Source organism: Malaya genurostris, chromosome 3, assembly GCF_030247185.1.
Source record: "Malaya genurostris strain Urasoe2022 chromosome 3, Malgen_1.1, whole genome shotgun sequence".
Taxonomy (NCBI): Eukaryota; Metazoa; Arthropoda; class Insecta; order Diptera; family Culicidae; genus Malaya; species Malaya genurostris.
The window spans coordinates 181,662,610-181,733,572 of record NC_080572.1 but is presented as its reverse complement, the minus strand read 5'-3'; the positions used below and the strand labels follow the sequence as shown (position 1 = coordinate 181,733,572).

The 70,963-nt window shown below is 38.4% G+C and overlaps 3 protein-coding genes across 10 annotated transcripts in view; 2 read left to right on the top strand and 1 right to left on the bottom strand.

The window, feature by feature from the left end:
- Positions 1–10,315: 10,315 nt before the first annotated feature.
- Positions 10,316–12,277, bottom strand: LOC131436626 (cytochrome c1, heme protein, mitochondrial). Its single transcript, XM_058605451.1, has 5 exons — positions 12,120–12,277; positions 11,638–11,682; positions 11,301–11,582; positions 10,952–11,245; positions 10,316–10,889 (listed from the first exon to the last, which is right to left on the bottom strand). The coding sequence occupies exons 1-5, from the start codon at positions 12,189–12,191 to the stop codon at positions 10,662–10,664; spliced, it is 921 nt and encodes a 306-aa protein (XP_058461434.1). The 5' UTR covers positions 12,192–12,277; the 3' UTR covers positions 10,316–10,661.
- Positions 12,278–16,238: 3,961 nt separating this feature from the next.
- On the top strand, positions 16,239–52,093 carry LOC131439411 (protein LSM14 homolog B-B). 8 transcript variants are annotated; one of them, XM_058610379.1, is made up of 9 exons: positions 16,239–16,396; positions 17,289–17,757; positions 25,433–25,768; positions 32,094–32,428; positions 32,487–32,609; positions 37,508–37,759; positions 38,277–38,509; positions 46,604–46,857; positions 46,935–52,093. In XM_058610379.1, the coding sequence occupies exons 2-9, from the start codon at positions 17,637–17,639 to the stop codon at positions 46,940–46,942; spliced, it is 1,662 nt and encodes a 553-aa protein (XP_058466362.1). In that variant the 5' UTR covers positions 16,239–16,396; positions 17,289–17,636; the 3' UTR covers positions 46,943–52,093. The 8 variants fall into 8 exon arrangements, with proteins under 8 accessions (XP_058466362.1, XP_058466363.1, XP_058466361.1 ...); XM_058610380.1 differs by having other exon boundaries at positions 32,082–32,428; positions 37,628–37,759; XM_058610378.1 differs by having other exon boundaries at positions 32,082–32,428.
- A 15,645-nt stretch (positions 52,094–67,738) lies between these two features.
- LOC131438504 (uncharacterized) overlaps positions 67,739–70,963 on the top strand; it is an 8,941-nt gene continuing 5,716 nt past the window's right edge. Inside the window, exons 1-2 of the mRNA XM_058608584.1 lie at positions 67,739–68,112; positions 68,192–68,389. Of these exons, the coding sequence (XP_058464567.1) occupies positions 68,037–68,112; positions 68,192–68,389 (274 nt within the window). The 5' untranslated portion in view covers positions 67,739–68,036. The remainder of the gene's footprint in view (positions 68,113–68,191; positions 68,390–70,963) is intronic.

Sequence of the window (70,963 nt, the reverse complement as noted above, 5' to 3'; positions counted from 1 at the left end):
GAAGAATATAAATATATTCCATTGTTGGGATTATTGTTGCAGTTTGGTCGCTAAAATTTGGCGGCGGAAACCTTGAAGGATACATTTGAGATGGCTCAAATGAATATGGCGGCCATGATTGAGCCTTATAAAAAAGGAGCTTCCTTTTCGGACTGGATAGAACGTCTCGGTTATTTTTTTGCAATGAGCAATGTTGCGGAAGAGGCAAAGAAATCTCATTTTATAACCCTTAGTGGCCCATCAGTTTTCGCCGAATTGAAGTTATTGTTTCCTAACAGCAATTTGGCGGATGTTGCTTATGAAACAATGGTTGAAAAACTTAAAGCGTTTTGATAAGGTTGAATCTGACATAATACAGCGTTTCAAATTTAACAATCGTAAGCAACATCCGGACGAAACGGCTGAGGATTTTGTACTTGCAATCAAGTTGCAAGCGGAATTTTGCAATTTTAAAAATTTTAAGGATGAGGCGATTCGTGAGCGCATCGTTGCCGGTTTGCGGGATGAGGTTCTTCAACAACGATTGCTCAATGAGCAAAACTTGACGCTAGATTCAGCGGAAAAGTTGATAGCCACATGGGAGATGGCAGGGGCTAATGCCAGATCGTTGGGAATTGGTTCAAAGGCAGAACAAATTTCTTATATGAAAAATGACATTCAAAAACCGCGAAATACAACCTTGGAGAAACTGGCAGCAACGTTCTCTCGGGCCAGAGCGGAAGATGTAGAATCACGGCCAGCCAGGAATAGAGATTCAGTAAAAAATCGTTTAGGTTTTAGACCATATAGCTATTCTAGGGGAAAGGAGGGTGGATTTCATTATTCTACAGGATATCGTCCCGCTGAATGGAGGAGTGGACAAGATGCACAACGAAATGAGAACCGTGTCTGCGATTTTTGTGGCGTAAAGGGACATTTGAAGAGAAAGTGTTTCAAGTTAAAAAACCTTCGCAAGAATACGGTTCAATTTGTAGACTCTGGAGTAGGACCGAGCCGGATTAGCGATTTGTTCAGTCGTTTGGATACCAATCTTTCGGACAGCGATGAAGACAAGAACGATTCAGATTCTTGTTGGAAACGTCGTGGTGCTGGCGCATCGCACCCAAATACGAATAGACAGGAGTAATAAGGCAATGAGACCGAATGTGGTTATTTCCAATTCGGATTTGAAACCAACGATGGAAGAAAGACAGGATGATAGCGAAGAGGAATTTAAGGGATTCGTGGAGGAGGATATAGGAAGAGGCATAAAAAGAAGACTAGAAGAGGTGAACTCACCTATTCGCCAAACTCGGCGATCGAAACGAATAAAGACGAAAAGGATGAACGAAGATTTTGTATATTGATTTCGCTGGATATAAGGTCAATATTAATATTTGTTAATATCTATTGCCTTAAGCAAACATTTAAGTTTAAGACTAAAAGGAAACTGTCGATTTATGTCGATCTCGAATTTACAGTTTTGTAGTTCAGGCAAATTATTGAATTTTATTTTAAGGGAAAAGAGCTGTTATATCAGCTTTCAGATGATTATTTCTTTCAGTGCATATTCGATTCAGAACTTATTTCCTGAACATAAATTAATGTAACTAGTATGAATTTACAGTGTGCTTTGACACACTCACACTATGTTAATTTATAAGCATAAAACTATTTGGAAATATGTAGATGAGCTGGCTCAGTTTTAGTTTGACTTCCAACTTACTTACAATTTCTGTATTTCATTCAGACGAAAGCCTTACCACAGCTATTCCATTCCTGTGAAGACGTTATATTTCCGAATCAGAAAACGAGAACCAGCATAGCCGGAACCGGGTTGTTTGGTTGTCTATTGACAATGACTGCCGATTGAAATAGTTTCTGGGAAAGTTAATAAATTTTGTTACGTGTTTTGTTTCGCCGCTTCAAGTGACGGTATCCAGTTTTTAACACACTTCACCATATAATTCCGGAACCGGAAGTCGGTGTTGGGTGTTTTATTTGGGACTATGATACCTTTCATTTGAATTTGAGTTTGATGAAATCGGTCACGCCATCTCGGAGAAGGTGAAAAAGTAATTTGGAATAAGAATTTTTTCACTAATCACCCTGGAACTCCGGAACCGGAAGTCGGATCAAAATAAAATTCAGGAACTTTGTATAGGACAACTGTACCTTTTATTTAAATTTAAGTTTGTGAGAATCGGGTAAGCTGTCACTGAGAAAAGTAAGTGCACTTGTTTTCATTTTTTTGCACATATCACCCTGTAATACCGGAACCGGCAGTCGGGTTCAAATGAAATTCAGGAACTTTGTGTGGGGTTACAAGACCTTTCATTTAAATCTAAGTTCATGCTAATCGGCTCAGCCATCACACGCACATTCACACACACATACACACATACAGACATTTTGCGTACTCGACGAACTGAGTCGAATGGTATATGAAACTAGGCCCTCCGGGTTTCGGTTCAAAAGGCGATTTTCACAGTGATTGCATAACCTTCCTGTATCTCGGTTGATTTTTCAGAAGGGCGTAAGAGCAAGTTTCTCTTCGTTTACTTTTTCTTCTATAATTACCAAGCGGTTTACACGTTTATCACTTTACTCTTTGCATAGAATGATGCCCGAACTTTCGACTTTCAAACTGAACTATGAAATCCAAGAAAATCTTTTTAATCACATCACAATAATCGAAAGAGAGAGTGAACAAAGAGAAACTGTCACTTGCTTTTACGGCCTTCTGAAAAATCACCCGAGTTATGAGAAAGGCAAAAAACCTCATTACTTTAAAAATTCTTCTAAAAAGCCCCAAAAACATGGGAATATGAAAAATATGAGAAGAACATCATCACACTACAAGGTGGATTAGAATAGTTTTTTAAAGCACGGAAGCGCATCGTCCTCACCAGTGGCGTACCGAGAAAATTTGGCGCCCGGGGTAAAATAAGTTTTGCCACACCCATCGTTTTAGTGAGCAAGAAAATGTTAACTCCATATCCGGAAAGATGACTTGGGCGCGCAAAAAAAAGGTCCCAAGGATTGGTTTTCCGCCCTCTTAAAAACGTTGTGCCCGGAGCGAATGCGCCCCCTTCCATGTACCATTCGACTCAGCTCGACGATATCGGAAAATGTATGTATGTGTATGTGGGTGCACCTTTTAAAGATGTTTCAATTGCTCAATTTTCTCAAAGATGCCTGAATAGATTTTACCAAGCTTAGGCTTGTTGTGTAGCAGTCACGTTTGTCATGATTCAAATAAGTCAGCCGCCGCTTGAAATAATTCCCTTCCGTGTAAAAAGTTAAGCATCTCTAATCAGATGAAGAATGAACACCGGCGGCTAATCTACATTTAAGATTCGAGAGGGAATGAGCTAACGAATCTTAAAACTATTGTCCAAGAAGTTCGGTTTTCGAAAATACGAATCTTACTTCGGTAAAATTACGTACTTCCGGTTAGCTAAGACTGAAATTCGGCATTCTGAGGGTTTTAGGGAAAAGATCTAATCCATTTCCATCTAGACCGTGGAAGAGGCTAGAGTGCGTGTTTTTACTTTTGTTCCGCGGTGCGTGTTAGAAGGTATTAAATTCAAACATGAGATGTCTTTAAAATTTGGTAATAGTTCTGTTCTTAGGTGTTGCGTTAATATTAGCAGTAGAAAGTGCGGGAAAAGATCGTGTGCGTTGGAAGGAAATTATAACAAAGGTAATTTACAATGGTGCTATTCAATCACGATACAATAAGCTCACGGCGTCGTGTAGCCGTGCGACGGCTTTTTATTCCCTACTTTAGACGCTCTTCGGCTCGCCGCACCGTTCTTCATCCAGCGACGCGTTCTAGACCCCACGCTCTGGCTTGGAAATTCTGGCAATCTCCGTCAAAATCGCCAGAAGGGCGAAGTTCGTCATTTTCCGCCCATCAGAGCCACACGTCACAACCAACCGGTGTGCACGTTTTTTGTTGCTGACAGCAGTCCGGCGTACCGACACTGTCAACAGTTACCCACGAAGGACGTCCAGCCGTAAACCCGCTCCGGCGTCGGCATACCGAAACGCCGTCAGCGCAGAATCATCCGTATCGACGCCAGCATCGTCATCATTCGGCGGAGCGTCGCAATACAGGCAGGTAGCAGCGAAGAAAGCTGTAAGTACGCTATAAATTAAATCCATGCGCATGGTTAAAAAGGGGGTAGCCTAGACACCCACCTAAAAGTGAGCTTTAAATCTAGTATTATGGCACCTTAACGAAGCAAGCTAGATATCCACCCGCACACAGTTAGGTATCAATTAGTATAGGAAACACCGAGATGGAAACCTAGGTTAGGATTACGAATTGCTAAAGTTACTTAATAAATATAAATATGTTTCTGTTCTTTCGATAAATGATGTGTATATTATTCAGGTAGATAGCTGCTATAGTTAAACAGATGTTACTGGTTTGAGGAGGTATCTCATGTTTCGCGTCGTAATAATTGTGTAGTTTTTGTGGTTTACTCCGAGTTGGACTACTTGGGAATCTTAGTCCCACCACTCGCGTTTCGGATACGGTTTAGGATTCTGGGTGGACGATTTCCTCCAGTGATGATACGCGCGAGTTGGTGTTCTTAGGTTATCTGGATAGACAAACGAATTTCTTGGGTTTTGTTGCGGTATAGTTGATTGTTGAACTGAGTACCTTTCGGATCGGTTGTGTTTGCCAGATCGTTCCCCTAAACTCTTTTATAACGACCCGCCCTGAGGCTGGGTTTCTGGTCGGGCAACCCTAGGCACGACAAGTGGTCCTCGAAAGAGGTGGCGCTTAAACCATTTGTTCGGATAGGTGGAGCGATTAGACAGACTGATATTGGTAGCATCGTCGTGCACGCTACAGTTGCTACTATTGGCCTATTGATCAAGTTCGATGATCAAATGGCTGTCACTTGCGGTTCCGGAGATGTAATGGATTAAGTAACGTAATCGACAAACTGCACTTTACACATCGGCTCAAGATTCTCGACGATAATCCACGAATTTCGAAACTTAGGCTTAACACAAAGGCCCGTGTCTAACACATAAGGGGTGTATCGAACATAATAGTACGTTCACATTAGCGGTGATATCAAGTGATATACAGATATACTTGATATCCGATGATATCATGTGCGATATCACTTGATATCCCATACAATTTGATGTCAACGCGTATCACCATTTTGGCATGATATACGGGATATCATGCACGATATCATCTCGAGTTGTCAAAAATCGCAACTAGCAACACGGATAATGGCATTGAACGCACTTATTTATGATCGTCACTTTGAGAGTGACAATAAACAATCATTATAATTTCGAATTTTTCAACGAATACTTGCGTTCGGAGACCATTAAATGCAAGACTTAAATTATTGATGGAATCGTAGGAGAGAAAAGCAATATTATTGATCTTACTCCTAATGGGAACATTCAATATGACAACTTGATTGTCAAACGATATCATTTCGATCATATGTGAACACTTCCACGTGATATGCGTATCATCTCGGTATATCAAGTGATATAAGCGCTAATGTGAACATGGTATAAGCTATCCACAAATTTTTCTTTCAAATTATGATAAAAAACGATATTGTATTCAACTAAAAATCGATCCTTTATTGTACGAGATTAAACTTGAGCATAATGAAAACCGGATGAAATTTAAGTTGTTCCTTCACGAATTTTCGAACTTTTGATCGAACGCTCTTCATCAAGTTCAGGACAAGTGTTGCATCGCATTTTTTGGACGATTGAGACCAAATTTTTTTGAACTCCTGCATGTTCCCAGCTGCCTTACCAGTCTTCTTAAAGACACGATTGCCCAGTAGCGTTAGATGGGTCGAAACTGAGGGTAATTTGGTGGATTGATATTTTTCTCAACGAAATGTATACCTTTTCCGCAAGCCAATTGAGAGTGGCTTTGCATAGTGAACCGACGCTAAATTCAGCCAAAACAGTGAAGGTGTACTATGCTTCTTATATAAAAGCAGCAATCTCTTCTGGAGACACTCAGATTGATAGATTTCTGCATTTATAATTCCGGTAGTATAAAAAATGGGTGACTTCAAACCACAGGAACATATTGCTTGCCATATCAGTACCTTTCGACCAAATTTCTCCTCTTGAATCGACCTGTACGCATCGCTCACATCCTCCCCAACAACGACAGTAAAGTATTGTGGATCTGGAAGTCCTCTTTTACATAAGTCTCATCGTCCATCAAAACGCATGCATCCGGACCCTGCAAAAGACGCGAATACAATTTCCGGGCTCTTGTTGCTGCTCGCTTCTTCTGTTCTACACTTTGTTTCGAGATTTTCTGCTTCTTGTAGGTCTTCAGGTGATTTCGCCTCTTGATATGCTGGATCATTCCGACACTCGTTCCTGCTTTTTTCGCCAAAACACGTATTGGCATTGATTTGTTCTTCATGATTAGAGATACCACTTTCTGGTCCAGTTTTGGGTTGGAAGATCCGGATTTTCTGCCTCTTCCTAGTAGCTCATCCTAAGAATAGTGTTCCCCGAACTTATTAATGATGGTTTTAACACTGGCATGATGAATTCCAAACCGCTTCGCAAATTTTCGCATAGTAATACCCTTCTCACTTATCCATGTGTCCAGAACCTTAATTTTCACTTCCTTCTCAATACGCGACATTTTGAAAACGCAGAATTTCAACCGCACAAACAAGTAAACAAACGAAAGCTGACAGCCAAACGCACAGCATGCTGTGATCTGAGCATAAAAACCATCACAAATACATGCGTACAACACAAATGTATGTGGATAGCTTATTTTCGATACACTCCTTAGATGGCACTAGTTTTATTGCAGTGACTTTTTTTCAGTTAATACTAAATTTTAAATGACAGCTGTAAAAATTTCATGATATTCTATTCATTAGTTTGTGAGTTATTGTGCTAAGAGTGACGATACTTTTGTTATTTTCAGAACAATGGATCAAAAACAATTTTGTGTTTTAATTTTACACTGCTTCTTGATGGGAAAAAATACCGTTCAAGCGAAGCAATGGCTTGAAAAGTATTATGGAGACTTCGCTCCATCAGAAACAACAATAATACGTTGGTTTGCTGACTTCAAACATGGTCGTAGAGACATCGATGATGCAGAACGCAGTGGACGTTCAAATGAGGTGGTAACACCAGAAAACATAAGAAAGTCCACAAAATTGTTTTGAATGATCGAAAAGTGAAGTTGCGCGAGTTAGCTGACATCGTAAAGATATCAAAAGAACGCGTTGGCTTTTTATTTCATGAGCATTTGACTATGAGAAAGCTCTGTTTAAAGTGGGTACCGCGTTTGCTTACTGTTGTCCAAAACCAAGTCAATCAAAACAATGGCAAAACTACATGAATTGAACTTCGAATTGCTCCCATATCCACCGTATTCGTCAGATTTGGCTCCCAGTAACTACTGGCCAGTGTTGGTGATTGCCGAAAATTTGACAGGAGCTGCTATATTGCTATCTATATTGTATACAACATTTTCAATCCGGTAGAAGATGCTACAAGAATTCGAGTCTCTCAATGCATGAACCGTGAAAGAATTTTGCTACATTTCTTCGCTCCACTTCATACTCTGAGTATTTCACGCCCTTAAAAAAAATTACAGTCTGATAATGAAACAACAATAATACGTTGGTTTGCTGACTTCAAACATGGTCGTAGAGACATCGATGATGCAGAACGCAGTGGACGTTCAAATGAGGTGGTAACACCAGAAAACATAAGAAAGTCCACAAAATTGTTTTGAATGATCGAAAAGTGAAGTTGCGCGAGTTAGCTGACATCGTAAAGATATCAAAAGAACGCGTTGGCTTTTTATTTCATGAGCATTTGACTATGAGAAAGCTCTGTTCAAAGTGGGTACCGCGTTTGCTTACTGTTGTCCAAAACCAAGTCAATCAAAACAATGGCAAAACTACATGAATTGAACTTCGAATTGCTCCCATATCCACCGTATTCGTCAGATTTGGCTCCCAGTAACTACTGGCCAGTGTTGGTGATTGCCGAAAATTTGACAGGAGCTGCTATATTGCTATCTATATTGTATACAACATTTTCAATCCGGTAGAAGATGCTACAAGAATTCGAGTCTCTCAATGCATGAACCGTGAAAGAATTTTGCTACATTTCTTCGCTCCACTTCATACTCTGAGTATTTCACGCCCTTAAAAAAAATTACAGTCTGATAATGATCGTTGCTGTGTGAAATTTCCCAAGAGAGAATCGCAAGTTGACAATTATCGCAGAAAATCGAATCGATGATTCAACTTGATGATTCTCATACTAGGTTGCAATATTTAAAAACCCTTGTGTGGAGCATACACAGACATTTTCATAGACACAACTTATACAAAGGTTATATGCACATAGTTAGAATAAGCGGCAATAGTAAAATGATTCTATCGCAATTATCAACTGACTGTATAGAATCGGATCGCGAAACGAGAATAAGCGACCGTTTGTTGCTTCAGAGAGGATCCCCACAGCAGCGTGCTCAACTTTGATTCTCAGAAATGTCATCGAGAGAAATTCGCTCTCGCATTGGTGTCGATTCTATGTTAAATGAGCCATGTCGGGTTTTTGTTGTTGCGATGATATCCGTCTCGGGTGTACGTTATTTGGCCGAATTTTGTTTGGCATAACTTTGTTTGGCATAACTTTTGTTTGGCATAAATCTATTTGGCATAATGTCGTTTGGCATAAAATAAAAAATATATACTGTTTCATTTGGCATAATTGTTGTTTGGCATAATTTTCATTTGGCATGATTTCAATTGTGCATATTTTCTTTTGATTCGTTTTATTCTAGGAGTAATTTAAAAGGTTTAAATACATAACGGCTTGAAACACTTGGATTATAGGTTTTCCGATTAGTGATTGGACGACTCGGACTGCGTTACCTCGGCGGCTTGGCGCCGCCGCGGTTGCCTTGTCCTCGTTGTGGTCTAAAACTAGAAAATCAATTCTGCTGTTTTTTATTGCGAGGCCAAGGGATAGCTCCTAGCTTTGCATAGACCGGGCAAACGAGTGGATTACAGGTTTGTGTGCGGGGGCCTCCGCTTTCGACGGCGGGTCGGCGGCCGTTACAGCCGGTGTCGCCTCGGTGGCTGAGTGCCACCGAGCCTCCCAGAATAAATAGAATATCTAAAGAAAATATGCAGAATTGAAATTATGCCAGATGAAAATTATGCCAAACAACAGTTATGCCAAATGAAACAGTATGTCTTTTTATTTTATGTCAAAAGACATTATGCCAAACAAATTTATGCCAATCAAAAGTTATGCCAGTCAAATTTATGCCAAACAAAATTCGGCCAAATAACGTACACCCATCCATCTCTCTTTGATGGCACTGATTCAATCGTGTGAAGAGTTGCCAGTGAGCGTTCTTTGATACGATAAAAGCCATCCTTGCTACTGGCTGTTCGCAGACCTGAAAATAATGGTCGCCGGTAAGAAATTTTGCACGAATAAAGAGTTTATCGCTGTAACTGAAGCCTATTTGGAGGCAAAAGATAAACAGTTCTACAAAATTGGTATTGAAATGTTAGAGCTTCGTCGATGATTGCGCTGCTCTTAATGGAGATTACGTTGAATAAAGTTAATTTTGAACCAAAAACAATCGTGTTCTCTTTGTTAGGCCCCGTGTGTTTTTTAAAGGCTGCAATGTGGTCTTTAGTTTGGAAAATTATGGCAAACATTTCCCAAACATTCGGGAGACGTAATCTTATACATGACCTAATCGAAAAAACGTAGTGTTTTTCAGTGCGCCATAATTTCTCGGTGATGTCTGAATTGAACTCAAAAGTCTTAGGCACGCTTGAAAGCTACAATTAGGTTATTTGATAAGCTCACAATATGGTCGTTCTACTCATAATTGTTAAATATTTTATGGGATTTCCTTTTTATATATGTAACAATTATGGAACGGCAGAATACTATTGACTGAGGAAGCTATTAAATGTAATTATCAGACTTTTTAAATAGCAAGAGAAAGGCATTAATACACCACTAGGTAGATTTAAAAGGGGTTTTTTTTAAATATAAAATTGGGAGCTAAATGACGTAATCAAATAAATGTTTGCAAACAAAAGCAAGACTCCACAAATTCAAGTAATTTCTTCATACAATGCACTGAATCGTCATCATTTGTTGTGCTACGATGTAGAAAACATTAAATTAATTTTCAGTAAAATCATAATTTAATTACTAATCCGTTGAGCGTCGATGGCGATTTACAAATGAATAGCTTGGTTACTAACTCGTAAAAACTAAAATTAAAACATGTAACTAAATTCGTATTAACATTTTGCTTTATTTTAGTTTCTCCCAACTATTCGTAATAACACAAGGCTGATCGACACCTTTCACAATTTTTACCTTCTAACATAGATTTACAGCAGCATTGGTATTGGTAATGCTTTATTCTGTCCCGTCATTTATTGACAATTATCAAATTAGCAGCAGTGTTTGTTCTTTGATGGTAAATGTTACTGAAAGATCTAAAATTTGATGTTTTGCGGTAGTTTATTAATTGTAGTTAACACGAATGCATTCCTTCCTCATTTCATCTGACTACGGTCGAAAAGCACCTCTAATGGCGATAGGTCTTTCACCATTGTATTCCGTTACTTCATTTATTTATGCTTTGGATAGAAAGAAATCTTTCTGCTCTTGATGGCGGCCCACTTGTGTCGCTTGATGTAGTATGCGAGTGTACCTAAGACTAACATAACGCCGAGTGATTTGATACCCATACGCTTGCGATCGTCGTGGAAAGGATCGGAAGCCCATACCAAAAATACGGACACATCCTTGGCAAGCTGGCTAGCTGAAGCTGGCGTTCCGTCGCCGTATTCTGCAGCCTGCAAAAGACAAAAGATGTTAGAAATGAACAGCATACGTCTTAGCTCACATTTTGCATTACCTCGCTATACAAAGCTTGGGCCATCGAAATGGCACCTCCTGGGAAATAAGGATTGTAATATTGTCCTTCACGTAGTACGACACCGGCTGGGGCATCAACGTATCCCGTCAGGAGAGCAAACAGGTAGTCTTCTCCACCGTGACGAGCCAAGGCGATATAACTTAGATCCGGTGGATAAGCTCCATTGTTAGCAGCACGAGCAGCTTCTTCGTTGGGATACGGGCTTGGGAAATAATCAGATAATTTACCAGGCCGCATGAAGTAATTGCCGGCCTCATCAGGACCGTCTCGAACCTGCGTAACAGTTACTGAATTGTTGCAATGATTTTTGTAATATTTTTGAAAATACCTGAATCTCAGCAGCTTCAGCTTTAGCCTCCGCTTCGGTATGGGATACACCAACTAAATTACGATAGGCGATATATTTCATCGAGTGACATGCAGCACACACCTGCTTGTACACTTCGTAGCCACGTCTTACCGAAGCATAGTCTAGCGAGTTAAACAATCCTTTATGATCCCATGGCTGTGCTGGCGGGTGAACTTCGGTTCCCGAAGCGGCTACCGATTGCTCTAGAGCATACAGTAATGCGCCGGCACCACCGACAACGATCCCGGCAGCGGTTGCTAGCTGGAGGCAAAAAATTGAGTTTCTAGTTTACGTTCGAAATTGACTACTCACTCACCTTCTGATTTTTGGTCCAAGCGCGGCTAGTTGAGAATTGTTGAACCTACAAAATTGTCAGTTAGTTCAATGTCGCCATGAGATTTTTTTTGTTAAAGTACGATGTCTTGCTAAGTGGAGAGCTAAATTTTGATATATTGTAGTGATATTTTTCTGAAGTATCGCATTAAATTACATGATTACATAACCCTGCAACAAATAGCACAATTTTCATTCAGCCTTTTGATGTTCAAACATTTTGGAAAATGATAATTGATACAATTAGAATCGATAGTTGGTTATATTTGACTTATAAGAACATGATTTTCCCCTCCGATCTACTTTTTGTTCTTTTTACGGTGACCACTGTTTCGACTGCTGATTACACAACTTGAGCATTGGTTATTATATTTGGGATGAAAAATCATGTTGCAACATGGTAAACACGCTCTCCACTCGTTAGCCAGACTAATACGGTATCTGCCACAAATCACCAATAGCCACCTTCTGCAAGGTAATTCCATTTTTCGTGCACAACAAGCCGGACCCACAAATTCTTCCTACGAAAGCCGCCATGATGGACTGCGATGGGAAAAAGTGATGGATCGTTCGCTGATGGTAGTCGACTTGATGTCGTTTTCCTTTTTTCTTTTGCACAGCTGTGCTGTCAAGTTTTCGCTCTCTATTTTTTTTTGAAATTCCAAACTGACATTTCAGTGGGCGAAATACAGGTGAATTCAAAGGGGAAAATCAGAACACAGAAAATAAAAACTACCAATTTTGTAAATTTCTTTTGACTTAATTTAGCGTGAATATTTTATTTTATTCGCTGTCTTCATTGTGGTCAAAAAATAATGAGCAAACCCATCCAATAGAGAAAGTTTAGTTCAATTAGGTAAAATTAGGTTAACTCCATTCAACCTGAAATTGAGTTATTAGAATTCATCCGCTGAGTAAAAATAACTCACTAGTGAGTAGACATCAATATAATATAAACATGTGGTGCAAACCACATGGCTTGCATTTAGTAGGCTCAGTAATAATGTAATTTTATTAAGCCTTTGTTAATAAGCGTCGAAAAGCTCCGGCACAATTCCATGGAAACAATACAAGTTAGAAAGGAAGCAAATAAGAGAGTGAAAGTTTGGTGCGGATTTTGGTCTGGCGGCATCATTGGGCCATTTTTTTTTCAAAAATGAGGCAGGAGCCGCCGCCACGGTCAATGGCTAGCGCTACCGCGCCATGATTAGCGATTGGTTCTTCCCGTTACTTGAAGAGGAAGACTTGGACACCATTTGGTTCCAACAAGACGGCGCTCCGTGCCAAACAGCCAACGTTACGATCGATCTTCTGCCCACAGTCTTCGAAGATCGAATTATCAGTTGAAATTCGGATGTCGTTTGGCCGCCTCGGAGCTGTGATTTGACGCCGTTAGACTATTATCTTTGGGGGCTGTCAAAGATAAGTATAATGTGGACAAGCCAGAGACAATTCAAGCCTCGAAGGACAATATTCGTGCAGCCATAGCTGACATAAAGCTGCATACAATCGAAAATGTACTAAAAAACTGGACCGACCGTATGGCGTACTGCAAGGCCAGCCGAGGCAGCCATTTGAATGAAATTATATTCCACAATTAACCGGAAGAATTGTACTTAAATATGAAAAAATAAATTTTGAAATCGGATGAAACGTTTGTGTTTTAATGCATGTTTAAAAAAAAGTTACATGGCGGACTATATGTTTGAATTCAGCACATAATGATTTCTTGCTTCAATTGGCCTTATTACTTCGTGGGATGAGTCATTAACAAACTGTAAATTGTGAGCAATGGTTCTAAGTAGTAGTAGTAGTTGTTCTGCTTTAAACTTTTATTTATTTTAAACTCATGAACTAAAACACCCTTTGAAATTATAAAGGGAACCTCTAAAGCAAATACAAATTTTAAAATAACCTCAACCGAACCGAAACAAATTCCGGATCTCGATATTTGTCTACAGATGGTCTTGTAGAATCAAAAATGATTACACGAAATAAAAGAAAATTATTTATTTGCATTTTCAAATGAACAGTTCTTGGAACAGATACTAAAATTCTACAATATAATTTCAATTATATGAGTTCCCCATAAGAGCTCGAGTAAAATTCAATCGTCGTCCTAAGAAAGGTTCAAATAATGAAATTTCCCACGTAACTACGACGCATTAAAACTTTACATTTATTCAGCTTTATGAATGTGTATAAAATTTTATTAAATGCAGCGGAGTTACTCATGTTTTTACAATGCTATTATAAAACTGAAAAGGACGATTATTAGTCTCTCATAAGATTATTTTTCTTATAATTATTATTGAAGTTTCGTTGCTCCAAAATATAGCATTGAATGTCGATATATAGCACGGTGAAAGGTTGTTGTAAAATAATGCTCACCCAAGTAACCACGACGCATTATAACTTTACATTATTTCAGCTTTGAAAATTCGCGTGAAGAAATTGATTAAATGCAGCGGAGTTACACATGTTTTTACAATGCTGTTATAAAGCTGAAAAGGGCGATTATTAGACTCTTATAGGATCTGACAGTTGAAGCAGGAACTGCGCATTGTTAAAGTAGCTATAATGCAAATATCTACTTTATCGATGGTAACAATTTCAACTGTAGATTATAAATGTCACAAAGCAATGAGAGTGCTTTAATAATAAGTAACGAATGAAATAAAAATATTGAAAAATATATTTATTAAACATAAATAAATGAAAATCACTATTAATGTTGTTTATGATGTATTATATTTATTTGTATTTGAACCCATAAACTGTGGTTCTCTGGTTTCGTAGTTAGCATCTTTCTCCTGGAACCTTGACATGTTTTGCTTTCAGATAAGAATCTTACCACAGACTAACAGACATGACAGTATGAGTAAAATCTTATAAAATTATTTTTTCGTAATGCACTAGTTCCACCTATATTGTACTGCGCGAACTATTTACTATCTGTACACCCCTTGTGTTACGTAAAAGTTTTTTTACTAGTTAGTTTCCCCTCGTTTGTCAACACCGATCAGCTGCTTGCAGGGATGCCTGATTTCATCAAAATATTTCAAAATGAATCGTCACAATAAATTATTGGATTACATATTTAACTTCTTCGCGATGTTGGAAGGTAACTATTTATTTGACCCAACGTTGTTCATCTAGACTATTTTTTATTGTGTTGGTAGTTCTCACCCGAAATTAAGTGGCGGCAGACCAGAAGCAAATAAATATTGTAACAAAACGGGTTCGATTTTGTATTGCGTTGGAGGATGAGATGTAGGCAGAACGAGGCACAATTATGTATATAGTTTTGGCAATATGTATTAAATCTGTATCCTGCATGAAATTCGCATGGACGTACACAAATCAATACATTACAGGTAATTCTGTATGAATGGCAACTCTGTTGGTAAATGAAAAAAATGAACACAGTCTAGATGACAGCCAGGATGTTTTTGGTAGGGTAACGTGGCGCCATCATGACACATGTGAGTACTGTCCCAAGTAAAGGAATATTCGAAATGACCGTTAAAATGATTGAAGAATCTAATTTGAGTGTCCTGTCTGTTAGTCTGTGATCTTACTTTATCACTAATAGCATTATAGTTTAACAATTTAACAATTTTACATAACATTTATATATTTTATCAATGTATAACGCTGCACAATGTTAACAGTGTTGTTTTCGAATGTTTCGATGTAAGTAAAGGGCAAATTTTCCTCGGAATCCATTTTACTTCTGTACCACCGACACATATTAGTGAATAAAGGTAAACTTGGACTAGCTTTAAATCATAGAATTACTCCACTATTTATTAATACCATGACATTAATTTAATGCAGCTATTAAATTTCCTTGCACTGCTATTATTAAAGTTTCGTTGCTTCAAAATATAGCATTGAATGTCGATATATAGCACGGCGGAAGGTTGTTGTAAGATGATGCTCAGTTTCATTTTGAATGCAAATTTAAAGCACATTGCTTGAAAGTATGTAGGATTAGTGTAATTATACATTAACAATGTAAAAATAGAGTAGTAAATGTGCAGTGATGGTTACTTGGGCAGTTATGTTTTGAATGCAAATTTAATGCACATTACTTCAAAGTATGTAGGATTAGTGTAATTATACATTAAGACTGTTAAAATAGAGTTGTAAATGTGCAGTGATATAATACATATGGTTACTTGGGATATAATTAAAATGTTCAATTCAATCCGAATTTTTGTTCAACATATATCGAAATATTGTAATGACTATCAAGCCATCACTCTATTTGCAACTGTTCTCCTGTAGTACCTCTTCGAAAAAAATGTTGGCTTTGAAGAGTAACTCCAGGCGAACCGTGCGATTTTTTTGTTGTTTTCGATTCGTTTATCGAATGCTTGAGAATTCCTCTTCAAAGTAATCATTATTTGGTCATTATAAGAAAATGTGACATTTACTTTATAAAACATCTTTGATGATTTTAACTCACATTTGAATATATTTTTTGTGTGTGCATAGTATGGACAATCGATCAAACCGTGCGCCATTTGTGATTCGTCATCATCATTGAAAGTCGATCAAATGTCACTATGTGTCAGTCCGGTCGGGTAAAACGGCAGCAAACTTCGGTCGGCATTCGTATACGGATTTGTAATTTCGTTGTCACTTGGAAAGATTGTGGTTGTTAAATCTGTGTTACGAAAAAAGACAACCTGCTGGATTTATAGTTAGTAATCGCTGGCTGATCGCTTATGAAGGTATGAAGAGTGGCGCGATTTGTGTATTTTGATATTCCGTTATGTTGTTTCCTGTTCTGCGATTTTGGCCTTATGTTTTTTTTCCTCTCGGCTGATTACTAACACAGATACACTTTGATTCGGTTGCCAGTATAACGGTAAAGACTGCACTATATAATCAGGTTAACCCACCCATCTGACACCGGTATGTGAGCACCAGCCATTTGAAAGTATACCGATTACGTTGAACCCCTCGCGTTTCGAGCCCCAAACACTGCGATGTTTTGATACTCATCGCGACTTGTTTTGTGAAAATTATTTCCACTTGATATCCCAAAACACTGTCTGCTGTATTTCAGGTAAACCGACAAGTTATTGTGAGAGAGTCGACCCAAAATTCACTAATTTTCGTGCACTAAACAAGGTAAATGCGTAAAACAAATGTATTACTGTTTGTTTGTTTACGTTGCAATCAGCTGATTTTGAAGTTCCGATTTTGATCTCATCAAGATGGCGTCGTGACAGGGGGCCGGGTTAACCTGATCATTGTCCTAAAAACACCCTTCTATTGAATCAAAAGAATGTTTAAATTATGTTGTTTTTTTTTATGCAATTGTATTAACATGACATGAAATGCGAACGTTATAAATGCTCATGCTTATCCAGTTAAAAAAATAAAGATCATGGTTTTGTTTCTGTTCGATTTTTGATTTTTTGAAATTATTTCGGAAAGTGTCATCGACATTTTCGAATGTATCAAATAATATTTTATTAGATAGTTAGATCGTTTTCCATTTGTGTACCTTCTGTAAATTGCATTTCACATTAAAATGATATATAAATTCATCTCACATGTAACGTATAAATTTTATTTTTTAAGCATATAAACAAGCAACACTGCTTTTATTTCCAGCCGTTTCCTATTCACAATCATCAGCATCATCGTCATCGATCAACAGCAAAAATCGTCCATCTTTGAATAGTCGCCTGCTGCTTTTTTCGATCACCAGTTTGCGTTCGCGTTCACATTCGCATTCGTACGCCATAAAGTGCTGAAGAAGGATACTCTCGTCTCGGAGTGAAAGCGTATAATTGAGTGTGTGCGAAGGAAGAGTGGTTTAGGGAAAATTTTAGTTTCCCCCGTTGTGCAGTTACATTTTGTGCGAAATCATCCTGCTCGTTGCCAGACGATAATTCACCAGCGAAAATAGGAAGAAAGTGTTCAACGTGGTAGGAGCAGCTCAGAGAATCGCCAGCGAAAATGAGCTGCCCAATGCCCGAAATTGGTTCCTGCATATCGCTGATCTCGAAAGCAGACATCCGTTATGAAGGATTGCTATTTACCGTGGACCCGGATCGTTGTACTATCGCTCTAGCAAGAGGTAAGTAGTCATCGAGGAAAGAAACGAATTGAGGTCGAATTTCGGGCTCAGTCAAATCCGAGCAGCCATTGTTTGACAGCTTCCTTTCACAGTACAGCTTTCATTTTTTTTTCACGATGTGGAAAGATAAGCGAAGCAAATCTAACCTCGCTCTCGCCTTTTCCTTGTTCCATAAACAGGAAGTGTATGTTCGGTATAAATGACAAAACAACGAATTTGGCTACCACGGTTTACTTTGCTAAATAAGCTAGTTTTTTTTTTGTTTCATGAGTAGCGGTTACGTTTTCTACTTTTTTTTTGTTAATCGTGAAGATATGGGGGAGTCAGCTTTGCTATCTCTTCACACACACACTGAGTAAGTCCATGTGTTCGTGCATATGGAATGAAATGGTACGCGATGCACGGAGAACTATGACGTTGTGGACTTGCATATTTTGTAAATCAAATTGATTTTCGTTTTTCAGGAAAGAAATTTTCAATTTATTTGCTGAAAATGCCTATGTAAGTGCAACTGCATGTGAGCCAACGAGAATCAATAATCCTTCAGTGCTCATCAAAGCAGGCATTCACTGAAACAGTATTCCTTTGATAATGACAAACCCTCGTTCTGACAAAATGTTTATCTACTAAGCAATCATACAATTAATAAACAAATTACCAAACGCAGACAAACATAGGGACACAATTCTACATTTGATTTTTCTGTCTAGATATTTGGACGCTGATTGTTTCATTAATTTACATGAATAATCTGTAAGAACAGAGCACTATTTCTGACACACAACAAAAAAAAATATTGTTCTAGTTGATTGATAGACTAGCAGCGTGTGGATTATCAGTTTTGAATTATTTTTCAAATTCAAGTGAATTTTCTCATATAGACCAAACTCAAACCGGCTTCAAGGAGAAAAATGTTTGCGCTTGTCCGTGTCACAGTTATGTACGATTCAGACGGTCCGCTTTCTTCCTTCACTGTCACCGGAACGTCAGCTTCTGCCAAAATTAGTTTAATACTTTCTTTACCGGAACGTTCACACGTTCCGCGAGCGCGGTGCGGTCCTTCGCAAGCAAACCGTTAGTTCGGTATACCCGTTGAAAATTTGGCCTTCTGAGTTTCGGCCTTTTGTAGTACTCCCCACAAGGCATCAATACTTTGTAAGTTATCGTTAACTAGATTGACGCTCGTTACCAGTAGCGCATCTCTTGTTCTAACCGAATCAGATTCAAATTGTTTGTACGATAGATGCAACTGTTGCAATTCGTCTTTTATCTACACTCCACAACTTCATCTCGCATACACTCAGATTCAATCGAGTGTCATCTGAGTTCGACTTCAATCTTTCACGGCATAAAACAAGGACCAAATTCTTACATAGTATTAGAATTAATCATTAGGACCACATCGTGTCTGTTGATTTTACAATAAATGAATAAATAAATAAATAAATGATTTCGTCGCTGTTACTGCTGTAATGTAATTTCTGAAAGACCAAATATTGATCATAGCTCCGGAAATATTTAGTATTATATACTATTCCGTCCGTCATGCGCATCCCGTGCACTGCACAACCGATCAAATTCAGTCAAATTATTTAAGATTCTCAAATTATTCGATGAAAGCATAGTCGGATAGTACCGAATATAAAATAATGAGCCATTTTGTCCATAGCAATTCCACAAAATTTCTAGTATCGCTTGTCACTGTTTTAGTGTTTTTTTCTATGCACACGAGTTACTGCACAGATTCAAGAAAAGAACGAATTACTCAGCTCAGTTTTTAGATTTGTGTTGTTCTCTCTGTCACGTTTAGCTCTGTGAGAACTTGTATGCATACCTTCAGGAGGGGCTTCAGTAGCTAATGCTTATGGCAGTTGAAAACAAATTGCTGTCTTAGTTGCTACGTCAAAACGGTTTTATTGATGAAGTTATTGACAGATTTGTTCGATAAGCAGAGCGCCAAATGTTTCAATTGTGTCGATGATATGACATAAGTTTAATAAAAAAAATCCCATCCAAAAGTATATCAATATTTCATTGTATTGAAAACATTCATTTCTCAATCGTTATTTTTCATTTACAACGAACTGTTACAACTGATTTCATATGCACAACCCATAAATGTCGACACGAGACGCCACTGTTTAACTCCACTATAAAGTCTTTATTAGTGTCACAAGATAGTAACAGACACAGATACCAGTATTTCGGTGTGCTATTTGCATCCTTCATCAGTATATTAGTTCTAAGTTGTGTATGTTCTTTTGTGCCCTTTTCAATAATTTATCAATTTTTTCGGAGATGTTTGATCCATCTTCAACAAGCTTCGGCTCGTTTGATAGCTGATAGCCGAGTCATTGATCAATTTCGAAAATCAAATGGATGTCACTTTCGGTTTCGAAGATCGACAGGGCGCACTTTTTTCTCAGCTCACTTTACTCGGAATTTCCATAATCTTATGCTAGAAGCTACCATTGGATCATTAATACAGTTCAAAGATTAAAGGGCGTTCACCTCTGATTCCAGAGATAAAAAAACGGCAAACGGTTAAGACACAATTTTTCTGTTGGCTGAATTTTCTCGGACATTACTCAACGAATACATATTGACTGGGAGGAAATTCTCGACAATGATGATGTCAACGCTGCTGTACAAACGTTCTCTAACGTCATGAGCTACGCGATTGACTTCTTTGTACCAAAACGATCCAAACGGCTGTCCCTGCATCCACCATGGCAGACCACCGTAGTGAGACAACTGAAAACGACAAAGAGCCGTCCTAAAACGGTATTCAAAACATGGCGGATACACACTGCGTAATCAATATGTCCAGATCAATCAATTATATGAGAAAACTGTCAAGCGTTGTCATGTCAGCTACTTGAAAAATGTACAACGGAAATTGAAATCCAATCCGAAGTCTTTTTGGAAACACGTGAACGAGCAAAGGAAGGAGTCTGAGTTACCTTCTATAATGAAGTTTGGAGAGTTTACTGGTTCGTGTAAGCGGGAAATCTGCCAGCTTTTTTCGGAAAATTTTTCTCGTGTCTTTACAAACGAAACTTTAAGCCCGCAACAAATTACACTCGCCGCGCTCAACGTTCCAGAATCTAATAATTCTTTAAATCTCATTCATATTGACGAGGATTCGATTCGGACGGCAATCGCTTGCATGAAGTCGTCTACCTCCTCTGGCCCTGACGGTTTACCGGCAGTTATATTGAAAAATTGCTCGACTGGTGTAATTGCTCCCCTTTGTCGACTATTTCGGATGTCACTCTCTAAAGAAGTTTTTCCCAAGTTATGGAAATCTTCTTTTATGTTTCCAGTGTATAAGAAAGGTGACAAAAAAGACGTGAACAATTACCGTGGCATCACATCGCTTAGTGCAGTTCCTAAACTGTTTGAAAAGGTTATTCTGGCACCGATTTTCAACCACTGCAAGCAATATATTGTTGACACTCAACATGGTTTTATGCCCAAGCGCTCCACAACCACCAACCTATTGTCATGAATGACTACGTGACTGATGGTATGTCAAAAGGCTTACAAACAGACGCTATTTACACCGATCTCTCTGCTGCCTTTGATATAATAAATCACAATATAACAATTGCTAAATTGGAAAGACTTGGATTCGGCTCTAGCATCCTTCGGTGGCTGCAGTCATATCTTGTAGATCGTCGTTTAGCAGTGAAAATCGGCGATCACTTTTCCAATGAGTTTATCGCTTCGTCCGGAATTCCGCAGGGTAGTCATCTCGGGCCTTTAATATTTTTACTGTATTTCAACGACGTCAACTTTACTCTAGAGGGCCCTCGTCTATCGTTTGCCGATGACGTTAAGATATACTATTACATTCGAAGCCCAGAAGATGCAGGTTTTCTTCAACGACAGTTGTTGAGCTTCGCCGAGTGGTGTAAAGTAAACCGTATGAAATTGAATCCTGACAAATGCTCGACCATCACATTCTCGAAGAAGAAAGAGCTATTTCATTTTGATTACTTTCTGGAAGGATCCCCGATAGTCAGAACGACGTGTGTTAAAGACCTTGGTGTCTTTCTCGATGAGCAACTGACATTCAAGCAACACATCAGCTATATCGTTTCTAAAGCTTCTCGCAACCTAGGATTTGTTATGAGGATGGCTAAACATTTTACAGACGTGCACTGTTTAAAATCTCTGTTTTGCTCGCTTGTTCGTTCATCCTTGGAGTACTGTTCTGTCGTTTGGAACCCTCACTACATAAACGGAGCTCATAGAATCGAATCGATACAACGCAGATTCATTCGCCCTACGGCGCTTACCGTGGAACAATCCTCACCAACTACCAAGCTACGAAAGTCGCGGGTTATTAATCGGTCTCGATACACTACAAGTTCGTCGAGATGTGGCACGTGCTTCACTGATAGCGGATGTTTTGACCGATAGGATTGACTGCCCTGCTTTGCTCCGCGAAATTAATATCAACGTCCTACCCCGGGCTCTTCGCAACAGTGCATTTCTTCGACTTCCTTTACGACGAACTAACTACGGTGCTAACAATGCTATTATTGGCTTGCAGAGATCATTCAACCGCGTTTCATCAGGATTTGACTTCAATCTATCACGCAGTAGGATACTTGGAAATTTTTTATATATTACTAGAAATTATCATTAGGACCATATTGTGTCTGTTGATTATACCTAAATAAACGAATTTTGATAAACTTAGGTTTATTTGAAGGCTATCATTTCTGCGAAGAACTCTAGGTCGAACGTTAATGTTGATTTCTCCAAGCAGTGAAGGGCTGTCCATTCTATTGTTCAAGATATCAGAAATGAAGAATGAGCGGAAGAATGTATGCCGGACGTGCAGTGTATCCATTACAATAGTGAAGGTTCCATACAATAGAGCAATACTCAAAGTTAGATCAAACTAGTTAACAGTATAAGGATTTCAAACAATGGATGTCTGTAGAGTGCTTGGCTATTCTCGTTATAAGCCCCAAGGAGCGAGATGCTTTTGCAATAATGTAGTTTAAATGCTGTTCAAACGTCAGTTTTTCATCAAGAAACACTGCTAGATTTTTTACGCATGTTGTTCAACATGTTCCCGAACCTTCGAATAATTGAATTTGAGAAGTAGCTTCTTCCTCAAAAACTTAATGATTGATTGAACACTTTTCCGTGTTTCGTGTCATTCGATTAATTCCACACCATTCTGAGAAGTTCTCTAGTTGTCGTTAAAAAAACAGTATCTTTGCTGTTGCGGATTTCATGATACATCGTCAAACAATTCACGCAGACTTTCTAGACAAAACTTGACGTCATCGTAGCAATGCAGGAAGATCAAAGGTCTCAGGTGACTACCTTGTGGAATTCCAGAAGAGGCATGAAACTCTTCAGAGACTCAATCGTCTAACTTAACGACAATGAGACGGTTGCAGAGATACGATTTAAAGCAAGGAATATTTTTGGAGCCGAAGCCCAATAGTCTGCCCAATTAAGTATTGCAATGTATTGGTTAATCCTATTAAATGCAGATGATAAAAGATCGGTATATATAACATCAGTCTAAGTGCCGCTTGATAAGGAATTGAACATTTTAGATGTAAACGCCAGAAGGTTAGTAGTCATAGAGCGTTTCGGCATAAAACCATGTTGAGTCTTGACGATATGTCTTATTTTCCAATACTCTATTGCACTTTGCTCTTATCACTTTGAAATTTGGCCTTTCTGTTTCAAAAGACTTCGTAGTCGATTCATAGCGCACAGAATCATTGCATGGCTAGTACTACGATCCTTTTGACACTAAGAAACCTTCCAGGTTGGTGCTCGAACACACGACAACTGGCTTGTAAGACCAACATCCTATGCATTGAACCGCCAACGATTGTGTTGTGTGCGACCTAGAAATTATTTGACGGTAAGCACTCTTCCGTATGTTCCTTAGTTGAAATTCCATTCTCCCCAATCTTAGAAATTGTCCAGAGTAGTGCTTTAGCCAGTGTTTGAGAAGCTTACTTACCTTACCTAACAGCTATAGGCCTGGGGTGTCCTTTGCTGTATCAAGAATACGTCTCCACATAACTCGGTCCATGGCTGCTCGTCGCCAGCCACTCAAGGCACGGATGCTTCTGAGATCACCCTCTACTTGATCGATCCACCTTGCTCGCTGCGCTCTTCTTCTTGTTCTTGTACCAGTCGGATTAGATTCAAGAACCATTTTCACTGGGCTGTCGTCCGACATCCTTATGACATGCCCAGCCCATCGTAGACGTCCGATTTTAGCTGTCCGTACGATAGGTGGTTCTCCTAGCAGCTGTTGCAATTCGTGATTCATACGCCGTCTCCACGTTCCGTCTTCCATCTACTTTTCGTCATAGATGGTCCTCAGTACCTTTCTTTCGAAAACACTAAGGGCGCGTTGGTCCTCTGGCAACATAGTGCAGGTCTCGTGGCCAGAGAACAACCGGTCTAATGAGCGTTTTGTAGATGGTCAATTTCGTGCGGTTGCGTACTTTGCTCGATCGGAGGGTTTTTCTGAGTCCAAAGTACGCACGATTCCCTGTCAAAATACGTCTATGAATTTCTCTGCTGGTGTCATTATCGGCGGTCACCAGTGAGCCCAAATAAACGAACTCGTCAACCACCTCGATATCGTCACCGTCTATCAATATTCGTGGTGGGAGGCATAGTGTTTCTTCTCTAGAGCCTCTTCCTCTAATGTATTTTGTTTTCGACGCATTTATGGCCAGTCCGATACGCCTAGCTTCAGTTTTCAGTCCGATGAAGGTTTCCATCATCTTCCAGTGTTTGAGAAGCACACCTGGCAATTTGTTGTTTCTCATTTTACCGATCTTCTCAGCTATTTCCGAATGTTTTGGTACTGGAATTCTGTCGTCGACTGAGAGTGATGTATCTTGTCTTTCGCTATTCAGATACTCGTCGCGGCTCCTCCATTGGTAGTACTAACTAAAGTGTGTTTTGTATCATCACATAAACCTTATAAGTTACAACATAAAATATAATTTTTCAACAGTTTTCAACTGATTTTGCCTCTTCTCTCATTTTTCGACTCTCTGCCTTTATTATTACCTTAAATTTATCGATCGATCAGCTTTGGACGGCAGTTTGAATGATTATTGCCAACTATTATTTTCCTTGCACCATTCCTTCGTCTCTGTTGAGTAATGGCAAGATGCCGAATGAGGCTAAAATAAGGTGTTTTGAAAATGCTACTTCTGACGTGATAATATGCATTTTTGAAGGTCATTCTTTGATATAGACTTCATTGTTAATATTTCCGGTTGAGATAAATGGCTTTCTGATTTTACCGACTGTACATATGGCTTACGAGATACTTTTAGCCAAATTCGACTTCTTGTTTGGCTTTGGTTTGTAGAAAACCGATTACAAGCACATGGTCGAAATAATATTTAGCGGCTCCTGTATTTGATACATCATTTTAATAACTACAATTAGTAAATTATATGCACGCTAATACAAAGATAAAAGGATCGACTGACAGGCATACAAGTTAAGAAATACTACCGTTGGGCGTTGACTCAGACAATTGCAAAAAATATTTCCGGACAAGTTTTTTAACAGCAAAAAATCCGAAATTCAAGAAAATCCTCATAGAATGTATATTGACTCAAGTGCACTATCGTTTCTTTGTGTTCTTTAATTTCAGTAAAATCCTATGGCACGGAAGATCGCGAAACGCAGTTTCCCATCGCCCCGCAGAACCAATGCTACGACTACATCCTGTTCCGCGGGTCCGACATCAAGGACATTCGCGTCATCAACAACAACCCGGTTCCGAACGATCCGGCCATAATGCAGATGCATTTGCCACCGCAGCAGCCGCTTCCACCGATGCAGAACAAACTTGGCCAGCCTGGTTTCCAGTCTCAGCCTGGATTTATGCTACCCCAGATGGGGCCCGGTCCGATGGCTGGACCCCCTCCAGGACATCAGCCAATGGGTCAGCCGTACAGTTCCTTCGGTGGAATCAACAATCTCGGAGGTATGCTATCGAACGATTTGGTTAATAAAAGTCCTTTCCCACCCGGGGGACCGGTCAATCAAATGCAGCAACAGCAGCAGCAGGCACAACAGCAACTACAGGGTCCAAATCCGGTTGGTAGTTCAGTTGTGTCCGGGGGAGGATCTGCAAAAGCTCCCGGTGCCGAACTGGCAAACCTGCTAAACGTAGAATCTTCACTGCAGCAGCAGCCACAGCCACCGCTACCGGGCACCATTGGGTCGGCACCCGTGGGATCCTCGTCATCGTCGGCGACCGTCGGTAACGAGCACAAAGATCAAGGTGGGAAAGTGTACGGTGAAATCTGGACTTTTTTATGTTCAAAACATCATAGCATCAAATATGAGAGACTCGCTTTGTTTACTTTCGACTTTCGATTATCATATTTTTCTGTAAAATTTATAAAATAGATCGTCCATGCATTCTGAAAAAAATGTAGGGTCGACAAGTTCACGAAAAAGAAAGAGCAAAAGAAGGGCGCTCTCATATTTGGATATGAAGTTTTGAATGAAAGATCTAGAAATGTGCCATGCATCTTTTTTCCGGCTATAGTTTCTTGGGTGTTTTTCTCCATTATTCCTGTTATTCATGTCTAGTTTGAATTTTCCATATTACTGTAACTGTTCTAGCTTGAGAATCGCAAATGTAGTCTAGTGTGTGAAATTAATTTTATCCTGTATAAATTTCATATCCATCCTTCAAAGATGATTTAGCTTATTAGAATACGTTTATAGGTATGACGGGACTAGAGACAGTTTGGGTCTCAAATCCCCAACAACAAGACTTTTGTGAATAAATATATATTTTGCATTGTTTTGTTGCGGAAGGTTAAAGGTTGACATTTGCTTTATTGATGCTGACCTAATACAATTTTCATGTTAATTAGGGTTTAGTTCGCATGGCTCAATGATCGGATTAATATCATTTTGCGGCTTTCGTGGGTTATGTTGCCAAACATACAATTTTCACTCTACTGTTGTCTTACTATTACCGTTTTCGTTAATTGATCAGAGCAGCCCGAGAGCTGACCCAGAGTCGCCCAAACAACTTTTGAGATGTTTGTTTTAGTAAACTGGGGTCACTCTAGATCGGACTCCAATCGCGTAGTTTCACTCTGAAAACTTTCTCGGTTCGCACCACGTTGTACATGCGAGTTTGTTTAATTTTTTTCCTATGAGTTGTTTAGGGCGCGTACCACGTGTTCGTTTTACTCGGTGTCAGAGTCGCCCGCGTGTAGGTTCAAATACGAAAACGGTATATGATTTGTTTGTGAGCTGGATCGGCCGTCAATTCGTTGAGTTATGGAAGACGATGGTGACGAATTGTACATTGAAGTCATCATACTTTTGGTTGTTTAACTAATCATAATTGCTTAAAAAATGGCATTGGAAATCGATACTCAGGTTAAGCATCTCAACAGCGAAGAATAAGGAAGAGCAAAATTTTTGATGCTTCACATACTTTACGGAAGGACAACGACTTATCAGACTCTTTCATAGGTATCGCGGAGTAGGAGATTTGGGTGGATATTAGGGTTAGTAGTCGCTCTAAGGTAGCGATGCTATCATGGAATAAGATTGGCATTTAAGCTTTTAATGTACGTTTTTTCTAAAGGCTTCAAATACTCATAGATTTATTCATAACGAAAATCTTATAATACTATTTCCAAATTCCATTCTTGTAACGGATGAAATGCCTAAATCTATGAAATTTTAATCATTTTCGAATATAATTCCTATAATGGTCATTATTTTTATGCCAAACGACGCTGATTTTTTTTAAATAATTGGAAGATTCTAAAACCTACTAAGAAAAATGCATTTTTTTGGCAAAATAACTTTATTCATCAACATTGTTAAAAGCAACACAATCAGTTCAGCGCTTTTCAAACATTTCAATACTAATAATATGGAAATTTTATTGGCTACACCATCTTTTTATCAGTCCCAGGACTTGATCCGAGTGTTATAAAGCTGTTTCTAGTTTGTTAAGTTTCGGGTGTAATCAACGGCAAATGGGTGTAAAGTCAGAATGCGTTTTTGTATGAGAAATTGTTGGTCAGTCGACCGCTTGGTATAGTTGTCATTCGTTTTTATTCAGTCTAATTTTTCGAATGGAACCGAATGTCATTAAATTTGAACAGATGAGTAGAGATGTCATTTATACAGATTTATCTGTATTATACAGATTTTTACATACGCATACAGAATACAGATTTGGTACAAATTTTCTAAATTTAATACGGATTTCATAAGAAGCATAAAAAGCTTTTTCGTATGAGCAAACTATTAGTATTTGAATGCAGTGACAAGAAGCAAAGTCTTGGACGATTACATTCCTTTTGTGGAATTTGACCTTTCTGTTCCAACAGACTGATGGAAATAATTATTGCTCATTGGATCAACAATTCTACAGTCATAATGTGTTGGACTAACATCTTTGAACATAATTTTATTGTTGATGTTTAATTTTATTAGAGAATAGATTTTTTTATACAGAGTAATACAGATTTCCTATGAAAAAATTTGGCATCTCTGCAGATGAGCGACACCATCTATCTGCCAAACTCTGTCACATTTAAAATTTTAGCAATATGCAAATAAGAAAATCTGTTCTGTCCTTCTCTATACTGCCCATGCTTTCTTATTAATCGACGTTTAAAAAATAGATAATTTAGATTATTTCCCGATTTATTTTTGATTTTTTTATGCTCCTAAACGTTAAATAATGGAAATACAATAAAATTTGTTGAATTTGCTCTAAATAAACTTGATATGCAAATACCTTTCCATATGGGACAGAAAAAAGTTTATATTTATTCACATTTTACTGAATAAACTCAATTTTTATTGCAATATCTGTATATGAGGGACGGATTCATTCCATTACTCAAATATGGTGACAATTGGATATGAAAATGATGTGGTAAGGTGGTAAGTGATCGGGAAAATCTGGGAAAAATCGAGAATTTGATTTCTCTGGGCAAAATTGGGAAAAATAATTGTAACCCAAAAACAAGTAACAAATTTCAGCATCATGATTTTTTTTATTCAACAAAAATGAAAAGTAGGAAGTATAGCCCAATTTTGCGTTTGAGCGAGAAATTCAGGAAAAGAGCTACGTGCTCTTTGTTGAACAATCCATTGGAAATTCGGCCAACACCCCATGTCTCGTCCAACGATTATTTAAGGGTTTAACAGCAGTTAAAAACAATCAGGAAGCACAAGAGCTTTCTTAGTTATTATCAATAATAGCACAAAGTTGTCGACCTAGATTTTATCCACCGCTTGCAGGGATTACCTTTTTTCTTGCGGGCTTTAAAAAAACCTTAGAATAGTTTAGGATATGGTTTCATTTGCTCAGTGAATCTATGTTTAAGGTCCTTAACTATGGATTGTTGATATTGATACCGACGAAGAAGCAGTTAAAGTTTGTCGATGGTAGGAAAATGAAATAAAATTAGAGCTTTTGGAACTGATAGACTCCTAACTTCAATAAAATATTTCTCCCAAAACAATTTCGGGGTTTACATTGCCTTCGGTATGAGATGGTGGTTAGCATACAGAACTAATTGATTTAATCATTGCTCTATTTGAAATCCTGAATGTTATTGGTAGATTATCTGCATCAAAGTCTATAATTAGCACACTGAAAACGTTAAATTGAACTGCTAGAATCAGATCCATTGTAGAAGGATTTCTCATTGAAAATAAACTAGCTGGGCTATTCGGAAATAAAACTGGCTAGAAACCAGCGGACAGCTCATTATGTAGAACTCGTATTTTCTTTTTAACTTATACTCGAGATGCTTGGCATTTGGAATCCTATTAAGAAAAAGTCGGGTGTGCGATGTAAGAGACATCACCGGATGACGTGAATACGAATATTCCGAACCTAAACTCGGGAATTAAATTCTGAAACTGAGTTCTACGTTTGAATTCTAGATCTGGATTATTGAACTAATTACTGAACCCGTATTCTGGAACTTAATTGGAGACCAGGATTTTTTGAATTTTTTTAATCCTAGCACGGACCTCTGGACCTGAATTCTGATCTTCTGCTGAATTACAGAGTTCCAGTTCAGGATTCAATTTTCAATTTCGGATCCAGAATTCAGCTCCGAAATTCAGTTCTAGAATCCAGATCCGGAATTTATTTAAAAAAAATTTAGAATCTAGTTCCTGATTTCAGCTTTTGGATCCAAACTCTAGACCTACGTTCTGGAACTAAATTCTGAACCTATTCTGGAATGCATTTTAGAACTGAATTCTACAAAAAGCTGATTTTCCAGAATTCGTTGCCAAAATTTAGTTCCAAAATCCAGGTCTATAATCTAGATTTGTTTCAAATTTCATTTTGTTTTTCATTTAGGAAAATTTTAAGAGTTGTTCCTTATTAATTTATGTTCAACGTTATGCATACCAAAAATAATAAATACAGCCAAGTGCTCTCGGTAAAAACTGGTTACGTGTAAACAAATTATCCTCCAGATGACGAAAAAAAGCTTTTAATCTAAGACCTCTAGTGTATACCATTTGACTGAGTTCGGTGAGATCGGAAAAGGTCTGTGTGTATGCGTGGGTGTTCCTTTCTATGTTTCTTCTTTCCGCACATTTTTTTTGGGGGAAGGTTTGAAAATTGCTGTTGAATCATTGATTAAGTTCAAAGATCAAATGACCGACATTTCCGGTTTCGGAGATATAGTTGTTGAAGTGATGTAACCGACAAGTCGATTTTTTTATGTTATCAATTTTCCCGGAGACGCCTGAGCAGATTTCGACAAATCTAGGCTCGTTTGAAATGGGCTATTGGGTCATTGATCAAGTTCGAATGGCATACGACGGACACTTCAAGTTTCGGAGATATAATAGTATAAATGTCCGTTAAATTGTCCTTTATTTTAATCGCATAGTTTTATCTGCGATAACTAGACCGATTTTGATAAACATAAGCTCGTTTGAAAATCGAATAAGTGACGTAACCGACAACCGTTAGCGCATTTTCCCTTTATCCGCCATATCTTCTCGATGATGGTCAGATCGAGTTGGGTAAATTTGAACTTATTTGAAAGCTGCAATGAAGCTACTGATAATTTTAGAATGCAAAGAGGTGTACGGCTCCGGTTTCGGGGATATAATCGAAATAGATAAGCAGCGCATTTTTCTATCCGCACACGTTACTCGATGATAGCTGCAGCGATTTGAACATCGTTTGACAACTGCAAACTGTTTGAAAGTTTTCAATGATCTGATGAAAAATGAATAAGCTCATGAGTGGCAAGAGAAAGGCATCATCACACCACTAGGTTGATTGAGAAGTGGGGTTTTATCTAGATTTCGAGAAATCGCGTTTAGGTGCTTCAAAGGCATGGCTGAGTGCAAGTAAATTCTACTTTGACCTTAATTTATAATTGTATTCCCAATTAAAATGTCTATCAATAAAAGCAATAATATAATTTTTCAACGCCATTTCAAGAAGAACCCCACTGATCGTGCTCAAATTCTGAGTAAAACAATAGTATAGATACAAAGGGAACACACGTATTATGTAATTGATGCAGATATCCGTTTAGATATTACGGCTCGGAAAAAAAATAAACCAAGTCAAACTCAGAGCATGACTTTCCTAAGTGGATATAGAGCGCCAGGTGTACAAAAGTTACAGTCCAATCAACAAAACAAGTCAAATAAACAAAGTATCAATATTTGGATTGAATTTACGTACTCTAGCAGTTGAACACGTACAGAGGCTTCTTTTCTACATGGCAGAATTAATAATTCAGAAAAGTTGTTTGGAATCAAAATATTTTGCATGCTAGGTCCGATTAGTTAGAAATACCATAGCGGGAGTTAGTTAGAAACTGAAAGTAACAAATCATCAAGAGTAAGTAGACTTCCTTATGCATGTGTAAACTGAATACTGATAGGTTGCGTAGGTACACATTTTAAAACTACTGTTATCTTTCTCATTTGTCATTTGGTCCAGCTAATATTGTAACTTGGTTCCAGTGCATCATGAGTTTCATCATCGTATCATAAGTTTCATATCGTATCCATGCTTCCAACCAGAAAACTGATCATCGACTGTGTAACAAAAGCGACTACTCGTTTGTGACTCTTCCTTTCGCTAATTTACTCTATAGTTACCGATTGTTTATATTCATTCTAATTATTTGCTTTGCTGCCTGCTTGCTACTCACAACGTACTGTATTTGAGTTCGATCATAAGCGTACAAACGAAAAAAAAAACATCGCATCTCATTGTTATCATGGTTGATTGAAATGTTTGATGTTAGCATCTGTTTTAGATTTGATTGGTGGAGGCGGAGGAGGTGGAGCGACCGGCTCACGTTCCACTACACCGAGTAATCTGTTGTCGCGCAAGAGTCCAACGGTGGACATGGGTGTTCAGACGAATCAACAACAACAACAGCAGCAACAACAACAGCAGGGCGGTGGCCCACAACAAAACAACAATCGTGATGGAAATCGTAGCGGTGGTGACGGTGGCAATATGGACCGTGGCAATAATCAACGCAATCGGAACAATAGCCAACGAAACAATAACAACAACAACCAACGAGAAAGACGTGATTCGGGCAAAAACGATGTCGGTCAGATGAAGGATAACAATTACAACAAGGTAGGATATTTCTTTTTTATTCGATCAAATAAAATTTTAACACTATTTCTGAAAGCAGAATATGCAGCGGCAAGGTGGTCAAAATCATCAAAACCGTGGATGGAACAACAATCGTAGCAATAACCAGAATAACAGCAATAATATGCGTGGTCGTCCTCGCGGACGTGGAGGTATACCACAGGTAACGTATTCCTTTGAGTCATCCTCCTAGATATTATTAGATTTTAATTTATGAATAGAATTAGGAAAAGTTTAAATTCTAGACATTTTAATTGATAGATTTTTGAAGGCAATCCGATAATGCGAATTATCGATAGTATGTAAGTCAGACTATGTAAGTTTGTAGTATTCTTCATTTCAGATGCTTTTCATTGGATGCGGAAAGTTTTCTGATGGATATTTTAATTTAAAAATTATTCATAGTGGTTGCTGCATTCGCTGAGCGATTCAAAAAGGGCTTATGGTTTGAAGTTATGTCGCGGAACTTGTTCTGAGTGTTTGTGGTACGTGTTTGACTACGTAATGCCTTGAAAGTCCTATTCACAGTCTTCTCTTCTCTCCTCTGACGACATCGCATGTCATGAAGCATTGCAATATCTGTAAGTTCATCGTCAATCTGGAAGTCCTTCATTACTTACCTTACCTAACAGCTATAGGCCTGGGGTGTCCTTTGCTGTATCAAGCATACGTCTCCACATACCTCGGTCCATGGCTGCTCGTCGCCAGCCACTCAAGGCACGGATGCTTCTGAGATCACCCTCCACTTGATCGATCCACCTTGTTCGCTGCGCTCCTTTTCTTCTTGTACCAGTCGGATTAGATTCAAGAACCATTTTCACTGGGCTGTCGTCCGACATCCTTATGACATGCCCAGCCCATCGTAGACGTCCGATTTTGTCCGTACAATAGGTGGTTCTCCTAGCAGCTGTTGCAATTCGTGATTTATACGCCGTCTCCACGTTCCGTCTTCCATCTACACTTCGCCATAGATGGCCCTCAGTACCTTTGTTTCGAAAACACTGAGGGCGCGTTGGTCCTCTGCCAACATAGTCAAGGTCTCGTGGCCATAGAGAACAACCGGTCTAATGCGCGTTTTGTAGAGGGTCAATTTCGTGCGTTGGCGTACTTTTGCTCGATCGAAGGGTTTTTCTGAGTCCAAAGTACGCACGATTCCCTGCCAAAATACGTCTATGAATTCCTCTGCTGGTGTCATTATCGGCGGTCACCAGTGAGCCCAAATACACGAACTCGTCAACCACCTCGATATCGTCACCGTCTATCAATATTCGTGGTGGCAGGCGTAGTGTTTCTTCTCTAGAGCCTCTTCCTCTCATGTATTTTGTTTTTGACGCGTTTATGACCAGTCCGATACGCTTAGCTTCAGTTTTCAGTCCGATGTAGGTCATCTTCTCAAGGTTACGTGTCACAATATCAATATCGTCAGCGAAGCCAACAAGTTGTACGGACTTTCGGAAGATCGTGCCACTCGTGTCGATCCTGGCTCTTCGAATCACACCTTCCAGGGCAATATTGAATAAGATACAAGAAAGTCCATCACCTTGACGTAGCCCTCTTCGAGATTCGAAGGGACTCGAGAGCGTCCCAGATACTCGGACGTAGCACATCACTCTATCCATCGTTGCTTTGACCAATCGCGTCAGTTTATCCGGGAAACCGTATTCGTGCATTATCTGCTATAGCTGTTCTCGATCGATTGTGTCGTATGCCGCTTTGAAGTCAATGAATAGGTGATGCGTGGGTGCGTTGTATTCACGACACTTCTGGAGTACTTGTCTTATCGCGATTATGTGATCCGTAGTGGCGCGGGCTCCAGTAAATCCCGCTTGGTACGGCCCTACGAATTCCTTAGCTATTGGTGATAGACGACGGCAAAGGATTTGGGAGAGTTCCTTGCAGGCGGCGTTCAGCAATGTGATTGCGCGGTAATTGAAACAGTCTAGCTTATCGCCCTTTTTGTAGACGGGACATACATCACGTTCGTTCGTGAGAAGGTTACCACTGGTATCTCTGCACATTTCGACCTGTGGCGTGTAGCCTCTATGTGAGCGGTTCACCTTCTCATAGAACTTCCGTGTGTCATTTGCGCGGTACAGCTGTTCCATTGCTTCGCGCCCTTGGTCTTCTTCCGGAAAACCGTGTTCTGTCTGTTTCGCGTCTGTCTGTATCGTTCCTCGTTCGCTCTAGTGCGGTGTTGCAGCATCCTCGCCCTTGCTGCATTCTTCTCTTCGACTAACTGCTGACATTCGCCGTCAAACTAGTCATTTCCTCAATTCGATAACCTCGTACCTAGAACGGTTGCAGCAGTGCTACTCACGGCGGACCTTATGTTCCTCCAGCCGTCTTCAAGAGTCGCCGCGCCAAGCTGCGAGCTAGTGCTTCCGTTGGTAGCACTAGCTCCAGTTGTTGCGCGTATTTCTCTGCAGTACGAATGCTACGCAGCTGCTCGAGATTGACTCACGGTGTTCCTGTGCGACGAGTATTGTGCACCGTCGATAGTTTTGAGCGCATACAACTCGCGACAAGGTAGTGGTCAGAATCAATGTTGGCACTGCGGTAAGTGCGGACATTGATGACGTCGGAGAAGAATCGCCCGTCGATGAGAATGTGGTCAATTTGATTTTCCGTATGTTGATCAGGTGATCTCCAGGTGGCTTTGTGGATATCTTTGCGGGGGAAGAAGTTGCTTCGAACTAACATTCCTTGGGAGGCTGCAAGTTTACGCATCGTTGACCGTTGTCGTTTGTTACCGCGTGCAGGCTCTCCAGCCCGATCACGGATCTGTACATTGCCTCCCGGTCTACCTGAGCATTCATGTCGCCGATGACGAGTTTTAAATCCCGCCGTGGACAGCTGTCGTAGGTTCGTTTCAGCTGCGCGTAGAATTCTTTCTTCTCGTCATCGGGTCTCGTCTCATGTGGACAGTGCACGTTGATGATGCTGTAATTGAAGAAACGGCCCTTGATCTTCAATACGCACATTCTATCACTGATTGGCTGCCCCCCAATCATGCGCTGGCGCATCTTGCCCAACACTACAAATCCCGTTCCTAGAACGTTGGTTGTGCCACAGCTGTGGTAGAAGGTTTCCACACCTTCTGTCCTGTCCAACAAAGTTTCTGCAGTGCTACGACATCGAAGCCGCTGATTTGAAGCTCATCATGCAGCATTCGGTCGTATCCTGGGAAGCCAAGCGATTTGCAGTTCCATGTGCCAAGCTTCCAATCGTAGTTCTTTGTTCGTTGCCTAGGTCTCTACCGATTATTCCGAGGCGTATTTTTTTCTTGATCGTACGTAACATGTGTTTTCCGGGCGGCTTGTTAGGCCTGCACCAACCTCCTGTCTCGCCGGAGGGCCATCGTGTCAGCACTGTTTAGATAAATAGGCAGCGAACTTCACCTGGCCACGGCGAAGTGCTATCTTTGTGCTACGCTTTTTGACGAAACGGCGAACACTTTACTTTTAGTCAATCGTTATTCTAAGATTCCGGACTCTATGCGATCAGATATCATGGATGTAATTTCCGTTATCTGTACAACTACCATCTTGTGTAGTCCTGTTACAGCATCAAATCAATTTCTGTTTAACAATACTTTGTCCAAGAATTGATCCATTCTGTATCTACAGCTAGTTACTATTTTAGTATTCCGGTACCTATCCTCGATATGGGGCTGTCAGCAGACAAAACACTTCATTGCTTTATTCAGTCACCTGATCCGAGCCAGACACTTTTTCCAGTTGTCCCTATTTTGTTAATCCGATGGCTTTGAAAGCCTATCTGGTTTTGGGTTAATCCTCTTTTTAACCAAGGTCACGTCTACCTCAGCTAGTGCAGTAGGGAGAAGGGGTAGATTATCAGTATGTTAAGTAGCGTTAGGATGTCACTATATACAGCCTAACCGCCAATCCCATTGTTGAACAATCAAGCTGGTATAAAAGAAACAGGAATGTTAGCTTAAGTTTCTATTAAGTGCAAAACACATTTAGTTAGGAAAAAGTTTAAATTTAAAATGTTTAAATTTAAATTATGCTACACTGTTTTTTTTTTACGTGGGAAAACACTAGCTTCGGAAATCCGCGTAATTTCGGGAACCCTCGTAAAAAAGTGTAACTTTAGATATTCGCCTAAAAAAAACACGTAATTTCGGGAATCCGTGTTAAAAAATCCGCAACCGCATAAAACATGACCTATAAGTGTATCTATATGTTTTAATCAAACATTCTTATTATTCTCGATAACCACTTAGCGCTTAAGACATTTAGCTTTAAACGTAACACTCTTCGGTAGATTGAAATTGGATTTCGATTAAATTTAATTTTCGTAATATTCGCATCATAGATTGCTTTCAATTTTTTCTGGTATAATCTTTTGTAGTGCTTAAAGCGCATATCGAACACGTCAGCACCCAGCATATATACTGTTAGAACTTGTTCAGTTATAGCAACATTGTTATTAAACGAATGGAAAGTTCTGCCCTTCTTCTATTCATATGAACCTTTATCAAATTCCAATGAAGTAAATTACATGTATCATCAAATACGTATGATTGAATTTCTTCAAAAGAGTTACAATCGTTTTACATTCCTTCTTTGACTTGTCGGTTCAGAGGAGTTTAAATGTAGCTGCCTAGTGCTTATGTTGCAGTTCGATTTTAATCGTTAAGCAGATGCAAAATTAACGCTACTCCAGAAACACTTTTTTTGTATTACATTGAAGTGCCTGTACTGTAGAGAAGTTTTAATAAAGGTTTAAATGATTAAGCCGACATCATAGCGGTACCCATTTTCCTCGCAAGCTCCAACAATATTGCTATGAATACTCCAATGCTCCATCGGAGCAGAGGGCCTTCTCTTTCTATGACAGCCAAAAAAGTCTTAATAGAATGATTCGTAATACTTTTCTCTGATCCATTTATTGGTTGCAACCAAACAAACACAGATTCCGGAAAACAACCCAAAGCAATGCTATTTTTTTGTTCTAACAATCGTTCTTTCTATTTACGCCGTCCTATTACGAAACACCTTCGTGCGATTGACGAAATTATTAAATTCAATCAAAAAGAAGAGTTCCAGCGACAACTATCGCCGAAAGAGTGCTACACCTAGTGATAACAATAGCAATAAGAAGCCGCCCAAAAATGCCAATCCCACTAACAAGAAGCCTAATCATAATCACAAACAGGGTCTCAATCGTGCGAAGAATCTGCTCAAGTTCGAGAATGACTATGACTTCGAGCAGGCCAACAACAAGTTCGAGGAGTTGCGTTCCCAGCTGTCAAAACTAAAGGTGGGCGATGATGTGAAGCCAGAGCAGGTATCTTTTTTTTGTTTTCTTACTTTTTTATTTGCCAAACATATATTTTCACTTCTTCATCTTCGACTGTCTCACTACTATTTTTGAGCGAATAACGAGATTGGTTTTCCCATGTTTGAACAATCAAATAACGACAAATAAATGAGCACCATCGTTCCATCCGAAGCCTATTTTTGTGACCGGTGGTTGTATTTGCTTTTTGATATATCGCTTGTAAATGTGTTAAAAGTTTGTGGCTCCTAACCTTAACCTTTTCCGGAACAGAAAATCAAAGTATTGTTGTCGAGCACTTCCACTAGTGTACTCAATTCGATCATATTCAAAATTTACAGAACTCGACAAATATACTCACTTGAGACCGGTTTGAAGAGTAAGCAAATGATCGCATATTTGGCTCATTTGTAATTTCGGAAAAATTTTGCTTATTCGATTCAAGCGTCTCTCCAAACTGTGAATATTCATATTCTTCCAAGATCACTGTTAAATCTAATATCGTGATTGTTTAACAAAACCCCAGCTGAACAGCGAAACCATTGACAAGAAGGACGACTCCGGCAACGAGACTGGCGCCGGTGATCACGAACAGGAGGAGGACGAAGTCGTTTGCTACGATAAAGCCAAGTCGTTCTTCGATACGATTTCATGCGAGGCGATCGAACGTGCCAAGGGCAAACAGCAGCGAACGGATTGGCGACAGGAGCGCAAGCTAAACACCGAGACGTTTGGCGTCGGTTCCACCAGACGTGGAGGGTAAGTTGAATTCATTTTCATGTTTAGAATAGGGACAAATCAGTTTTCGAAGTTAAATCTTTATTTTAGTTCTCTGTTCTGTTTATTGGTACTCAGTATGTGTTGCAAAATCTGCACCGTTGCTTTTGTGCATTTCTTTCTGCATTTACATTTTTCTTGAAACAAGGGAGAATTCAAGAAAAAATACATGCTCTGTTCAGTAATTCTTGAATTCTTCCTTGTTTCAGGAGACATTTTCCCAATATCTTTCAATGGTTCTGAGCTCCAGACAGTTTGGTTTGTTGAGATGTCTTTTTCCACACCCCCCTCCCACGTTTGGCATAATGATTATTTGGCATAATGGTTATTTGGCATAATGAGCATTTGGCACAACAGTCATTTGGCCTAACAGATCAACATGCTGGTTAACCCCTTCACGACCATAAGATGTGCGGGACGAAATATGTCAGTACAAGACAATATTTTAGCTATTGGGGGTGCAAATTAAGAGAATATCAGCAAAAAACATAGCAGGGTGCATAGGTTTCAATAATTCCATCGGAAATATTTTTCCCTACGATTCTTAGCCATAAATGAAAAAAGAGTTGGGTTTATTAAATCGTAATTTAATTTATTGCTTTGATTATCAGAATAGTAAAATAAATAGTTAGTTATGGCATCCTACGAAACGATTTCGTGTACGCACACGTTGCACATAACCCATTTATTATGTGTTCTATTTTCTATACGTCATTTTGCACACTTTTCAATGCAATAAAAATTGATAGTTCTTTTTACTTTTTCGTTCAGAAACACATTTGTCGCCTTGGAAATAAGTTTTCCTTAACATTCAGTAAAAAAACATCGATTTAATAGTAATTGAAGAATCTATAACGAGTTTTATAGAAGGGAAACATATTTCCCTTGAGCGTTAAGGGGTTAATAGAATTTATGCTAATTTACGGACTTAACTGAGGGATAGCCCCTAGCTTTGGGTAATTCGGGCAAACACCCACAACTACACAGAGGTAATTTCGATTAGTCCCCCGCATAGGTGGGTCGCCGGCGCTCTCGTGGCCTGAATCATCTATGACGAACACAATATTGTGCTAACCCTAAATGAGTTGTTATATAAAATAATAGTGTGCTATTTACTACAGAGTTATATAGAAAATAACATTTCACCTAATATCATCGAAATATTTGGACCGAGTATAATATTTACACATTTCGCTCGAGTTTTCCTTGCAAAACATTACTCGACCGAACCACAAACGAAATTTCACATTAGATTAAAATATGGCGAGTTTAATTATTGTTATGACAAATGACATTATGCCAATAGCTATTGTGCCAAATAACCATTATGCCAAACTGTATTATGCCAAATGACCTTATACCAAATGGGTTGCCCCCGCACAGGGACAGTCATCTTTTCTCCTAGTATTCCTCTTTGTAAATTTTAGCGATTGTTGCACATTTTGCGAATAAAATAGATGATTATAAACCAAATACAGGGTACAAATAGCGTGCTTTACAAACACCTTTGGTTCGAAACTTTCCGGCGCAATCAAAAACTCCGCGTCGTCTAGATTCTCATTCATCAATTTCGAATAATAATAATAATAATATGAATGAAGAAAACAATCACAAAAAATACCGAACCATTCATTAGATCCATTTGGTTTACGGTTTACGGTGTAGATGTTTGTCATTTCAGCAAAAATTTTATTATTTTTTATTTGGGTATATTTAACAGACACATTATCTGCCCATACTCGCATATCAGTCCCATATCGATTTTCGCCAATTTTGAGTTAGCTTTAGGAATGAAATACATCCTCAATATACTCTCAGAAATTTCAATAAGAGTTGTGGGTTTGTTCAGTAAAATGTGAAAAAAAATATCAACTCATATCTGTCCCATTTGCAAAGTACCCGCATATCAGTCCCATTAAATGCAAATTTCAATAATTTCATTTGTTGCAATATCGGAATAGCAAAGGTGTATTGCCGATATTTCATGTAACAATACCATGATTTAGCATTAGGTGGCACAATAAATAAAAAAAATCGGAAATAAAATTTTGATCGTCTTTTTCTCGACATTTTCCATATGGGACTGATATGCAAGTATGGGCAGTTATGGTCCTAATGATAATTTCTAGTAATATACAAAAAAAAACGAGTATCCTACTGCGTGATAGATTTAAGTCGAATCCTAATGATACACGATTGAACGATCTCTGCAAGCCAATAATAGCACCATAGTTAGTTCGTCGTAAAGGAAGTCGAAGAAATGCACTGTTACGAAGAGCACGGGGTCGGGGGAGTACCTCAAAAGGCCGAATTACATAAGACCGAAACACAAAAAGCCGAATATTACAAAAAGCCGAAGCACAAAAGGCCGAAAGCTGCAAAACGGTTTACTTTACACCACTCAGCGAAGCTCAACAGCTGTCGTTGTAGAAAACCTGCATCTACTGGGCTTCGAATGTAATAGTAGATCTTAACGTCATCGACAAACGATAGACGAGGGTCCCCTAGAGTAAAGTTGACGTCGTTGAAATACAGTAAAAATATTGAAGGCCCGAGATGGCTACCCTGCGGAATTCCGGACGAAGCGATAAACTCATTGGAAACGTGATCGTCGATTTTCACTGCTAAACGACGATCTATAAGATATGACTGCAGCCATCGAAGAATGTTAGAGCCGTATCCAAGTCTTTCCAATTTAGCAATTGTTATATTGTGGTTTATTATATCAAAGGCAGAAGAGAGATCGGTGTAAATCGCGTCTGCTTGTAAACCTTTTGACATACCATCAGTCACGTAGCACATGAATGACAATAGGTTGGTGGTTGTGGAGCGCTTAGGCATGAAACCATGTTGAGTGTCAACAATATATTGCTTGCAGTGGTTGAAAATCGGTGCCAGGATAACCTTTTCAAACAGTTTAGGAACTGCACTAAGCGAGTTTGTAGAATATGATCGTTGCTTGCTAATCGAACCAACTTCGGCTATACATGTTCTCAGTTCCCGGTTCTGGAAGTATCGGAAATAGTGGTCAAAAACTTCAAAACGGAACTCACTTGATTTTCTCAGAGATGGCTGAACCGATTTTAGGAATCTAATACTCAAATGAAAGGGATTAAAGTCGCATAGAACGCTATTGAATTTCAACCACATCCGACTTCCGGTTCTGGAGCTATAGGTTAAAGCGTGTTTAAAATTGCAAACCGCCATTAAGAGCGACGATGCAAAAAAGGAAAAATTCTTCTAAAATCGGTTCAAAATTGTTTCAATTTGTAGATCATGTAGATTAGTTCCCGGTTGTGGAAGTACCGGAAATAATGTTAAAAAATTCAAAACGGAACTCGCTTGATTATCTTCCAGTTGGCAGCACCGATTTTCACAAACTTAGGCTCAAATGAGAAGAAAATTGTGGTTCCATAAACTGCTATTTGAATTCATTGGCGTCCGACTCGCGGTTCCAGAACTAGAGAGTAAAGTGTACTGAAAATTTCAAACCATGACTTAGAACGAAGTTGACGAAACGGGAAATTGCTTCATAAATTGGCATAATTTTTTTACAAATTGAAAAAGTTATGTTAGTTTATACCCAAATAAACTTTCTAGTTTTTATTCAAGTTTAAAATCATATCAGGTGTACAATTTTGCTTCCGCCGCTTTTTTTTCCAAAGTTAAAAGCTTCATTGCGAAAAAGTGCTTACAGATGTATTATTCAAAGTATTGTCCGTCGCTAGCGACAACTTTCTCCCATCTTTCCGGCAATTTTCGGATCCCGGCTCGAAAAAAGGAGTCCTCTTTTGACGCTATCCATGAAGCAATCCATTTTTCCAACTCTTCGAAGGATTGAAAATGTTGATCTGCCAGGCCGTGTGCCATCGAACGGAATAGGTGGAAGTCAGAAGGGGCGACACCTGGGGAATACGGCGGGTGTGGCAAGACTTCCCATTTCAGCGTTTCCATGTACTTTTTGACCACTTTTGCGACGTGAGGCCGAGCATTGTCGTGTTGAAGGATGACTTTGTCATGTCGCTCTTGATATTGTGGCCGCTTTTCTTTTAGCGCGCGACTAAGGCGCATCAGTTGCGTTCGGTAGCGATCTCCTGTGATGGTTTCACCCGGTGTTAAGAGCTCGTAGTAAATCACAACGAGCTGATCCCACCAAAATACAAATCAACATCTTAGCGCCGTGAATATTCGGTTTTGCCTTCGACGAAGTAGCATGCCCGGGATTTCCCCATGATTTTCTGCGTTTAGGATTATCATATCGAACCACCGGTTACGATTCGATGTAAAAACCCTTTACGATTTTGTCTTTGAAGCAGTTGCTCACATGCAAATAGACGGCGCTCGATGTCCCTCGGTTTCAACTCGTACGGCACTCAGTTTCCTTCTTTCTGAATCATACCCAGGGCCTTGAGACGTTTTGAAATGGCTTGCTGACTCACTCTCAACGATTCGGCAATCTCTTCTTGGGTTTGGCACGAATCTTTATCAAGCAATGCTTCTAGTTGTTCATCGTCGAAGGTTTTTTCTCTTCCACCACCATGTTTGTCTTCGACATCAAAATCGCCATTTTTAAAACGTTGAAACCACTCCCGACACGTTCTTTTACTCAGAGCAGCATCACCGAAAGTTTCTGAGAGCATTCGATGCGCTTCAGCTGCATTTTTTCGAATTGTAACAGAAAAGTATGGATGTGTTTTTGGAAGAATCTTCTAATGATATTGATGAAAATGTAAATATTATGAGAAAGGCATCAATTAATCACCACTAGGTGGATTAAAATAGATTTTTTCAAGTAGCGATTCGTCAGAAATGCTATAGTTTTGCATCAGTTCATATCTAATTGCAAACTTAAATTGTGTTGTATTCTTATCATCAACTGAATATTTTATGTCGTAGGGGAGACCGGGGCTGGTTGGGTGAGTTTCGCTTTCGGAATTACTGGACTCTTTCTGGTTAGACTTTTTGCTAAACGGTTCGCTCTGTTCATTTCGAGCACATGTGTGATTTTTTCATTCCTGAATATAAAACAGTGAAATGCGGAGAAAAAATCGGCCGTCAACCAACCCCAGAGCCGGAGTAGGTTGGCCGAATTTGAAAAAATATGTTAAACACATCAAATGTTCAATCATTTTTTTCATTAGATGAAAACAGTTAGTATGTATCATTTTTTATTATGTAGGCACGTGAAAAAAATCCCCTTTTTGGTTGTTGAGTATTTTGAATTATTTTGGCCTAGATTTCGGCAGCATTGGCGAAACTTTTTCAGATTCGTTTCTACTTTTTCCTTCACCAGCGTACGCGCTTACGTTTGGTTTTAATTTCTCCTCCTCCAAAGCTGCTTCTATTGGGAAATCGATCAGAATTTGAATCAATTTGCGATTTACGACCTCGACGCTCCTCGCACACTCGCCTTGGGGAGAGCAGGGTTGTAACGGTCGCGCGGATTTCGCGCGGTTTCTGAGCAGATGCATCAAAATCGCGGATTTCGCGCGAATTGCAAAAAAATATTATTTCAGTTTTGTGAATCATTTGTTCGAGAAAAAAAAGTTCGTTTATGAAACCCCAAAAAAACAAAGTTAGTTTTATGAAACCCCAAAAAATTAAAGATGAGGAACGTTTCAGCAATCGAGCCAGCAGGTCGAGCTGACCGAAATCGTGAATTTCCACCTTGATAAAACCAAAGTTTACGAGGATGCGGCTCTAGCAAATATTTTCTTCAGTGGACAAAACTTCGATTTTATACTCTCCAATCTCGAGTTGTACATATCGGTATTTAAGCATAGCTGTTACCAGGAATTACAAAAACTTTCCGATATATGTGCTTGCGTTGTCCCATTCTAATGCGGAAATCGAAAGAAGATTTTTGCACTCGAAGATATTAATGTCTGATGGAAGATATCGTCTCAGTGAAAACACATTCAATAATGCAAAGAACTTTATTAATGGAATGCTATACTTCGATAATATTATCACAAATTTTGTTCGTGATAAAAATCTCATTCTCAAAACAAAATTTGCACGATAGGCTTACGAAGCGAAGTTTGACAAGAAAAGAAGCGGAGAAGAAAAAGTTAAAACGTTCATCCGACAGGATTCCATCTGTTATGATAAGAAATTATTCTAAAAGTTTGTTGGTTCCCCTATCCAACATTGTCAATTGCTCTTTGCGTTCAGGATTTTTTCCTGATATATGGAAGAAATCCTATGTGTTTCCGGTTTACAAAAGTTGGTGGGTAATGTCAGAAACATAACTGGATGACGTGTATATGAAATGACATGGTGTTTCTTCACACTTCTTGATATCTGAAACGGAAGATGATATATTGTGTGAATTTTGCATACTTCCATTTCTTAATTTCCTGAGCAAGAATTTCTATGGAAAAAGTATCAAAAAGTTCTTTACTAATTAAATAATTAATTTACTGAGAGGTACCACGAGAATGCAATGTCGTTCACTGCATCAAAACCGTCATCCGAACGCGAGTAAGACAAACAAGCCTCATGAGTTTTTCTCTTTGATACTCGTTGATACCATATGGCTTCGATCATATCTAACTGGTCGTGAAATGATAGTGAAAATTAGAGATTGTACATCACCATTTACTGTAACCTCTGGAGTTCACCTTTTATATTTTTACTGTATCTCAACGATATAAATTTTTCGATCAAGTGCATGAAACTATCGTTCGTCGATGACCTTCAAATATTTCATATAATCAAATCTGTAGCTGACTCAGAGTACCTACAATAACAGTTAGATAATTTAACTAATTGGTGTAAAATCAACAAAATGGTTTAAAATGCCTCTAAATGCTGCGTCATATCTTCTAGTCAAAAAGTTTGTATTCAAGTTCGACTATAATATTTCATAAACTGTTCTCGAACGCGCATCGTCTGTTAAGGACCTGGGTGTTCTTCTGGATTCCAAGTTAAATTTCAAGAAGCACATAGATTTTACTATTTTTAAAGACTCTAAGCTGTTAGGATTTATTTTCCACAAAATTGTAAGCAATTTAATTTTCAATGTTAGTTCTGCGATGCTTACCGCAAAAATAGTGGTGTAAACGCTTCGCTCAAATATCGCGCGTTTTAGTTTTCAACTTCGCACGGATTTCGCGCGTTTTTTTTCGACTTTGCGCGGATTTCACGGTATTTGATTTTGAAATTTTTCGTAACTATCCTGGGAGAGGTCTGACGTTTTCAAGATGGGCTACTTCTGCTGGAGATTCTTACTAATGGACGAGTTTTGTTTGGGATTGGGTCAATCTGTGACAAATCCTGCTAAAAGTTTTGATGGCATTTGATTCATAAAATATTGGAATCATTTTTTCTGTAGACAACTTCCAACTTGTAATAATACTAATCTCTTATTTCTTTTTTTCGATAATTTTAATTTATTTTCAATACTTATTTCTCATGTATATCAATATAAGCAAAATATCCAGTTCCGTTCAAAAATGGATATCATTTCACGAATATCCAAGTGCACTTTTCTCTAAGCTAAAATTACAACTCGGACAACCTTACCCAATGAATGTTTTCGAGAACAATCACGATTAACAAAAATAAAAGTAAGGTTATACTGGAAACCGATATGCCATTTTGTAAAGCTTTGAACACCCTTTCCAATGGTACCATGTTTGTGGAAACCGAATATAAATTGATCCAATAAACATAAACGACAACACAAAAACACGTTAAATTATGTCAGTACGTGGATGACCAAAAGCATTATAGATGTCGCAACTGCGCATAATAGCCTTTTCAGAAAAGCCACTCGGCCAGTCTGCCCCTTCGCCCAACCAGTTCCGGTCTCCCCTATGTGCGCGAAATTTACACACTGGAATGTTTAGCGGTGCAAGTTTTTAACGAAAATTCGTGCATGTAAACATTGCACTCTAAGCTCATTAGCTCCAACATTTTATCAATCGCTGCCAGTGGAATAAAAAGTTATACACAGAATAAAGTGTTGCATTTTTTTTTCAAATACAGTCTTCACCAAAAAATAATCCATTTAAAAGATAAACTAAAACTGTGAAATACCCTAACCTATTGTTTCTATTCATTTTTCCTCAGCTACAACAGACGCGGCGGTTACTACAACCGCGGACCAAACAACTATCGTGGCAACAACCAATATCGCAACAACTACCGGGGACGCAGCGGTAACCGCAACAACAACCAATCCAATGGTCTTCCTCATAACAACGGTGGTCCTCGCAACCACAACAACCACCATTCGCAACAAGAGCCGCAGCAGCCACAGCAGCAACGCTTGCAATCACCTCAACCCCCGCAGCAGCAACCTGCTCCAATTGAGGTCGCAGCAGGTAAGATGATGAATAATGGTGATTTTTTGTTTGACAATGAAACAATAACGGAATTCCACTTCTTGTTTCTCCTTCAGGCAAATAATGCTACTCAACATTTAAAGATTCAAGTTTACTTTTAAAAAGCTGACCAGAGTTCCGTTAAGCTTATCACCAAAAATACGAGAAATCAAAACAAGATGAAAAAAATTACAGTAGATTCCTGTTGCAAAGTTTGTTAACAGAAAAAAATACGTTGCTTATTCTACGGCGGTTTTCCAGCGTTATCCCCTTTAGCCTCCCATCAGCGAAAACATCGAAAGCAGAATTGTATCGAATCGAGCGGTTTTTTGAGAGAATGCGTAAGGCAGTACTGAATGGAATGAAAACACAAACGAAAGACAGTTGAAAATCACAATCAGGATTATTCTCCTAATACGCTAATTTGCAGGCCGCGGAGAGTGATCATTTTGATTGACAATTGTTAGGCACTCTATCTTATACGTGTTTTGCAACAAAAAACGAGGACAACGTGGAACGTATGTCCCCACAACCCCACAAAGCGAAACTAGTAAAACTAGAGGAGTGCTTGGCGAACCGGGAAACAAAACCCCAACCATAAACGGAATCGCTTTCTTTCCCGTCGATTCTAAATGCTGATAATCTAACAAAAAAAAGATTGTAGAACTCATAGATGATGTTCGTTTTTTTCTATTGCTGGCAACAGAAAATCTTACCCCCGGCGGAGGCGACAGTTGGCGGATGTCTTGAAACTGGGCACATCAAGTCTAGAGCCTAGGAAGGAGAAGAAGAAGAAGAAGAAGGAAGGAAGGTGACGTATTTTTGGTTACGTTAGCCAGTGTGATTATTGAAGAGTACACTCAGGCGTAAGAAGAGTAAGAGTATTTAGAGGTCTGAAGTTTTTATAATTTCAACCGCAGTGAAGCAGATAGGTAGCACGGAACCAAACGCAGGAACAAAAGGAATCGACACTTTGTTTTTGAAGTAGAAGTGAAGGTGAACGAACACCTCATATGTGGGAAATTTGAATATTCATGTAGCTATTATTGGAGAAGCCACAGAAACTTATACTAAATTATACTCCCCTCGCGGCAGAGGAGATAAAAGTGTGAAGATATATTGGACGGAAGGAATGGAGTGGAACAGTAAGAATTTTGTATTTAAACATTGCTAGATTTGGAAGATTGAGAGAGAAATTTGCGAAGCGATATAGAACCACGAAATGAGATGGGAGATGAAATAGAAGAGTTTCAGCGAGAAGTTTACCAAGATTGGAGGAATTCAGGAAACGATTAGAATTGAAAATGTTCTTCAATTGTGTAAGATAGAGTACTTAGCAATGAAGTTTTTTTTGTTAATATTTCATATCTAATTAGTTTTTTTGCTATCCCCATTTCTTTTAATTTTAATTATTTTTTAACATAACCAAAATGCATGTGTTTCCTGAGGATCGAAGAAATTCTGGAAAAGGTTTTTCTTCCTATTGAATTAGTTCCAGATATATTAACCTCTCACGTCAACCACTAATTTCTCGCGACCATTGCATCAACCAATTGAATGTTATATCAACAGGTATACCCGTAATCTCGCATAGCATTTCGATGGAAAAATTGTAGGATATTGGAAAAAGATTTGTAATAATTATGATTATGATAATAATATTGAATAATTATAAATATTATATGTAGCTGAAGAAACCAGAGAGATAAATTATTTCATGCAAACTTAAAGCTGAGTAACAGAACAGATGAAACAATACATTGAAGAAGAAAAAAAACAGTCCCTTTTCATGAACTCCTACTACGTATAAAATAGAAAATAGATACTAGCTAAATCGTGCATTGACGTAGACGTTAAGGGAGCAAACAGCAAACGAACTTCATTAACTATTAGTTTGTAAATCGCGTTCGTAAGCAAAGGTGTTATCCAAGGTAACTCATGCACGCATGTGTGAGTGTGTGTGTGTGCGTTTATAAGGATTGGTAGTACAACATAATGCTGGCTAAAATTTCCGGATCGCCCCCCCTTTCGAATGGGCTCCTTACTGCTGTCGCGGGTGATTTCCGGAATGATTCAATGAAATAATGGGAATGTCACAAAGCTAAGGATCCAGTAAATGGAAGAAGAAGGTAAAAATGTCAGTTAAGAGAGAAACGAGGCGAACTTTTTTTTCTGATTTAGGAAAAATGAACAAAACGCAGATACCTATTAACTAAATATATAAGAAGTTTGTAACGAAAAGTGGGTTTTTACTAAATGCGAGATCAGTACGGCGATTTGCGAGATATGTGGACAGGAATTAACATTTTTCCGTGCTAGTTTTCTAGACTGTTGGCGTGTGTGGAAGTGAGTGAGTGATGGATGAATTTCGGAAAAGAAAGAAGCCAGAACCTACGATAGATCACAATTGGAATAGTGGAACGACCGGCTTCCAATTGCCAATGACGTTCAAGCCAAAACCACATGCTTTCGTTTTGTGCTTGAAAATTTAGAGCAACTTTTGTTACGGTTGCGTAATGCACAACAGAAAACGAAAAAAAAAATAGTTGTCTCATTCGCAGTGTGGTCCAGTGGTCGTTTTATGATCCGATTCCCTAATTCCTGAATTTTGTACGAAGACACTATTTTAATAATAATAAAAGCAGCATGCATATAAACATCCACCTCCTTCAGTAGAAAGCAATCGAGTTAGTGTGGGGGTTCCAAGGTAAAATCGTGATGTAGATGTACAACGTACACATATAATATTAAGTATTGAGTCAAAATAGAACCACAAAGACTTTCTTAAACATCAAATTTGTTTCATGTACAGACAAAATGTAAGACAGAGCAAAGCCAAATTCGGTCCAATGTGTGTAGGAGATGAAACAGTTGTAGTAACGTTTTAGCATCCAAAACTAACAATAGCAAGATAAAGCATAATGAATCCTGGTAACCAATGCCTTTCGTCTGACGAAATCGCGCATTCTATATGATCCAATGACCGGCCAAAGTGAAGGGCAGTGGAGATACGTATTTTATATTTTTAATCAAAGAAGAAATAGCTGTTTGGGGTCTATATTCCATAAATTTAGAAACACTAACCCTTGTGTTAAACTAAAAAAAAAGCTTGATATGCTTAGTGCATATCCACCTTTTTTTTAATATTTTTTTTTAGTATCACAAACATACACAGAGTTGCGATCCCTTGGAAGTATGGATCCTGTGCCGCTGGAGGTGATATTATTTAAAAGAAATAACATTGGAAAACTGTGGGTACAATGGACATGAGTCGCTTGTCTGGCGCGAAAGATAAACTAGAATAGTTTTTCATGAGAGGGGGAGGCGGCCCGTTTGGCATAAAGCCATTTGACACAATAACGAGATGAGTCGGCTACCGATCTGCCGTCGAAAGTGGCGGTCCCTCGAATACAAACCTGTAATCCATCCATTTGTCCAGTTTTCCTCAAAGCTAAGAGCCATCCCTCAGTTGAGTTCAAACCCGCCGTTTTGATTTCATTGCGAAGACGAGTTTGCTCGGTCTAATGCACAGCTAGAACACTCACTGGCAAATAATTATTTGCATAATTAACAAATGTATACTTTCTCATTTATCAATGACATTGAAATACACCGAATTCTTATTGTCGACAAGTATTCCTATTTTTTTCGATTTAGTGTCAAACGATGATTATCTATTATACCACATGATTTTCTGCCAAATAGCCGTTTTGCAAAGATATTCATTATCCACAGAGGAAATCATAGGCGGCATACTTTTTTTACGAGCATGGCGCTCCCAGTCGATTACGCAACGATATTCGTACATACAAGTGGGTGAAAAAATATCATACTCGTGCGCGCGAAATTGGCAGCACTGCACGAAGCTGACATGGTCTGCATTATGCCAAAAATTCATCATACTGAATGACGTTATCCCAAATGGCTTCATGTTAAACAGAGTAGACTCCTTCATGATGCCCTTAGTTGTATATATTAGAAGGTCTAAATTTGACAGTATACCCGCGATCCTTCTTGCGCATTTGGAACAGACCCTCTTTTAGTTTTTTTTTTATTTTGTTTCATCTATCTGTCAGATAGTAAGCCATAAATCTCACAGTTATCATTTTCAGTTCACTTTTGTTCTATTGTCCCATGTCGTGTCGAAATTCTTGACGTGTCCGTTTTAACCAGAGTTTATCGATGTTTATCATTGCTAGCACAACATAGAACACTATCTCTCAAAACTGGGTCCTACAGTAAAAATAATCCATTTTTACTTCAACAGTGGATATGATAATCAACAGGGTCTGATAGAGCATCTTTGACTGAAGAATTGGAAACAGTTCTGTGTACTACTACGAAAGAAGGTTTCTGAACAAGTTTTGTATAATCTTTTTTTTTCTTTGCATTATGTTTTTAGCAGTTATACATACTCATTTACAATTTCCGTTGTGCAATGTTTGGAATACATTTCGAATTGCTAAGAAAATGGATAGCAGCTTCCAAATGTTAGTTTGTAGCTATACTGGATGCTATTTTTAATTTATTATTCAAAAATTCTAAAAATTGCCTCGTAATGTTGCAAAATATATCGAACCATAGGTTTTAATTGAAAGCCGTTAAAACAAAGTTATCAACATTGTTTACTTTTCCAACATTAGCACAGTGCCGTTTTCAAGCACTTGATATCCATCCATAAAATCAATTTCTCTCTCAGCTAGTTCACAATCGATTTAGAAAATAGTCACTGACACGCAGGGCTAGGGATTGCGTACCATTCGTGAATGAACGAAGCAACAAAAATTATCTGCTCAAAACACCTTGCTAGACGACGAGACATGCGCTAATGAGAACATCCCGTTCTCTAGCTTAGTAATTTCACTATGCTTTCTGCGGCTGTGGCATAACAATAACACATTGCAAGCACCAGAGAGCGTTAATATTGACTGCTCTTTAGATCGAATCGAGCATTGGTAAGTGAGAAACAAAAAAATATTTGTTTTAAAAAATTCAAAGCCCTGCAAAACCACAGCATAGCAAATAAAACGGATGGTTGTTCCTGGCATATATGTGAATAGCAAAACGCTTTGTTTCGGTTTTGTTTTTAAATTTGATCAATGAAAACAAAAACATCTTGAGAAGATCTAGTTTAACGAAATCCAACAGAATATTATAAAGCTCGGTGGTATTCCGGAGAGGAGGGTTTTCATATTTCCTTCTATGATGAAGTTGATGTGTGCTCTTAGGCATTATAAGAATCACTCAAAGCTATGCATCACGTAGGTGCTCTGAAAGTCTGAATACAGGTATTTGCTGTTTGCTATATAATTGGAGTCACTAAAAAATCATCCAATATAACATAAATAATTGTAACAATACCTTTCTTTCCATTAGCCCTTTCTTTACTTTATCTTTACAACCTATTTAGGTTTCAAAATTTCCAGTAGGATTGTATTGAACCGGTGCCTTTCCAAGTTGTATAAAAATAGTCTAGAATTGCAATCGTGCAAAACGTTTTGGCTACTTGTAATAATGTAAAACTTCTTTCAATACAACCACCGCTAACTGAATGTTTAAAGATTTAATCGCGTTCTAGATTGTCGAATGAGTGAGGCATCGTGTCAAAACAAGCATACCGGAAAGCTGGTACAAAAGCATCTGTCACTACTAGAGAAAATAATTGAATATAAAAAAAAAACAATCCATAGAACCATTTCATTTTGGCGAAACAATATATAATTTGCTTAAGCAGTTCAAAACTATTTTTGTTTTCAAACTACGAAAGAAAATGTATCGAGTAAAACATTTGTGAACAGAACAGACGAGAATATCAAAAATGTAAGATTGAAAAAAAAACAGTTCTTCAGAAAAAATACAACATAACAGAGTTAAAAAATACACTGAACTCTACAGAAGCGAAACAAACAAAAATCTTGAAATTAGTATAAAACGATCCGAAAAACCATTTCCACGATATCCTTTCATCTACTCATTGTCGATAAATGTTGACATTTATTCAAGATTCCGATGTGGCTGTGTCAGAAGAAAGTGTACACATAACTTTTTTAAGTCAGAGATGTTTATGAATGTAAGTTTTGTGTACGTGAAGCGTTTCGAGGTCGTATGTCTCTGTAAACATAAAAATAGACCCAAATCGTCATCCCAATCGGACACTTAATCACCCCTATTCTGTACGTCGATCGATTCGAAATATTCCGATCGAATGTGCAATTTCCATTCTGCATTCCGTTCGAGTTGGGTATGAACTCGAATATCATTCGTTCGAGTTGTTAAATTCTCGAACATTACTCGATCGACTTGCGTTCGTATTACTTCTGTTCGGTTTAGAATCGTTCTAATTTGTTTGTACAAGTGTGATCGTTTTCTTTTACCAAGAAATGAATATAAAAAGAAAAAGAACGTGTAAGTAATGTTGATAGCTTTGACAGTTAGTGTTCGAAATTTCAAGTGTTCCGAACGAATCATACAAATCGAACGGAATAAAGAATGCAAAATTCGAACTCGAACGAAAGAATAGAATCGTTCGTATCACAAATCCGTCGGATTGCAGAACCGGGGTGAATATAAATAATATAGAACGTGTAAGTAGTGTTGACAGCTTTGATGGTTAGTGTTCGAAGTTACAAGTGTTCCCGAACGAGAGTCGATCGAATCATACAAGTCGAATGGAATAAAGAATTCAAAATTCGAACTCGAACGAAAGTGCAGATTCGTTCGTATTACAAATTCGTCGGATTGCAGAATCGGGGTGAATAATACAAGTGGAACTTGTTGCGAAACGCGATATGCACCCCTATTCTATACGTCGATCGATTCGAAATATTCCGATCGAATGTGCAATTTCCATTCTGTATTCCGTTCGAGTTGGGTATGAACTCGAATATCATTCGTTCGAGTTGTTCTATTTTCGAACATTACTCGATCGACTTGCGTACGTATTACTTCTGTTCGGTTTAGAATCGTTCTATTTTGTTTATACAAGTGTGACGGTTTCGTTTACTAAGAATTGAATAATATAAATAATATAGAACGTGTAAGTAGTGTTGACAGCTTTGATAATTAGTGTTCGAAATTTCAACGTGAGTTCGATCGAATCATGCAAGTCGAATGGAATAAAGAATGCAAAATTCGAACTCGAACGAAAGTGTAGATTCGTTCGTATCACAAATCCGTCGGATTGGAGAATCGGGGTGATGGTGTACAAAAATGTCGATGACTACAACGAACGGGACCCGATGCGAGCAACCACAATAGTTGAACTGTACATCAGAAATTCTACTCTCCAACTACGTTAGCCCCTGAGTCAACTGGCTAAAAGGGAAATATGTGTTATTCTCTATTTCGTTCGATAATATTTCGAACAAACGCAAAAATTTCCATTCTGCATTTCGTTCGAGTGATGTTCACCCCTATTATGTATTTCGATCGAATTGGATTATGCCGATCGAATGTAAAAATTTGCATTCTGTATTTCTATCGAATGATGTTTTTGTAGGGAAAATACGAATTCGATCGAGATACAGAATGCAAAATTTCGCATTCGATCGGAATGTTTCGATTCGAACGAAATTCAGAATGGAAATTTCACATTCGATCGAAATATTTCGGTTTGAACAAAACATAGAATTAGGGGTCTTCGATGGCATTTCCAAGAGATATTCGCCCTTATTCTGAATAACGACGTATTGATTATTCGATCGAATCATAGCTACCTTTGATTTTGCTAGCGTTATTGGGAATACAAATGAAATACGATCGTAAAATCGATACGACGTTATTCAGAATAAGGGCGATTATAGAAATTTTGGCACTCGGTACTAAAACGTGTCTGAAATTGCACTAAATTTTTGTGAAAATCGACTTTTTTTGTGAATTTTTTTGTGGAAATCGACTTCGGGACTTAGAGAACTTCAGATCACGTAACTTCGGAAATCCGCGTAGAAAAAAAACCGCAAAATGGAAGAGTTTTTTTTTATGCCAAATGTCTTAGAAACGCGTGAAACGTCCAGATCTGGTGTGATCTGAACATTTTTTTTAAATCGAACATTTTTCAAGTGTCAAAGAGTTGACTTAAAACAAATTTCGGAATAACACCAGATCTCGAAGTTTCATGCATTTCTAAGGCAAAACAAGAAAACCGCGTAACTTGGGCAATCCGTGTAAAAAAAAACCGTGAAACTTCGGAAATCCGTGTAAAAGAAACGCGTAACTTCGGAAATCCGCATAAAAAACCGTGTAAAAAAAAAAAACTACTGACTGCAGATCTCATATCAAAAACCTCGTCCGGAGTATTCCAACCATACATCTTCTTATTCCAATTGTTCTGTTTCCCGTTAAGGCAGGAAGGTTTGAACGGTTTGTATTTTGTTACGCCGCGGGTTCAAAGAACCAGAGCGGTTCCGGAATTATATGTGTGTTTAAAATTGCTAATCGTCACATAAATCGACGATGCAAAAGAGGGGAAAAATACTTTTAAAATGCTAATCGAACCAACTTCGGCTAAACCGGTTCCTAGTTCCCGATTCCCAGTTACCGGTTCCTGAAGTACCGGAAATAGTGGTCAAAAACTTCAAAACGTGACTCACTGTACTTACTCAGAGATAGGTGGACCGATTTTGGGAACTTTGGGCTCAAATGAAAGGTATTATAATCGTATAAAACGCTACTGAATTTTAACCGGTTCCGACTTCCGGAGCTATAGGTTAAAATTTCTTTAAAATTGTATACCGTCATTAAGAGCGACGATGCAAAAAAGAAAAAAATCTTCTAAAAACGTTACAAATTAGTAGATCATGATAATTTCTTTGAACACGCACCGACATCGGCTATACCGATTCCCAGTTCTCGATTCTGGAAGTACAGGAAATAGTGATAAAAAACTTGAAGGGAGGGGTAGGGTCTAAACGATGGAAAAAATTATCATTTTTGCGATTTTTTCAGAATTGTTCAACAAAATAAATTCAAATATTTTGCATGATGAAAAGCATCATTCGAACAACGTTATGTATTTTTTTCGTGGAGAATTATTGAGAAATAAGTCGGTGAACAGGTATTTTTGAGGATGCTTCTTAAAAATCATGATTTGCGGTGTCCACTGTATTTCAGTGCAGACTAATCAGAAGTGAACAAATCAAAGCAGCATAGTAGGAGTAGAAGTTTTTCTAGACCCCAATGTTTCTGTTTGATTTTTTTTTTTAATTTTTTAAATTTTTGGTAGTTGTTCAAAGTGAAAACTACGATTTTTCACTCCGCCATTTTGTAGCTGTAAAACCTCCCCAAAGTAACAAATAACAAAAAGGAAAACGTTGGGGTCTGGTATTTTACAAGTAGAAAGTGTTTTTGAATGACAATGGACACGGACTTACAAAACCTGCTGTGGAGAAAAACGCGTTTCATTTTGTTTGTCTATAAAATCAATGGAAACAATTTATTACTCCAGGGAGCCCGTAGGGTCTAAAATTAAAAAAAAATCATATTTTTGACTTTCTCATATGGAAAGCTTATGCAATCACTTGAAAAATCGACGAGTAAAAATTGTCAGCGTCATATACCATTCGACTCAGTTCATCGAGCTGAGCAATGTCTGTGTGTGTATGTGTCAAATAATCTAGAGTGTGTTGAATATTGTACACCGTCACTTAAACCGACGGAACAAAACCGTTAAAAATGTTCTAAACTGGACACAAAACCGTTATTCCAATCTTATGGTCAAATGAAAGGTCTTATTGTCCTACCAAAAATTACTGCATATTTTCGGATACAACAAACATTTAAATTTTCATTTAGAGTTCCATCGCTCTCTGTATAAAAAAATTGTATAAAATCTTCAAAATTTGAATAAAAACTAGTACACTGAGAAAAAAACCATAGTAACCGCAACCTGTTCTTCATTATCATTTCAACTATACGCTTAAATAGTAGCAACAATCATGATATATGAATATTCACCATCTGTATTGTATAAATTACTAGACAACAAAGACTTGAATAAACTATTTGTATTTATGACTTTTCTGGCATGGTTTACCTGAAAATCACAATTTTTAGTAAGATGAAATTGCTCTCGAGCCTTCATATATATGAGAAGCGAAATAGTTATTGCTACCATGTAAACATGTTCACAGTATAATAATGTTACCATAAATAGAAACATGGTTTAAAAGACAATTATGAAGTTCGAAAACACTAGTCTTGTAGTCCATATCAACATAATTTAAGTAGTAAGCACATTATCGTATAGTGTTTTTTAACCGACTATGTATTTCATTTGTGCTGACTATACAAATTGTCAATAAACGGGTGTGTTTCGTTATTGTCACATAAAGTTACAATATAACAGAAAATTTAGTACGTGGATAACACATCAGTGATTGATTTGAAAACAATATTTTATATTGAGACTTATATTGTGTAATTTGGTAGATCTTGCAGGTTAGTAAAATTTGTAGCCTTAACAGTTTCCGTCGTTGAGTTTAAATTTTTCAACAATTTTGCCGGCAATGGCTATTAGGAAAATAAAGCAGGTTTTAATGTACTCTTGTTATTCTTGCATCAAATTTTCAATTAATATAACTTTTAAACATTTTCGCATGTTCGAATGCTCTTCACCATTGTCAAATTAACCATAATTCCGTGTTTCGAACGAACCAGAAGTGAAATATCAAAAATACCATAGCACTAGTTAAAACAATAAGTACAATGTAAAAATAAGATGCTATCACGGTTATGCTAAACATTCCAACTGTAGTAGTTATTCATACGATATACAGTTCAATATTACTATTCTAGAGCCAAAACCATTCATAGTAAAAGTGAGCTTGCATATTGTTAACATCATCTGATTTTATTGTGTGCTGAAATCCACTATACTCGTATGGTTAAACCAACCTCCCATATGGTAGCAGTTACCATCTTATTTTTCTGAGTGCAGAGTCGGGGTGCTAACCACTTTCTCAGTGGAATACCACGATTTGCTGCCCAGTGGCATAAATCAAGCAAACCTAGATTTCCCACTGTACGGAGACACTGACAACGCTTCTAGTGAGAAACGGGTGTACTTTTTTCCAATAGCTACTGTGGTTGTGTGAAATTCTCAGGCAGTTTTATACATAAATTTTGGGAGCATTTTCGCACCCATTTTTCACAAGACGGTGCCTTTGGTGTCACGCGCAGCTCAATTACATCACTATTGCACTGGGGAATTTATAGGTATATATTTTATTTATGCTAGTGGTCAAATCATTCGAGCATCGTTCAACTCAGTTTATCACTCCGATTCTGCATTGGAATCGAATCGGAATATTTTGATCGAATTTGCACTCGGTATTTCAATTGAAATGCAGGGTGCAAATTTCACATTCGATCGAAATGCAGAATTGTGATGAGTTCATTTCAAAGGGACATTGAAAAGAAATCGGTGTCATTGTCTATACCCAGCACGCGTTTAATTTTCCATCACAACGCTCGACCATGGTGTTGGGTAAGCCTGGGTTTCTATTTCCAAACCCGCACATAGGGCAAACACATTTTCCTGATCCGAAAGGTGGATGACCGCAAGGATAAAATCTCTGAAATTGAAGGAAGATTGGCACTATCTGAACATCATATATTTGGGAGCAATTTTTGATTCAGAATTCAAAAAGTATACAAATAGGAAAATGTTACAGTTTCCAGTGGACAACACCTTGAGTGGAATTTTGCAATTAGACAAATGCTTTTTTTCTTAATTTCAAACTTTTTATTTCTCTAGCAGTACAAGTTTAACTACCAAGTGGCATTAAAACGGTCTTTATGCACTCATAAGTAGTAAATATAGTTGTTACTCCAATTCAAATCCAGTTAAAGTTAAGAACGATAGACAATGCTGACCTTTTCGAATAGAAATCATGTTTATTTTTTTTAGCTGTAGCTAGATATGCAAACATGTGTTTTTCACAAACACTATGATAAACATCCACGGAGAAAATTTTACCAAGAAATAAGTCTTGGCTCTCTCTTGGAAGGCACGTGGCAGATAACTAATGAGCGTTAGTAGCAATAAATAAACAGAACCTTTGACACGTGGCATGGTAGTGCGGTGAGTGATATGCTATACAGTCGTCATTAGTCACTAGGAAACTTTGGTCAGGTTGTCGACATTAGCATATCATTTTATTTTTCTCAACATTAGCATATCGTTTTATTTTTTCTCGTAGACTAAAGATTACGTCTTCACCCTGCTTGATAAGGCATGGTAGGTAATTGGGCTAAGAATTTTTCCTCACACCAGGGGAGCTATTTACCAGCCATATTTCAAGCTTGTTCCTTTTTATTAATTCCTGCCATAATCGGTACAAGATTTTCACACCTAAAATGAATAAATTAGCTATGCTGTGGTTTCGAAATCGAATTGCTAATTTTTTTTGTTCTTGGTTGGTCAATTAGATTGATATTCAGATTCAGTCTGAGATGCAAAATCAAACGAACAGGACGGACGGTTTGCGAATCCTGACCATACATGACCACTGAAATTTCATTGGTCGCCTTGGTATCTCGAATATCTATTTCGAATTATTCGTCATGGTTTCGAAAAAATTCTCGAGCTTTTCCCTCGACACGACTCATGGAGTCACCACAACTTACTGCTCGGCGTTTGTCTGAGCTACCGTTATGAAGACTGTTCGTTTTACCTTCAGCTACCTCTTCGTAATAGTCCAGCGTTTTTCAATTAACCTGAACTTGGGGACAATTTGGTGAATCGAGGTTCTTCGGATTAAACTGAAATTCATTGTCATTATACCGATGCACTATCCAGCTGTAGCGACAACTCGCAAGAGCCAAACAAAAAGTTGCTTGACTTCCGTTGTTGGAGTCGAACTTTTTTAAACCTGGAGTTCAACGTTTTCCCAGCGACAAACACTGTAGTTATTATCAACTGCTGCGAATTTCCTGCCAGATCAAATATTTGCGTGTGAATTTATCTGAAAAATAAGAATTTGAATCACGGACATCTCCTGCAGCGTTTACTTTGTAGAATGTTGATCCTGAAAATTTTTCGTTGGCAGCTCAACACCGGCGTTTACTTCGAGACTTCGTAAAAGTTTCCGTATATCTTTGAGCTTTCGTCATACGGTGTTTCTAGGAAAACTCAACACTTAGCCAGCTTGGATGCGGACCAAGGAAGATTTGCTTCCGAAATCGTATACTAGTAGCGCCATACTAGTGCAACTACGTAAAGCAATTCAATCTTACAGCATTTGTGATCAAGACGGGATACATCCGTGTAAAACGCTGATTATGTATGAAAATCAACTGGTTACATGTCAGTTTTGTGAACAACCTGCACACTACGGCAAACCTTGCACTGAAACTGCGAAAACAAACAAAAACAAGGACAACCGCTCAACAACGGAAACTAGTGAATGCAGTGCTCCTGTTTCAAAAACACCTTCACCATCTAACCAACTATCAACTGCAATCAATGTACAAAGCGCATCTACAGCAACTACCAATGAACCCAACAATGCGATCAACAATGAAAACAAGGAAACGGAAACCACTCACAACTCCAACGATGTAGCAATGGATGATATGAGCCACGGACAAAATGACCCAATCTTCGCTAGAAGGAAATGGAAGATCCTCTCCCCCTAGAAGAAGGGTGACAACGAGATCCAACAATAAAAAAATAATATTGTGTAACAAAAACATGGGTAAATCGGCCACGTAAAGCTTATGTATACGCAAATTGGCCTGAAAAAAATTGTTATAAAAAAAAGTCTTAAAATTCTTTAAAAAGCTTTAGAGAAGTTGATGCAGATCCGGACTTTCGGTTCCGGTATTACAGCGCGATAAGTGAAAAATTGTCAATTTCATGAGTATTTTTTCAAAAGTAGGCCTTGGTATTACATTCCTGTAGTGGAATTTGACCTTCTGTTTCAACAGACTTCGCAGCCGATTCATAGTGTACAGAATCATTGCATGGCTGGTGCTACGATCCTACTGACACTACGAATCCTTCCATGTCGGAGCTCGAACATACGACAACTGGTTTGTAAGACTAGTGCCCTATGCATTTAACCGCCAACCCGGGATGATTCAATTCAGATCTTTTATTATAGGGCGATGAGTATCAAAACTTTCAAACTGTCTTTTATTTTTTTATTTATTTATTTATTTATTTATTGTAAAATCAACGGACACGATGTGGTCCTAATGATTAAATCTAATACTATGTAAGAATTTGGTCCTTGTTTTATGCCGTGAAAGATTGAAGTCGAATTCAGATGACACTCGATTGAATGACCGTTGTAAGCCGATAATCGCATCGTTTATCCCGTAGTTAGTGCGGCGTAAAGGAAGAAGCGTTGTTGCGGAGAGCTCGAGGACGAACATTGATGTTGACTTCACGGAGCAAAGTGGGGCCGTCGATCCTATCATTCAAAACGTCTGCTATCATTAAAGCACGCGATAGCTCCCGTCTTACTTGCAGTGTGTCTAGAAAACGCCGAGGTCCTTGATGCATGTCGATCTACCAATCATGAATCGCTCAACAAAGTATTCGAATTTCAAAGGCACTTTTTTCTCGTAAACGTTATGATCGAGGATTAACGGTCATGTGATTCAATTTGCACCAATCCGAAAAGATTGCCATTTGTCGCTGAAGAAACGTCGCATCCTCTAAGGTGCGAATAACACGGTAGATCTTGAGGTCATCTGCAAAAGACATGCGCGGTCCTTCCAGAGAAAAATTAACGTCGTTAAAGTAAAGCAAGAAGATCAAAGGGCCGAGATGGCTTCCCTGCGGAATTCCAGATGTTGCAGCAAATTCTTCCGAAGCACAATCATCAATTTTAACCACAAGATGACGATTCCTGAGATATGATTGTATCCATCGAAGGACGTTTGTACCAAAACCAAGTCGATCCAGTTTTGCTATTGTGATGTCATGGTTAATTTTATCGAAGGCGAGGGAAAGATCGGTATAGATTACGTCCGTCTGAAAACCATTTGACATGGCGTTGGTCACGTAAGATGTAAATGATAATAGATTGGTGGTTGTGGAACGCTTAGGCATAAACCCATGTTGGGAATCATCGATATACTGCTTGCAATGATTGAAAATTGGAGTCAGTATTACTTTTTCGAACAGCTAGGGGATAGCGCTTATACAAGTTATACCACGGTAGTTGTTTATATCACTTTTGTCTCCTTTCTTGTAGACCGGAAACATGAATGAAGCTTTCCATAAGTTGGGGAATATTCCTGTAGCTAGTGGCATATTAAATAAACGGCAAAGGGGGACAATTAACCCGGTAGAACATTTCTTTAAGATGACTGCTGGTATGGCGTCTGGGCCTGCAGAGGTGGAAGCCTTCATGCCAACGATTGCCGTTTGTATCGATTCCTCGTCTATATTGATCGAGTACAAAGCATAATTGGATACAGGAACATTATTCGCGGCGCGTGCTATTTCCTGCGGAGATAGAAAATCGCAAGAGAAAACACTTGCGAATCTTTCCGAGAACAGCTGGAAAAGTTCTTGAGTAGACGAACCAATACGATCTCCGAATTGCATTTGTGATGGCAAACCAAATTCTTTTCTTTGCTCATTAACATGCTTCCAGAAAGCTGTCGGGTTAGATTTCATTGTACGTTGTATATTATTTAAATAACGTGCATGGCAACGCTTCGCGGTTTTTTTTGTATATCTGATTTATCTTCACATAACGATTTCGCAGAACATATCCACCATGTTTAGAGTATTGTTTCAGAGCAGCTCTTTTGGTAGTTTTCAAATATCTTAATTCAACAGTTTGCCACGGCGGATGCCGAGAATTTCGTCTGGACCGTTTTGGTACGAAGTAATCAATCGCATACATCAAAACATTAGAAAAGGTCTGAACAGCGACGTTGACATCATCGTTGTCAAGAATTTTATCCCAGTCGATGTTCGATAGGAAGTCAGTCATGCTAGTACAGGCGGCTCTTTTAAAATTATAGCTGATGATGGCAGGTGCGTCACGGTTGCTGGACAAACGTTTAGTCTCGAGAATAATATGCAGCGGAGGATGATGTCGAACAGATTTGACAAGAGGAAATGTTGCAGCACTGATCCTGGGTGCGACGTCAGATTTGAGGAACAGCAGAGGTCGAGCATTCGGCCGTTCTCATTGACGACATTATTTAACTGTCGTAACAAATTAAGATTGTACCCGTCGAGCAGAGTGGTAATCCCAATATGGAATGTTGATAATACGGGGTCAGCAAACGAAAATCCATCGGAAGTGGCACACCAATGTAAGCCGGGAAAGTTGAAATCACCGACAATCATGATTTCGTCAATGGGCAGCGCTTGAGCAGACAAAATTTCGTTCAACGACTCAATGTGTGCATTAATAAGCTGTAAGTTACGACAATGGTCCGGAGGAAGATAAATCGCACAAACACACCCATACCTGCTCGACACAAAATCCTGGTGTGTTTTCAACCAGCTGAGCCTTCAGACGACGATGTACCGAAACAAGTACTCCACCTCCTATGCTCTTGGGACTGTTACGAATGCTACGATCAGTACGGAAGACTTCGTAATTAGATCCGTACCCTAGAACGGATAACGTATTTCCGTTAAGCAACGTTTCAGAGAGAGCGATGATGTCGTAACAATCGTCCGCACATGCTAGCCGTCAATACACGTGCTTATGCCGCCTACATTTTGGTAGTAGATGTGCAAATTGGATGTATGATTGCCGTTTGTTGTGGTTTGGAAGACTCCTTCCACGCCACCGCGCACTGGATCGGGACGACTGATGAACGCAGACTGCGGAAGCTCTACTGTGGGGGACGTATCAGGAGCTTCCAGAATGCGAATTTTGGTGTGTCCCGGTGTGGCATCAATCGATGCGTTGTGCTCAGCGCTAGAGCAAGACGGCTGTTGAATGAATTCAGGATGCTGACTTCTGGAAGTGCGAAGCGGGTGAACACTAGAAGGCGACGATACAAAACAATACTTGCCTTGAGAAAGCGTTTGGAAGACTCTCGTACTCATCACATGATCATAAGTCGGGTGTATTCAATAAAGCCTGCGACGAAGTACCGGGAGACGATTCTGGAATGGTAGGCTCATCGGGTGTTGGTGGTGAAACATCGATCGGTGGGCACCAAATGTTTTTGTTGCGATTGTCCTCGAACTCGCGGAAAAGGACACCTTGAGGCCACGTATCGGGATCGAGTGCAGCGTCGCGATATTGGGGTAGTACCCCGACTTTGAAGGAAATGAAATTCATACTATTGACGTCAATTCCTTTTTTCACCAATGGGACAACCTTAACCTCTTCGTTGTACTGAAGACCGTCTCTTGTTAGTTGTTCGACCATTTGCTTGGTGACGCTGGGATGAAACCGAGACAAATAAATCCATACCAGAGCAAATTAGGACTATCGGCTAGTACCTTCAAGAAAGGCTTATTCAATTTGCCACATTTCATATGGACAACATGATGGCAAAACCCTGAGCAATAGATAAAATCCTCGTCAGGTTTAACGGTTTTCGCACAACGATCGCATGCATCAGCCATAGCACTCGAATTTAAGCCAGCCGACATTGAAACACAGTTGGCGCTACGAACGGTAAATATGACGCGGAAAACGAGATATCTTATTGATGCGTTATCTATGATCAATAATACTACTCGATAACTGAATTTCTAACGGCGGTGAAACTGCTCAATAACACTTTCTATGCACTCCAAAACTAAATCAAAAACGGCAAGTCCGTGTATCGAAAATGAGCAAAAAGCTACAACAGAACGATCAAAAACACTCGAAAAAGACAAAAATAGTTGAGCTATCTGCACAACAACAATGGCGGTAGCTTGTTTACCAACAAGTCATTCAAAAATGATGCAAAACAGATACGGGAGAAGAATACACCACCGCCTAGCACACAGCGTGCTTTGTTCAATTTTATATAGCGTGCAAGGTTGCCACATTTAGATCTATATTAACTTAACTGTTTACAAATTGAAAAGATTATGGTAGTTTATACCCGAAGAAAGTTTTTGATTTTGTTAAAGTTTGAAAGAAAAAAGCTTGACAAAATCTTCTAGTGATGTTTCTGAAACTATAAGTAAAATGAGAAAAGCATCATTACATCACCAGGTGAATTAAAAATTATACATACATTTTAGGAGCATTTACGCATCCATACGCTTTTGATGTCTCGAGCATCCCAATTACGTTACTATTACACTAGGGAATCTAGATATATTTTATTTATGGTACTAATCAGGACAACGAAAAGTAGATCAAAGCAATCAATCGAGGATGAGCATAATTTACCAAACGTGTTGTTTGTCAATATATTGAATTACTTTCGATTGCGTTTATTTAAGCTTGTAATTATAATTGATAGAATATCTAATATCTAATCATCGAGGAGTTAAAGGTTGTGTTCCTTACTATTTAACTTCAAAATTTATCATCATCTTTTTAAATATGAATTGCTACCCGTACGAGCCGGTGTTCCGCAGGGTTCGAGCGTAGCTCCAATCTTGTATTATATTTTCACTTCTGATCTTCCAAATCTACCCGTTGGTTGTCAGAAATCGCTATTCTGTGGAGACACAAGTCTGTTAGCCACAGGTAGAAATCTAAGAGTGATCTGCAGTCGCCTACAAAGAAGTTTAAATATTTTCAGTGATTATCTGTCCAAATGGAAAACTAAACCAAATGCAGCAAAAACGCAATTAATTATCTTTCCTCATAAGCCAAGAGCTTCTTTTCTTAAACCAAACAATAATCACATTTTTAAATTGAATGGCTTGGAATTGACATGGTCTGATCAAGCTAAATACTTAGGTTTAACGTATGACAAAAAAACTCACTTTCAAGGATCACATTGAAGGAATCCAGGCAAAGTGTAATAAATATATTAATATATTAAATGTACTCTTATAAACAGAAATTCTAAGCTCTGTCTAAAAAACAAATTGTTAATTTATAAACAAATTTTCAGACCAGCCATGCTTTATGCAGTACCAATTTGGTCAAGTTGTTGTTCCACCAGGAAGAAAACGCTTCAAAGGATTCAGAATAGAATTCTGAAAATGATTTTGAAGCGTCCTTCCTGGTTTAGTACAAATGAGTTACACAGACTCACAAATATAGAACCATTAGATGTAATGTCACATAATATTATAAGCAAATTCCGACAAAAATCGATGCAATCTTCAATTGAATCGGTTCGATCTCTGTATTAGTTAGTAAGTTAGTATATAAGTTCCTTTTCCCCATTACACAATACAAGTAGGTTTAGAATTTTCCCTACACAAAAATCTCAGAATCGCGGAAGCAAATGATGTCCTCATGGTAATAACCAAATCATATATATAATAGGGCTGATAAGTCACCACTTGTGGCTGAACACCCAATTTAATTCTTAATATTTTAATTTTAACTCATATTCCAATAAATAGTTATTTAAAAAAAATCATCATCTTTCCCCCAAAATCCTTTTTCTGTCACGCTGGATTTTCGGTTATCATTAGCCTGACTTGTAAACTCAAAACCATTAATTCCTTCATCACTCCACACACATGCCGTGACGGTGGCAACCGTTTTAGGCCATGCCGGAAATCTTTGTTTCCTCCGTTCTGGTGACAAAGTACACCATTAATCAAGCGGAGCGACTATGTTTTGCACTGCCTTCAATAGTAGAACAACGCGAGCCTGAGCTTCGTCGGTTTTCCCCAACATCGCAATGCTAATCAGTTGCCACCGGGGAAGGCAATATGTACAACAAGTTACGGGTCTTTGGAGTACACTACCCACATACTGTTCGTTCGGCAGCTGATGGTAGTATGTTGGCAGTCGGAAAAACACAGATGTTGAGTTGGGGGTGTATAAAAAACGACTTACCGGAACACCAACCTCGTCGGTTTGATCGATATAGTTTCCGTATTTGTTTATGTTTGTCCCCTTCCTTTGTAATGTGTTTTGTTTATGAATCAGGGGAACGTTAGTATAATACGGTAATTGTTTTATTTAATTACCTATATAGTTTATTGTTTCGTTTACTATTGGAGTTTAGAGCACTAAATACGATTTTTTTCACATCACATTACTGAGTACTGATTAGTAGGGTCACTCAAAAGACAGGTAATTCCAGCATATAATGCTTTTTAGTGGTTTAGTAAGAAACATCAGTTCACTAAAATCTATCTATCTATCTATCTATTTTAGAATATATAGTACTGCTCATATGAACCACGTGGCTTCACTGTTAACTAGAAGCTATAAACCGCCATTTAGAAGTAGAGGAGTATGGTGCAGTGTGGACATTTAACATCTATTCGGGAAGTTCTTGAGCAAAATTCAGGCGTTTTCTAGTACATGAACACACGCACTAGTGAACCAATGCATTTGTCACAATCAATTGCATCGCTAACCGTAAATTGCGTTATAAGCTGGATTTACGTGAATTTGTCGTCAACTTGTTTGAATTGTACAAATTCTTCAAGTAATCAAAAACAAGTCAATCTTGCATACAACTATTTGAACAATTTTAAAGGATTGTCGTATAGGTGAAGAATTTAAAAATATGTTATACTGTTTGAAATAATATTCAATTTCTATAATAACTCTTCATAGTTCAAGCTCTTGAATATTACGAAGTTTAATGAATTTTAATAAGACTAAATAACAAAAAAGTTGTAGAGTATTGCAATTTGTCAAACAAGGTACTCATCATGACCGTATTATCTCCCGATTCCCTAACATAATTTTCTAATATTTCTGCACACAGTCAGCCTGCTAGGATACCAGTGCAAAACTCGCAGGTTTCCACATGCTAAAGGATTTCTGCTTCTTTCAGTTTGTTAAGGTTACTCGTCGCGTTTAGTTCGTACATACTACGAGTGCTTTAATTTGCAACATAGCATTTATAACAATTAAATAATATGGGTGTGTCTACAATAAAAATTCAAAAAGCTCAATTACTTGTTGAAGAAGCGATTTGAAAAAATAATTCCGCCATAGCCTGAAAATTATACCATTGAGAGAAATCGTTCACTGAAGTGAAAGTGAAATGTTTCTTGTCGATTGTACAAAATAGATCAAAGCAAAAAATCTCAGCAAAAGCGTCGAACCAATTTTCTCCAATCAGTTCGGTTGGATCCCCAATAGAACCCGTCGGAGGCGATGACTACTCGGATTTGCCAATCCGAAAACGACATAATGATCGACAACGACGACGAGGATGACTACGAAGGATACTGTGAGTAAAGTGAAGCTCAACTGAGTCAAATCGTTTCAGTTAGTTGTTATGTGGGTGTGCTTTGACATGTTACTTGCAGTTTTGCGGCCTGCCAACGAATACAACATCAAGGAGAAAATAAAGCAAGCCAACCAGGAGTCGTTTGCCATACCGACACCTCCGTCGCCGAAATTCGGTTGTGGTGAAAGGAGGGTTACTTTTCGGGATCAATTGGTCGACTACGAGCCGGATGAGTGCAGTGATGCTGAGGAAGAGCATGGGTATTGTATTGCTAATGGTAAGCAGATTATGTGGATAAAATTTAGGATGATTTGTTAGTACAGTACACAAAGACTAAAATAATTATTGTGACGTAATATATGTTATGTGTTATACAACCATCTGATGTAGCAGAACTACCTCCCATAGCACAATGGGCATTATTTGTATTACAATTAAAGAACGCGTTGCGAAATGATTAGTACTAATATATTACTTCAAATTTCAAGGCATTTATAATCTAAGGGAGTTGCCATTTACGCATAATGATATAAATCGAGAGAAAGCAAGTCTATTCTTCTCATCTAAATCGCTTCTACACGGAACCACCCGCGATCCCATTTTAACCAAAATATTAGTTGATTTTCTGCATTCGATTGTTTAAAATATGGTACAACTAATCGATTTTTGTTTTTCCTAAACTGTCATTTTTGTTTTAAAATAAGCACAAACGACGCTTGAAACATTTTTTTTTATGATTTAGTCCTTTTACTCCAGGACGCAGAACGATTATTTTAGTTGAAACAACCGGCGTTGTAATTGAAACAAAATTGGAAAACGAATCAGCTTTAGTTGTTTTAGATATTGCAATTAGTTGAATCATACTCGAGTAATGTTATTGATTTGCGATGATAATACACAGAAATAATTTTTGAACAATAATGAAAGCGGAGTTTAAAAATCTGCTCAAACATTGAATAGGGATACCTGTATCACATATATTTTTTCATTTAATGTAATATAAATTTGAGACTACCAAAAAATCTTACTTTTGTTAATTTAGTTTATTTAATTCTAATCCCCTAATAATGATAAAACATTAATTGAAATGGCATTTTTTTAGTTGAATTCACAAATTAAACGTGCTGTCATTTCTTAGCTAAGGTACACTCCATTCCCATTCAACTAATTTTATAATTGAATCACAGTAAAATAAAATGTTGTTTTCTACCAACATGAATGGTTAAATTGGCTTCTGCAATCTGTAGTTATATGGCGCACTGTTACCGAAAAAACTTTAACAATGTAATGACTACTAGCCACTAGCTGGCACATTACTACCGAAAAGATCTTTGCAGTCGGGGTTGTCTTTTATATATTGGCAGGTATAAATACGATAGCGACTTCCCGTGTTGTATTGGAGGAAAATACATAAACGAAACATAAGCTTCTTTTTCATAAAATCTCTCCACTCTCTCATTAAAAACTCGGAGAACTCGGAAACTCGGTAGTACTCCGGAAGGCGTAACCCGAGCGAAATATGCCATGAAATAACAAGAAACCATCGGGAAGAGCAACCGCCTACTACGATTGTTCTACACAAACTGTGAAGGATCTTATTTTCTTGATCCAAAATTAGGTTTTGAACAAATATAAACCTACCTTTATTTTTGTTTCGATATAGCCTTCAGCAACATTCGAAGCTCACTTCACTGTTCCACGTAACATATCAAATGCGCATAAATTCTGAATAAATACACAGGCTTTTTTACATATCGGTTTAGAAATTTAAATATGGATATATCGTAACAAGTGCGAATAATGTCAAAACAATTTGCTGACAATTTCAACAAGACTATCCTTATTAGCTTTTTAATGGATTGTTTTGCTTTGACACTTCTCATGAGTATTTGGCTAATAAACTTATTATTGAAACCAAATTCATTTTTGTTTTCTTTATGCTGTCTTTTAGCAGTGATGGTGACAATTTTTCTAACTTTTCTGTTTCTGTACAAGAAAATAATGAAAAATTGTCCATTTCTCATCCCTGGGCATTAGCACAACTTTGAGACAGATGGAATCACGCTGTCTCGGTCTCAGGGCTTGTCTGACCAATCATCATTCATACTTTACTATGCGAATGCAAAAAAAAAATACATTTCCACTTTCAAGATTGTAGATTGAGTGCATTTTTAATGTTGTTTATAAATTTTCTGATATATTCTCATGCGAAACATCGACAAAGATAGAAACAATTAGAGCAGATTAGGAAAGTTAGTGCTAGTGGACCAAACATTTGCATATCATTTCAAGATAATTAAAGTAATAATAGTTTATACCGCTTCAGACATACAAAACTATATAAGAAAACATTAAAAAGAAATAAGCAGTTGGTAGGATGACAACATACCGATACGATACAGGCGCAATGATCCGGGTGAAGCACATTTCCTGTCCAATTGTCATGTCTAACTTTTTCTGGGACATCAAACTTATGATGAGCAGTGGAAAACAGGAGTCCCGTTGAGGAGAGTTGACGTTTACGTACGTCTCGTCATCCATAATGAGACATTGCGGTTTTGTCAACATCCGGGTGAAGAGCTTCATGATGCACGTAATTTTCCACTATATTCTTCCATTAATTTTCAAGTTAGGCGCGCAAAATTATTTTTCGCAACTGCTGTTCTTCCGACTCTGTCTTCGCAATGATAGCAAAACTAATCCTGTTACGTACGCAAGTTCATTCGTTTTGCTTTGCGTCGCCTGCCCTGGAGAGATCCATTGAATCTCCCAAGCTACGAAGATCGATGTAGGCTCGTACACCTCGATTTGCTATCTGTCCGCCGTGATACACTGAAAGCTGTTTTCGTCG

Bases quoted from the DNA above. Each gene is read 5' to 3' on its own strand.
- LOC131436626 (XM_058605451.1), bottom strand. From the start codon at position 12,191: ATGGCGGCTTTCGTAGGAAGAATTTGTGGGTCCGGCTTGTTGTGCACG. The intron at 11,683-12,119 runs GTGGCTATTGGT...ACAATTTTGTAG, and splicing joins ATGGAATTACCTTGCAGAAG to GTTCAACAATTCTCAACTAG. The intron at 10,890-10,951 runs GTAATGCAAAAT...TGTCTTTTGCAG, and splicing joins CCCAAGCTTTGTATAGCGAG to GCTGCAGAATACGGCGACGG.
- LOC131439411 (XM_058610372.1), top strand. From the start codon at position 17,637: ATGAGCTGCCCAATGCCCGAAATTGGTTCCTGCATATCGCTGATCTCG. The intron at 17,758-25,432 runs GTAAGTAGTCAT...CTTTAATTTCAG, and splicing joins TACTATCGCTCTAGCAAGAG to TAAAATCCTATGGCACGGAA. The intron at 38,510-46,603 runs GTAAGTTGAATT...ATTTTTCCTCAG, and splicing joins GGTTCCACCAGACGTGGAGG to CTACAACAGACGCGGCGGTT.